We start from the raw sequence: 68,717 nt of genomic DNA, 5'->3' as shown, positions 1-68,717 counted from the left end.
GTTAAAACAACTTTATTAAGAAATAAAAATTAATTTATTGGTAAAAAATTGTATATTTGCTCTGCGACTTAAAAGCCAACATAAAAAAATACATTAAAAATATCTTAAAATCAACTTAAATTTTAGCTTTTGCTTTAGCTTATTAAACCAATTGATAGGGCTTGAAATATACTTTTAATCATTTGACCATTTAGCCATACAATGTTTCCTTCCATTTTATTCTGTCCAAAATAAGCTTAAAGTACTACTATCTTCGTTCTACTATCTTCGTTCTAAAATATAGTTTATTTTTAACACAGTACATTATTCCAAAATAAAGTTATCTGTTTAATACCTATCTCCTCCCTTCTACTATTCACAACTATTTTCCTTCACTACTCCCTCCGTCCTAAAATATAAGTATTTTTAGTTATGAATCTGGACAACTGTGTATCCACATTTATAGCCAAAAGTTGTTATATTTTAGGACGGAGGTAGTATTTTCTATTCTCAACCAATTACAACCATCCTCTAATTCAAACTATATTGTCCAGATTAATAGCCAAAAGTTGTTACATTTTAGGACGGAGTGAGTAACATTTTTAATGCCTATGTCAACAAAAAAAATGCTTACATTTTGAGATAGTTGTAGTCCTATGATACTAGAGAGTACTTTCTCTGTTTTAGAATAAGTTAATCTAGTACTAACTCCGTCCCAAAATAATTACAGCCGTGGATATTCGTGTCCAACGTTTTACCGTCCATCTTATTTGATAAATTTATGATTTTTTTAAAAAAAAGTCAGACATAAAGTACTATTCATGTTTTATCATCTAATAATAATAATACTAATCATAAAAAAATCAAATAAGGCGAACGGTTAAACGTTGAACATGAACTATGCAAAACTACACTATTTTGGAAGGAATAAGTTCACTTCATGACCCTCAAAAGTGACCCGAATCTAATCCATGACCCTAAACCGCAAAACCGGATATCTTCACCCCCAAATTATTGAAACCGGTGCAATTTGACTCCCTTGGTGGTTTTGGAGGGCGGTTTCGCTGACGTGGCGCTGACGTGGCAGTATTGACTCGGTCTTCTTTCCACGTGGCGCTTAGGTGGCATTAGAAATAAAAAATATGCGTGGGACCCATTAGTCATTCACACACAAAATAAAAATTGTGGGGCCCACTGACATGTGGGCCCCACATGTCATCCTCTCTCTCCCTTTCTTCTTCCTCCCTTCTCTCTTTCTTTCTTTTTCTCTTCTCTCCCCTTCGGCTGGCCACGGGGAGCACGAGCGGCTGGAGCTGGAGCGCCGGCCGGCGGGGCCAGAGCAGCGGCGGCTGCGGCGGTAGCCTCGCTATCAGCCTCGCCAAGTGGAGAGAGGAGAGGAGAGGATGTAAGGGAGGAACGGAGGTGGTGGGTTACACGAGAGGCGGCGGCGGCGCGTGAGGGCAGGAAGGGAGAGGGGAGAAGCGGAGCCGCTGAGCTCGTGCTGTCGCCGCCGGTGCCTCCTCCCGCACTCGTGCTCGCCCGCACGCCGCCGGAGCCGCTGAGCTCGTGCTGTCGCCGCCGGTGCCTCCTCCCGCACTCGTGCTCGCCCGCACGCCGCCGGAGCCGCCACTCGATGCCTCCGTCGTCGACGTCCCGTGCCCACCGCCGCCGTCGACGTCCCGCGCGATGCGAGGATGGATGCGGGGAGGTGGTGGAGGACGGCGACGAGGAGCTCTGATCCCGGCGATGCGGATGGATCCGAAGCCGTAGCCGGCCTGTAGACCACCGTGCCCCCGCTCAATCTCGTCGGCGTCGGCGCTGCCGTCCTCTCTCGCGTCATCTCTAGCCCGCCGCCGCTTCAGCTCTCGTCGACCGCCACCAATCCGGCCCACGCCCCCCGCTGCCAGCTCCAGCCCACCGCCGCTCGCTCCCCGCAAACGCCCGAAGTGGAGAGGGAGAACAGAAAGAAAGAAGGGAGGAGGAGGGGAGGTCCGGGAGGAAGAAGAAAGGGAAGAGATGACAGGTAGGGCCCACATGTCAGTGGGCCTCACAATCTTGTGTGTGTGAATGACAAATAGGTCCCACATATATGTTTTTAATTGAAATGCCACCACAGTGCCACGTCAGCACACAGACTAGGTCAACACCGCCACGTCAGCGCCACGTCAGCGAAACCACCCTCCAAAGCCACCAAGGGAGTCAAATTGCACCGGTTTCAATAGTTTGTGGGTGAAGATATCCGGTTTTGCGGTTTAAGATCATGGATTAGATTCGGGTCTCTTTTGAGGGTCATGAAGTGAACTTATTCTATTTTGGAATGGAGGGAGTAGGACTACAGCAAAAGTGCATCCAGATTAACTGCATCCCAACAAATCTGATGACGTGGACCGAATTATGTCCCCGTCTGAGGACTGAGAGCCCACGAAGCACCGAGTGCACGACGCTATTCTTTACTCCCCGCCACGTCATCCCCCTCCCCCACCCCACGGCCCACCCCTGTGCCCCTGTACCAAGACAACCACTGCCACATGTTGCGCCTCGGACGAGTCCCGCCATGGCCCCACGCGTCATCCACCGGGAGAAAAGAAAGCAACAAAAACACATGGCCAGCGATTTTTCGTGAATTTTCTGGCGCGCGCCCCACACCTTTGTGGCCAGGAGGCGCCCATTTGTAGCAACCCGGGAAAGGCGGCCTTGGTTTTTACTATCGTTCTATCCGCTCCCCGCTCGCGCGGCTTCCGGAGGCGCGACGCGCGTCGGCCCCGGACACCACCAGTTCGGTGGTGGATTGCGGCTCCCCTCTCGGGTCGGTCGCTAGCAGCGGCGTGGCCTGACGTGTCAAAAAAGCGCAGCGAAAGTCCCAAAGTCCTCGCCCCCACCCGGCGATCTTTGCGACCGGACCCGTCCACACGAGCGCGGTCGGTCGTTGCGGCCGCATGCCGCTCCAAATCTAGAGGCTGAGATATTTCCTCGGATTTTCAAAAGGATTTTTACTAGGAAAATACTCCAATTCCTCGATGATCTGTATCTGTACTCCGTGCAGGATAAGGTAGGAGTAGCTAGCTAGCAATCCCGTATTCTGTGAGGCTCGATAAAAGAGAGTACTGCTGCTCCTGCTTGTGTTGCCATACATGTTGACGTGGCATCACGATAAGGTGGCCCTTTTTAATCTTGGGGAGATAAGATTTAGCCCTTGGTGATTTAGGAATGTTCACATGATGCTCGTCATCGAAAACGAATACTCTTTTTCGTCGCTACTACTACTCTACTCTGCAAGTTATCTTCGCGTGTCAAGTTTAGTGAGCGGGGGCAATTACTAATGGCGCATTAGCAACACATGACAGCGAGGTTGCCGGAGGAGCATCCCCAGCCACAAGAACGAGCGGCTTCCCGAATTCCCCCACCGGATTATTTATTTTTCTTTTCGCGCGAGGAAGGTATAGGGGGAAAAAAATAAAGAAAAAGGAGAAAAAGAGACGGGGAAAAAACGCAGCCAAAAGAAAAGAGAAGAGGGAAAAAAAACGAGGGAAAAAGTTTGGCGGAAAAAATCGAGTCCTACGTGGCGCGTCTCGCCATGCTCTTTTTCTCCCGTCCCCTCCTCCCTCCTCCTAGTGCGACGGGGCCTACGTAACGCTCGCTTCTTTGCCTCCTCGTTCCCTTCTCCTCCTCATCTCCCCCCATCTCGTCGTCCTCATCAACAACATCGAGGAGAAAACTCGCAAAGATTGCGGGGTTTGGGAGGCGCTGATTTTTTGGCTTTGGTGTGGCGATCCTGTGGAGTGTGGTTTGGTTTGGGAGGAGTTCGGTTTTTTCAGAATGGAGATGGCCTGTTTGCCGGTAAATTGAGTTTGATCTTTCCGTTTCTTTTCTTGGCGAGATCGTTTTTGAATGAACTTTGTTTTTCGGATTAAATGATGTTACTGGGAACTGACCGTGTGCTGTTTTTTCCCCTCTTTTTGTGGCCGTTCTGTGCTATTCAGGGAAACGCCATGGCAACCGACGAAAACGGTGCCGACGATCGCGCCGGCGGCGAGAGCACCGTGGATCATCTCAGGAGCCATATGAACTACGGCGACATGGATTTGTCAGGGGAAGAGCACGTGCCAAAGGTAAATTACTCCTCCCCCCGAATCGCGGCTTCTCCGCTGCAAAATCCCGTGCGGTTCTTGTGTGCTTGAGTTCGTTGGCTGCTCGATTCCCTCTTAAAAGATTGTGTTCCTTCCTTGCACGCTTGCCCCCGACCAGGCGCGAAAGCCGTACACGATCACGAAGCAGCGCGAGAAGTGGACGGACGAGGAGCACAGGCTGTTCTTGGAAGCCCTGCAGCTGCACGGCCGCGCATGGCGCCGTATACAAGGTATGTCTCATCGAACAGATCGAATTTTCATGGCGATCGATCGCAATTGTCCGTATTCGCCTGTGTGCCGTAACGTTTGTGTTCGTCTGTGTGTGGATGCAGAGCACATAGGTACCAAGACTGCCGTGCAAATCCGTAGCCACGCGCAGAAGTTCTTCTCTAAGGTCGTACAGCCTTTCGTTCTCATGTAAACAACAACAAAAAATCTCTGATCTCTGCCATGAAAAAACAAACAAACGAAAAAAAAAAAACCATTGGTTGTGTTACTTGATTGCCCAAAGTAAGTCGCCAATTTTTCAATTTTTTTTCATGGGAGAGAAGAACAGATGATGTCATGTTTTTACTGCGGGTTGTTTCACAGAGTTTCCTGACGCTGTGATTGCGCGGTGCTCTGCAGGTCGTCAGAGAATCTTCGGGGAGTAACACCGGCTCGGGCGGCGCGTCCGCCGCGGCGGCGGCGGCGGCCATCCAGATCCCTCCGCCGCGGCCGAAGAGGAAGCCGGCGCACCCGTACCCGCGCAAGGTGGACGGCGCGGCCAAGAAGCACGTCCCGGCGCTCAGGCAGCTGGAGAAGCCGCCGTTGTGGATGCAGTCCCTGTCCGAGCAGGAGGAGGGCTCGCCGACGTCGGTGCTGACGGCGGCGCAGATAGGCACCGAGGCCCTGGGCGGTGGGTTCTCGAATAACTCGAGCGGCAGCGGGTCGCTGGCTCCGTCAGCCGCCGGTACGGATGAGCATGTCGACGGTGGCGGCTCGCCGGCGTCGTCGGTGGACAGAGAGGACGGGTGCCTCTCACCGAGCATCCCGACTGCTGAGTTGGCTATGCAGGCGCCAAATACTAAGGTATATTCTTTCGTGGGCAGCACATGTTGGACAACTTTGTAAGGCATTAGTTCTTCCAATTTTGCAAGAATACAAGATATTCCCCATCAGAAAAGCAATATTTAGGACCAATAATTTCAGTCGAGAATTTCTGACATCACTTTCAGAGAAACACAGGTTTTTTTAGCCTTTTAGGTAGGAGTATCTCTGAATCAAATTGTGATATGCAATCTGATCATCTGCAGTTTTACATGGTATTAATTTGATCTATTGTCGCCAATGGAAAAATAACCATACCCTTTTAGTGTTATTGGCACCCTTAATAAATTCTGTTTTTGTTTTTCGAATGTGAATTTCAGATGTCAATTGCAACCACGGATGCCAAAGAAGCATCCTCAGAAGCATCAGTCTTCAGGCTATTCGGAAAGAGCGTAGTGGTTAAGGATTCAGACCAGCTGCACCTGCTTAATGGCAGTAACATTGCAACGAGTGGTTCAGTTGAGAGAGCAACCAGAAACATACTAGTACCTTCTTTTGCTGCTGCCCCAGAAGGGAGCTCGTCGAATCCATGGCCGAGCAGCATGCAACAGTTTCTCTACTTCCTTCCTCGATCGGATGGTTTCGCCGCGCAACCTGTCATGCCATGGTTGAGCTACAACGGGAGCCTTCCATGCGCGCTGTTCTACCCGGCGGCGGCGGCGGCTGCGAACCAGCAGTGCCACCGTGATTCAGAGGGCGTAGAGTTCAGAGTCTCGCAGAGGGAAGGATCGCTGACGGGCTCGAACACGGCCTCCAGCGTCGTGCTTGGATCGTCGGCGGCGGTACCGGCGGCGGCGGCGGCGGCTCAGAATTCGGACGTCGCGGAGTCCCGTGGCCAAGGGAACAGCAGGGAGGCGGCGGCCTCGCCACGGCTGACCAAGTGCGAGAGCTCGGCGTCCGTCACCCTGCTGCAGAGGGGCTTCATGCCGTACAAGAGGTGCGCGGCGGAGAGCGAGCTGCTGCGATCGGAGGCCGCCGGAGGAGAGGAGGCCGTCGCCGACGGTGAGCTGACAAGGCTGTGCTTGTGACAACTGACTCGTCGCACGGACACGTCACGCCACAGTACTACTATTCGTAGGTGACAAATAACAAATCTGACATGAGATTAAGGCGGGAAGAAGAGGCATGTCCTGCTGTTAGGATGTTGCTCGAGACCACTTTAGTTTTCCAGAAAATGGAAGAGCAATTCTGGTTTTTACTCGTCGATATAGTATTGTATAATCTGTAAGATAACAACTTTTGTACTTTTTTTTTTACTTTGCCTGTAATTTTATCCCCAACTCGAATACGTTCAGAGTTGAGTGGCTGTCAATGTTGCCTTTTATCAACCTGAATCTCGGACAGGGGTTGCCATAGGCTAACTACATGTAATCTAGGCTTGTATCTCTCCACAAAATGCAATGGAAAGACGAGGAAATGTTGGATGCAATGTAGTCTGTACTTGTGTGCATCGAATCAGCATAGATATCTGGACTTGGTTTCATGGTTTGTTACCATAGTACGATTTTGGACCATGTCAGAGCAGGTACAATTCTAGATTATAAACCATCGATAATATAATAAACACATATCGATAATATAAATGAGAAGAGATGAGAAGAGATAAGAGTAGCGAGTTACAGATTTATAGACAGCTGCAGCGTAGACTATAAGACATAGTGTGTGTATGACAGGTGGAATCAGGTGGTAGATGTGACAAATATAGTACAATGAATCTGGACAAACATTTGTCTAGATTCATTGTATTACGATGCTTCACATCCACCCAAAATCTCTTATATTATGGGACGAATGAAGTATATGTTTATAGGGTACTACCTCCGTCCTAAAATATAAGCAACTAGTTGGGTGGCCAACGCAATTACGCGGCTAGCACCCAAACAAAATTATATATTTTCTTAGTATGATTTTACTTAAAATTTATTAAATAGCTATATCATTGTCTTAAGACTTTGAAAGACTAAACCTTATCATCATCGTGTTTCTAATTATATAGTTTTTAAAAGTCATACCAGTTGCTACCCCTTGTGTCATCTTCTTCTTTATTTGCTTGCTCGATCTACCATTATTTCTATTCATTCTTTTTGGAACCTTTAAAAATTGGATTTTATAGTTTTTAGAGTTTATTGTCAAGTTGGATTTCATTTTTATAATTTCTAAATGTCCCGTCAAACGTTGCCATTATACTCCTCTACGGCCCGTCCACTGTCTCTTCTCTTTATTGTCATTGAGATTTTAAAAATCGAACATAATTATCGTTTGGGTTCATTTTTTACTTTCTAGAAGTCCAGCCAAACCGTCAGCAGCTTTGCCATTGTACTCCTCTACGGCTCGCCCGCTGCCTCCCTTCTTTATTGTCATTGAGATTTTAAAATCAAACATTATTATCATTGTTTTTTTTTTATTTTTTTAGAAGTTCCAAACCTTTAAAAATGGACTTGTAGTTTCACTTTTTATAACTTTTAGAAGTCCCATCAAACGATGCCACTATGCCCCTCTATAGCCCGTCCGCCGCCAACTCTTTATTGTTATTATGATTCTAAAAATCGAACATAACTATTGTTGGAATTCATTTTTTTATTTTCTAGAAGTCCCGTCAACCTTCGGCGGCTCTGCAACTATACTCTTATACACCCCCGCTGCTTCTCCTTTTTATTGTCATTGAGATTTTAAAAATTGAATATGATTATCAATGAGTTTTTTTTTTACTTTCTAGAATTCCCGGCAACCGCATTACTAATTTGCTTCACGGCCTGCCTAACGTCCCTCCTTTTAATTGTCATTAGGATTCTATTTGGTGTTTTATTAACAATTTTTATATCTCGTATCAACCGCCACCACTCTACTCCTTTATAGGCATGTTACTTAATTTATCTCGTCATATGTTTTAGATGGTCTTTTCTTTCAATAATCTTTATTTTATCACAAATTTTAGTTATTTAAAAATTGTATTCCTAATTGATATCTTATTTTTCTTTTTTTAATTTCAGAATTTTTTTAAAAAAATTTTAGTTAATATCATATTGTATTCTTTGAATGTTTTTATTTTTTATTTTCAATTTCAGTTGTTTTAAAATTGTATTCCTACATGAACTTTTGTCATGTGTTTTAGATGGTCTTTTCTTTCAATAATCTTTATTTTATCACAAATTTTAGTTATTTATAAATTGTATTCCTAATTGATATCTTATTTTTCTTTTTTAAATTTCAGAATTTTTTTAAAAAAATTAGTTAATATCATATTGTATTCTTTGAATGTTTTTGTTTTTTATTTTCAATTTCAGTTGTTTTAAAATTGTATTTCTACATGAACTTTCTTTTAATTTTTCTAATTTTAGGTATTATTTTATTTTTATTCTCAATTTTAATTAATATCGTATTAGGTTCTTATATGGATTCTTCTTTCAATATTGCATATTTTTAATTTCGAATTTCAGCAAATTTTAAATTTTATTCCTACATGAACTCTTCTTTTATTTTCTTTTGCTAATTTCAGATTTATTTATTTTTATTTCGAATTTTAGTTAATCTCGTATTGGGTTCTTATATGGACTCTTCTTTTATTATTCCTTATTTTTAATTCCGAATTTCAACTATTTTTAAATTGTATTTCTACTTGGACTCTCATTTTCTTTTTTAATTTTGGATTTTATTTTATTTTTGTTTTGAATTTTGATTAATTCCTTATTAGGTTCTTATATGGAAACTTATTTCAATATTCCTTATTTTTAATTCCGAATTTCAGCTATTTTTAAATTGTATTTCTATTTGGACTCTCCTTTCCTTTTCTAATTTTAGATTTTATTTTATTTTTATTTCAAATTTTGATTAATCTCGTATTGGGTTCTTATATGGAAAATTATTCAATATTGCTTATTTTTAATTCCGAATTTTAGCTATTTTTAAATTGTACTTCTACTTGGACTCTTCTTTTTTTTCTTTTTCTTTTATTTTTATTTCGAATTTTGATTAATCTCGTATTGGGTTCTTATATGGAAACCTCTTTCAATATTGCTTATTTTTAATTCCAAATTTCAGCTATTTTTAAATTGTACTTATACTTGGACTCTCCTTTTCTTTTTTTTTCTTTTTCTTCGATTAATGTGGGAATTTCTTTTAATTTTTCTAATTTTGGATATTATTTTTTTAATTCTGAATTTTAATTAATCACGTATTGGGTTCTTATATGGAGTCTTCTCTCAATATTGCTTTTTTTTAATTCCGAATTTCAGCTAATTTTAAATTGTACTCCGATTTGAACTATTCTTTTTTTTTGCTAATTTAGGATTTTATTTTTATTTTTACTCCCAATTTTAATTAATCTCGCATTGTGTTCTTATATGGACTCTTCTTTTAATATTCCCTATTTTTAATTCCGAATTTTAGCTATTTTAAAATTGTATTCCGACTTGGACTATCCTTTTCTTTTCTAATTTTGGATTTTATTTTATTTTTATTTGGAATTTTGATTAATCCCTCGTATTGGGTTCTTATATGGAAACTTCTTTCAATATTGCTTATTTTTAATTCCAAATTTCAGCTATTTTTAAATTGTATTTCTACTTGGACTCTCCTTTTCTTTTCTAATTTTGGATTTTGTTTTATTTCATTTCGAATTTTGATTAATCTCGTATTGGGGTCTTATATAGAAACTATTTTCAATATTGCTTATTTTTAATTCCGAATTTCAATTATTTTTAGATTGTACTTCTACTTGGACTCTCATTTTATTTTATTTTCTTTTTCTCCGATTAATGTGAAAATTTTTAGCCCCCAGAGCGAACGTGGTGCCTCCTTTCAAAGCTGTTTTAATAATATAAATAGCTGGGTGGCCCGCGCAATTGCGCGGCTAGCAAAAAAATCATATATTTTTTTAAGTATGATTTCCTTGAAATTTATTAAATAGCTATCTCATTGTTAACACTTTGAAAGACCAAACCTTATCATCCTCATCCTCATGTTTCTAATTATATAGTTTTAAAAATCACACCAGTTGCTACCCCTTATGTCATCTCATTCTTTATTTGTTTGCTCGATCTATCACTTTTTCTATTCATTCTTGGACCTTTAAAAATTGGATTTTATAGTTTTTAGAGTTTATTGTCACGTTGGGTTTCGTTTTTATAATTTCTAGATGTCCCGTCAAACGTTGTCGTTATACTCATATACATCTCGTCCACTATCTCTTCTTTTTATTGTCATTGAGATTTTAAAAATCGAACATAATTATAGTTTGGGTTCATTTTTACTTTCCAGAAGTCCCGCCAAACCATCAGCGGTTTTGCCATTGTACTCCTCTACGGCTCGCCCGATGCCTCCCTTCTTTATTGTCATTGAGATTTCAAAATTGAACATGATTATCATTGGTATTTTTTACTTTTTAGAAGTTCCGAACCTTTAAAAATTAGACTTGTAGTTTCATTTTTTATAATTTTTAAAAGTCTCATCAAACGATGCCACTATGCCCCTCTGCAGCCCGTCCGCCGCCTACTCTTTATTGCCATTGTAATTTTAAAAATCGAACATAACTATCGTTGCAATTCATTTTTTATTTTCTAGAAGTCCCGTCAACCGTCGGAGGCTCTGCAACTATACTCTTATACACCCCGCTCGCTGCTTCTCCTTTTTATTGTCATTGAGATTTTAAAAATCGAAAATGATTATCAATGTGGATTTTTTTTCTTTATACTTTCTAGAAGTCCCGGCAACCGCTTTACTTGTTTGCTTTATGGCCTGCTTGACGTCCCTCCTTTTAATCGTCATTAGGATTCTATTTGGTGTTTTATTAACAATTTTTATATGCCGTATTTGTTAGGGTTACGGGTTAGGCTTACCCTTTACTGTCACGTCCCAAAACGACCCTAAAATACATTCTCTAAATTATGCCTAGAATAATTAAAATCCGTGTGAAAGCCTCCAAAAATTAAAATGTGCAAAGTAAAAGTCAAATAAGGCTTAGAGGATTTTTGTATATTTCCTAAAAGCCTAAAATATGTAAATAAATTTTAGTGGAATTTTCATAGCACAAATAATAATTGTTAAGAAATAAACAAAGTTAAAAAGGTTTTATAAAAAAAAACCCTAAAAATCCCCCTTCCCTCTCTTGGGCCGGCTCGGCCCACTTCCCTCCCCCTCTCTCCTCTTCCCTCGCGGCCCACACGGCCCCTCCCCGCGTGCGCTGCTGACGGGCGGGTCCGCCTGCCACCCTCGCTGACGGGTGGGGCCCACCCGTCATCTCCTTCCTCCCGCCGCTCCCGCCGCCTCGCCCGCGCCTAGCGCCGCCGCCGCCGCGAATCCCGCCGCCTCCGGCCGTTCCCGCGTGCAATAAAGTGGGGGGAAATATTCCCCGTGATCCCCTCCCCCTTTCCCCCCATTTTTCCCTCTCTCTCTCTCGCATACAAACGGGCGGATTTGCTCCCGCAAATCTCGCCGGCGCCATTGATGGCGGCCGGACCTCCCGGCCGGTTTCCTTCCTCTCCCGGCCGCCCTCTCCCCCTTCCAACCCTATTTAAACCCTCCCCGCGCCTCCCTCGCCTGTTTCTGCCCCTTGCCGCACCGTCTCCCTGCCGGAATCGAGCTCGCGCCATCGCCCTCTCTCTCCTCCGTCGCAGACGACCTCCGGCCGGCCCTCTCCGCTCGCCGGGACCGTCTCCCGCCTCGGCGTCGCCTTCTCCGGCTTCGCCGCACCGTCACCGTCCCCGTCCACCCCCTCGTCAGGCTCGCCGACCGCCGGAGCGCCGCCGTCCCCGTCGACCCAAGCCGCGCCGCCGCCTTCCTCCGCTCCGGCCGCCTTTTTCGTCGTCGCCGTCGACCTAGGGTGAGCCGTGGACCGCCGCCTCTTTTCCCCCTTCCCTTCCCCTCTCTCGGCCGCTGCTCCGCCGTGCCTATGGCCGCCGCCGGCGACCATAGGGGCGCAGGTGCCGCCTCCCGCCGACCGCGCCGGCATGGCCGCCTTCGGGCGCGCCGAGTGGCCGCCGCGTGGGGCCCGGCCGTCAGCCGCCTACGCCCTCGGGTGCGGCTGACGCGTGGGGCCCACGGCGCAGGCCGGTGTGAGCCCGGGAGCGCCCGGTCCACCGTGGACCGTGAGGCTGCCGCGTGGGCCCCACTCCCATGGACCCGGTCCGCGCGCCCTCTCCCCTCGGCTGACGCAATAAACCATTTTTAAATTAAAATTTAAATGAAGAAATTCGCAAATATTCACTTAAAGAGCATATAAACTTCAAATGGCCATAACTTGGCCATTTGAACTCGGAATTGGACCGTTCAAGTCTCTAATTTTTCCTTAAGAAGTCAAGAACCCATTTTTGTGCTTTGTTCCTGCTTGTTATATGGAGTTTATTAGAGTAAAAGCCTTTTTCCTTTCCATTGGTCGTGTAGACGCTGCAGCTTCGGAAGATCCGCTCTTCGTGAAGGTTGAAGCCGACGTTTGGGAAAGTGATCAAGGCAAGTCACATCATCCTTGAACATATTGAATCCCAGTTTATAAAATTATTTTGATTTAAATTAATGCATTATCGCTTTATTTAAATTCCCGCGTTATCACTGTTTTATTTAGCCATGCCTATTTACCTTTGTTATGACCTAATTATTATTGCTATTGTTATTATTACCTTGTTCACCCTAGACTAAACAAAACCCCCAACTAGTAGGTACCCTATGCATGGTACCACTAGTATGAATTTAGGTAGATGCTTCGCTGCTTAATTAAGCAACATTAGGTGGTTTTACAACTCTAGACTTTGGGAATGTTCATATCACCTAGACACTATGGAATGGTTGGATTATTGTGGAATTGGATTCACACCTCCCCCTCTATTCAAAATCCTCAAAATGGTTTTAGGCTGGGCTCGGGGTGCATGGTTTTGATTGTAGCACCTCGGCCACATAAGGACCGGTCTTCGGGCCTATGTTGCAAAGCACTACCGTACTTCCACATGTCTAGTGGGTAAGGCTTAGTTTGTGGCTCAGTCTGGTTATAAACAAAAGTACACGGATGGAGATGGACGAAGTCAGGGGTCGATGGACATCTCTAGGGCAAATGAAGGCTACACGAGCTGCGGCCCGGTAGTCGAGATGTCATGGCACAGGGCTGGTGTCCTGCTGCTAGGGGCTCAGTCCTGCCTACCTGTCCCAGAGGTTCCGGCCGTAGGTGGGGTTGGGTCGGTACTCTTGTCTATGGCTAGGATGGGTTGGAAACTATGTCACGTCTTCCGTCCGTATACCGTGGTGGTATGTGGCACGTGGTTACACGTGAGGAAGATGTGTCTTGTGGGTAAAGATGTACACCTCTGATTAGAGTATAACCTATTCGAATAGCCGCGCCCTCGGTTATAGGCAAGCCTAGCAATGTACCCAAGTTAGTGTTTTAATTCTTAAAACCTGCTTAACAACTAAAATGTGGAATGGTTGGCCTGGGTTGGCTTGGGACGAGCTGGGACCCAGGGTCGGGTTGCCAGTTCGGTCTGAATCATCGTAGGTCTTGGGTTAAGGCAGGTTCGTGTGGGTTCACGGCCTTGATTAATAATATTGCATAGCTCTAGGATCGTATTTACAAAATAGCTTTGAGCAACTAAGTGTCTTTTAATGCTGTTTACTGCAAACCCTAACCCCCTATGTTATAACTCCCTTGTACTCCCTTGCATTTATTCTGCACTTGTGGGTGTGTCTTGTTGAGTACGGTGGTTGTACTCAGTCTTGCTCAATTTTTCCCAAACCCAGAAGAGGAGTTCCTGGAAGATGAAGGCTTTGGTGTCTAGCTCGTGCCTGCCGTCAAGCGCCTGTGGTCGTCGCCCTAGTCTTCCGCTGTTTTTTTCGTTTGTCTTCCTGTGTGCTGGGCCTTCGCCGCCCATGTAATAAATTATCTATTTACACTTCCGCTTGTTAAACTCTGTATTGTATCAACTTTTGGTGTACCTTGCCTCCTGGGACAAGGAATAATACACGCACGTAAGGAACGCCCGTTGGGTTATTTCCGGTCGTGACATTTACCCTTCGATATACGTTACATATCGATATGGCATACCCACGCGCATGCGGATATTTCCTGTATATCCTAAGGAAACTTTTCACGGAATCTACAGATGGGAAGAATCCTACTCGGGCAGAACTGGGTCGTTGGCGTATCGTATAGGGTCTGATACCTCCGAGTTCTATGAGGAGACCTCCACATCTGCGATATAAAAGGGGCCCCCCGGGGAGGGTTTAGGATCGAATCTCAGACCCAACACAACCTCCACAGCCTACGAAGCCGGAGCTTGCGAGGAGCCAAGTCATCGAGAGCTAGTCGAATCAACTCGACTACAATCTCGCCGGATCCGACAAGTTCCCTTGTTCTCTTTGTAACCTGTGTTTTTTACCATATAATCCCACATCAACTGGATTAGGGCTATTACCTGTCAAGGGGCCTGAACCAGTATAATTCTTGTCTTTTGTTTGCTTGATGTCATACTACGTAGATCCTTGTATCAACGTACCCCAATACCCTCTATATCCAGTCTACGGGTATCACCCGTCGACAGTGGCGCGCTAGGTAGGGGGCCTTGGTACTTAAGGTTCTACTACTATGTCATCCAGCTTCGTCGACAACAACGTCAGCACCAGCCTCAGCCAAGTACTCCCTGCTTCAACAATGCTGGTATGGACTCAAGTCGGCGAAATCGTCTTCCCGGTTTACACCACGACACCGATCTCAACCGGTCCTCCAATGACCGGAGACGAGAACGCAGTGGCTACGAACCAAGGCGATTCCATGTCAAAAAATCCTCTCGTCGAGACGGAGAACGGAATATCGACGACATCCAAGCTCAAGAGGGATTCTGATACGGCCAAACCTTGTCCTTCCGACATGAACCACGAGCCGACAAAGATGACTTCCGAAGCCACAAGGTCTTGGTGTCCTATCCACAAAACCAAGAAACACACCTTGCAAGATTGCTGGGTTTTCCTCAACGTCCGTGCTGAAATTCGCGCCTGCAAAGAACGTGGAATTCAGCGTACTTCTCCAACTCGGGATGTCTATTGTCCTATTCACAAGACAAAGAATCAGGACCTCTCGAGCTGCAAAGTCTTTCTCGGCGCCATGAAAGCTCAGTCTCCTAAGTCATATGTCCCCATCAGGGATAATGACAAGGAACAAGGAGTGACTCCAACTTCAGATCGATTCGTTGGAGTAATCGATATCGATCCTCACGAACCATCGGTCTTACATCTCCTCGAGGACTATGGGTCATCGACAACGAGCACGCCGCGGGAGGTATTGGCTATCGATGATGTTGGCACGTCAGCGCACGCCAACGCAGAAGCGGGGAAACAATCGACTACTCAAGCCCAGCACATCAGGCCCGTTCAAGCGATACTGAGGGAAACTCCTTACGATCCCGTTCTGAACGTTGACCTCGAGCGTTGGATAGAACGACTATGGGAATCGGTGACTAACCTCAGCAACGCGTTTGAAGAAGCCGCTACCGCAGCACACCAGGAGCAGCCACCAACTGGCGAGGCCAATAGTGAAGATCCGGAACGGAGGGAATCACCTCAACGAGCTACCCCTTCACCTCGCGGCACTGGCGATCTTCGAGATCAAATCAACGGCCGCCGGGAAGCACGACGCACACGAGACAACGTGAATCGCTCTTGACGTCATGTCTCTTCACGGCGCCATGATAACGGAAATCGAGGAGACTGCTCAAACGAGGACCGGGACCACGACAACCACCACGATCACAACGATCGCGAACGACGGGTGCCAGACAATACTGGTCATGGCCGCCACCGTATCGACGACGACGATGGAGATCGGCGCCGAGACAACAGTGGAAGACGACGACAGGATTCTCGAGATCCAGGCCGTCATCCTCGTAATCGTACGCCGGAACCAAGTGACCCATCGTCATCGTCATCATCCGCGTCCTCCTCATCGTCAGACAGATATCCACGAAGGACACACGATCGCCAACAACCCACCGCCCCAACGCTGGGTGTAGGGCTTTCGGTCGTTCCCTACGTGATGTCTGATGGTCTGAGAGATTCCGACCCGGAGCAATAGAAAAGTATGATGGGAGCACCGACCCAGAGGAGTTCCTTCAAGTCTACTCCACAGTACTCTATGCTGCCGGAGCAGACGACAACGCGATAGCGAACTATTTACCAACCGCGTTGAAGGGTTCTGCACGTTCATGGCTGATGCATCTTCCTCCCTACTCAATCTCTTTGTGGGCAGACCTGTGGCAACAATTCATCGCCAATTTCCAAGGAACATACAAGCGCCACGCGATTGAAGACGACCTACACGCGTTGACACAGAACTCGGGTGAATCATTGAGGGAATATGTTTGACGTTTCAATGAGTGCAGAAACACAATTCCTGAAATCACCGACGCTTTTGTAATTCGCGCCTTCAAATCCGGTGTCAGAGATCGCTACACTACCCAGGAGTTGGCGACAAGACGCATCACAATCACTCGGAGATTATTCGAGATCGTTGAGCGATGTGCCCACGCTAATGTTGTGCTAAGACGCAAGAACGATAGGCCGAAGACCGGGGGAGAGAAGAAACCAGCCACGGACACATCTGAGTCAAGCAAGAAGAAAAATCGCAAAAACGGGAAAATGAAAGCTCAAGCGGAAGTCCTCGCAGCAGAATACGCAAACCCTCCCAAACACCCAGACCCACAAAGCAGCGACACAAAGAAATCATGGTGCCCCATACACAAGACGGACAGACATTCTCTGGAAGATTGCCTTGTTTTCAAAAAGTCGCTCGAGAAGCACATGGCATTTGAAAAAGGCAAGCGAGTACGCGTTGTTGAGACGAACGAAGAGACGGCTCCTCACGAACCGGACTCAGCGTATCTAGACTCCAACCTCCACGTCTCACACATCTTCGGCGGTTCCACAACGTACTCCTCTAAGCGAGAATACAAGAAAGTGGAACGTGAAGTCTGCTCGACATGGCAGGGGGCTGCCCCCAAGATGAAGTGGTCTGAGCAGAAGATAGAGTTCTCGGAAGAAGACCACCCCAAGACCGCCGTTATCCCAGGATGATATCCGATCATGGTCGAACCCACTATTCGGAACATCAAGGTAGCGCGAGTTCTCATTGACGGTGGCAGCTCAATCAATCTTCTTTTTGCCAGCACTTTGGACGCGATGGGAATTCCGCAAAACGAGTTGACACCAACTGATCAACCCTTCCACGGAATTACTCCCCAATCATCGTCCAGACCTTTGGGCAAGATTACATTTCCCGTGACTTTCGGCCAAGCCAACAACTTCCGAACAGAACAGATCACCTTTGATGTTGCTGAATTCGATACAGCTTACAACGCCATCATCGGGAGAACTGCACTTGCGAAGTTCATGGCCGCATCTCACTACGCATATCAAGTGCTTAAGATGCCGGGACCAAAGGGAACAATCACTATTTAGGGGAACGCAAAGCTGGCGGTGCAATGCGACAAGCGGAGCCTCGACATGGTCGAGCAAACGCCCAGCCCACCCGCCACGACTGAGCCACCCAAGAAAGTGACCAAGACAAATAAGACGCCGAAACCAGACGGCGCCATCAAGATTGTTCCACTCTCCAGTTCCAACCCCGACAAGACCGTCAAGATCGGGGCAACACTAAACGAGAAATAGAAACTCGCGCTCATCACCTTCCTCCGCGACAATGCCGACGTGTTCGCTTGGCAGCCGTCCGATATGCCGGGGGTCCCCAGGAAGGTGATTGAGCACAAACTCATGGTGCGACCCGATGCCAAGCCAGTAAAGCAAAGACTGCGGAGATTTGCACCAGACCGAAAACAAGCCATACGAGAAGAGCTCGACAAACTTCTCAAAGCTGGCATTATTAGAGAAGTACTTCATCCAGAGTGGCTAGCCAATCCAGTCATGGTGCGGAAGGCCAACGGAAAATGGAGGATGTGTGTCGACTTCACCGACCTCAACAAGGCGTGCCCCAAGGATCACTTTCCACTTCCTCGAATAGACCAACTGGTAGATTCAACAGCCGGTTGCGAGTTATTGAGCTTCCTCGACGCTTACTCTGGCTACCACCAAATCAGCATGGCAAAAGAGGACGAAGAGAAGACAGCATTCATCACGCCGTTTGGGGTATTTTGCTATGTTAAGATGCCATTCGGACTGATAACAGCTGGGAATACTTTCCAGCGCACGGTCCAGGGCGCACTTAGCAACCAGCTTGGCAACAATGTCGAGGCTTACGTCGACGACATCGTTGTCAAAACCAAGACAGGCGACTCATTGATTGACGATCTGCGGGAAACGTTCGACAACCTCCGACGATATCGCCTCATGCTCAATCCTGAGAAGTGCACGTTCGGAGTACCGTCGGGCAAGCTGCTCGGATTCCTTGTCTCTGGCAGAGGAATAGAAGCAAACCCCGAGAAGATCAAGGCAATCGAGAACATGAAGTCGCCTACAAGACTCAAGGAGGTACAAAAACTAACCGGATGCATGGCAGCACTAAGTAGATTCGTCGCTAGGATGGGAGAACGAGGACAACCTTTCTTCGCTCTGTTGAAGAAACAAGACAAATTTGTATGGACATAGGAAGCCGAAGAGGCATTCATTGCACTCAAGTGCTACCTATCAAACCCCCCTGTACTTGTTGCTCCCCAACCTAATGAAGAATTATTCCTCTATATTGCCGCCACGCCACACTCCGTTAGCACTGTCATTGTTGTCGAGAGAGAGAAAGTACAGCGACTAGTTTATTACGTCAGTGAAGCTCTCCACGACGCAAAGACAAGATACCCACAGATCCAAAAGTTGCTTTACGCTGTCATCATGACATCAAGGAAGCTACACCACTATTTTCAAGCCCACAGAGTCACAGTTGTCTCCTCTTTCCCTCTTGGTGAAGTTGTGAGAAACAAAGACGTTGTCGGCCGCATTGCGAAATGGGTAGTCGAGCTGAGCCAGTTTGATGTCCACTTTGTGCCACGAACAGCCATCAAGTCCCAGGTACTCGCCGACTTCGTTGCCGATTGGACTATGCCAGATAACAAATTAGACAACCAAGGCGACAATGAAACATGGACAATGGCGTTCGATGGCGCACTCAACAGCCAAGGAGCAGGGGCATGATTTATCTTGACGTCTCCCTCCGGAGATCAATTCAAGCACGCAATCCACCTCAACTTCAGGGCAACCAATAACACTGCAGAATACGAAGGACTACTCGCCGGGATACGAGCTGCAGCTACACTTGGGGCCAAGCGACTAATCGTCAAAGGGGACTCCGAACTAGTCGCGAACCAGGTACACAAAGATTATAAATGCTCTAACTCCGAGTTATCCAAGTATCACGCAGAAGTCAGGAAACTAGAGAAAAAGTTCGATGGGATCGAGGTCCGACACGTCTACCACAAGGACAACGTCGAGCCAGACGACCTAGCATGACGTGCGTCCAGACGAGAATCGCTCGAGCCCGGCACTTTTCTCGACATCCTGACGAAGCCATCGGTGAAAGAGGTTAGCGGCAAAGTCAGCCCGAACACCCCCGACATTAGCTCGGAGGTCACCGAGGCAGAACGCGCCATTGCCGACATCGAAACCACAGACGACTGGCGCATCCCACTAATCAAATTCATCAGCAGCGAGGAGTTGCCCGAGGACGATACAGAGGCCGAGAAAATAACCCGTAAAGCAAAGATCTACTGTACGGTCGGCAATGATCTATATAAGAAAGCGCCAAACGGGGTACTTCTCAAATGCGTCTCGACCGACGACAGCAGACACCTCCTCCTCGACATACATGAAGGCATATGTGGGTCACACGCCGCCGGTCGGACATTGGTCGGCAAAGCTTTTCGACAAGGCTTTTTTTGGCCAACCGCCCTTAAAGATGCATGCGACATGGTCCAGCGATGTGAAGCCTGTCAATTCCACAGTAAACACACAAAGCTACCCGCGCAAGCGCTCCAGACTATCCCTCTGACTTGGCCATTCTCGTGCTGGGGGCTAGATATACTTGGGCCATTCCCACGAGGACAGGGCGGCTACAGATTCCTATTCGTGGCGATCGACAAATTCACCAAATGGATCGAAGCAGTACCCACGGGGGAAATCAAGGCCGACAACGCCATCAAATTCATCAAAGGGATATTTTGCAGATACGGACAACCACACCGCATCATAACTGACAACGGCTCCTAGTTCATCAGCGCCGATTTCCAGGACTACTGCATCGGGTTGGGGGTCAAAATATGCTTCGCCTCGGTCTCTCACCCTCAAAGCAATGGACAAGTCGAGAGGGCAAACGGCATAGTATTACAAGGAATGAAAACCCGCGTCTACGACAGGCTCATGTCACACGACAAAAGGTGGGTTGAAGAACTCCCATCAGTACTATGGGCCGTACGCACCACACCGACAACGTCTAATAAGGAAACACCCTTCTTCCTCGTGTACGGCTCTGAGACCATGCTCCCAGGCGAGCTACAACATCAGAGTACACGAGTACAGAAGTACTCCGACAAGAACCAGGAGGAGTAGAGAGATATCGATGTAAATCTTCTCGAGGAGCATCGGGAACGAGTTGCCGTCCGAGCAGCCAGCTATCAACAGACCCTCCGCCGTTATCACAAGAAGCACATCCGTGCACGCATACTTTCGATCGGCGACTATGTCCTCCGACGAGTTCAAAGCCAAGCAGGGCGAAACAAACTCTCACCTAAATGGGAAGGACCTTACACGATCACACAAGTCTTGCAGCCAGGCGCATTCAAAATCGTAGACGGCGACGGTCGTGAATTAGCAAATTCTTAGAACATTGACCAACTACGTAAATTCTATGTATGAGTCAATACCATCCATACCTGTAAGCACCCTTACAGTATTAATAAAGGCTATTTCTAGGCCCATATTACAATCAACGTGTTTCCCCCGATGATCCCTCACTCTGATGACACCTAGTGTTGAAACCTGTCCTTATGTCCCTTTACGCCGTCTCGACAAGGCCTCTGAGGAACCTAAGGGATCTTCGGCTGGGGACGCCCAGAGCCGATAAGGCCTTGTCAGATCCTGTAGAGACGAAAGACCATATAAGATCTGGTCGTGTAAGAGTTCTCGCCGTGCGTATTAACCAAGCCGTGAAATCGGAAATTAACTTTCCAACTTCACGGCTGGGGGCTAGGATCAAAGCTTATTCAACCAAGGCAGGTCAAAGGTCCAAGAGCCTTATCCTCCGAGAAAATTCCTCCGACGACAAGGCTGGGGGCTAGGGAGAGTGTACGACTCAAACGGCTGACTAAAGTCGTTAACTGAGAACGCACTCTTACACATGACATCCAGAGTAAGAGACATTTGTCAAAGATAGATTTCTTTATTCACAAAATACTCCTTACAGTTTTTTCACAAATCTTTCGCTACATTACATCTTTTCCTAAGATATTTGTCATAGGGTACGAGTACTACCAAGAAGGCCAACGCCAGTCCATAGACTAGAAGATCTTCTCGGCCAACGACGACATTGACCTTGCCAGATGGTCTATCTCCGCCGGAGTCCTTCGAGAACGAGCAAAACCCTCACGAAGATATTCGAGGTCCAGGCGCGGGCGATGATCTCGTAGGCAAGCCAACACGTGCCCCCCAGCATATCGGCTCGATCGATGACACTCCTGCTTCAAGGCCTCGTCGATACGCTTTCCGATTCCATCGAGTTGGGCACAGGCCCCATTAAGCCACGAGATGTACCCGGCCGCCGACTCCTCGGGATCTCCGCGGACTACTCGAAGCTCCCTGCATACTCTGGCCATGGATGTGCAGCAACTCTTCAAGTACGAGTTAAACCACACCTCACGACCTCGGAGCGTTTCCACAGTCTGCTCTTTCTTCATGGCCAGCATGGTTCTCTCGAGCTCTGCCACTTCAAACTTCGTCTTCCAGTATTGGATACAACGATCTTGGCTAGCAAGGACACCCTCGAGATCTGCTAAACGTGATAACCACTAAGTCAAGCTATACATCTCTTTCGGGATATGGCTGACCTAGTCAGGTGGGCATTAAGGGGTGAAGGGACTACTAACCTGAGGAAGTCGTCGCCGTCCTTCCCTCTATATCAAGGGGTTGATCCACATGGTCAGGCGAGACGTGTGGTTCAAACTCGAGTACCGGAATTACTGCCAGTGACTCGAGCTGCCCGCGCTGCTGGACATCCTCGTGATCAGTATCTCTACAGAGGACAAAAGTTCCCGAGGTCAGCATACCAAAGTAAGCCGGGATAGTAATCGCACGCACGAAGGCGGTCAGAGTTCGAGTTTTACACATTATCTAGGAAATACAAGAAGTCCTACTCTTCAAAAAGGGGGAGAACAGACTCCCCCAGATCACCGACTTCTTCCATCACCTCCTTACGCGTGTCGCTGGCCGCCCCCTGGTCCAAGATCTCACGCAGATCGAGTTCAAGACGCGACAGCCTTACACACGCGAGGACATGACACGCCCCGGTGTAGATTCCGTTTGACGTCTCCTCCGCAATCCTAGCCGCATGCTTGGAGGGGATTTCCCCCATCGCCGTCACCAATTCTGCGAGAGAGGAGGTCAGCGAAAACTCATCGGGATTCACCGGGATCGTGGACGTGACGCCGCATTCCCCGACGAGCTGGTGAAGGCTAGTGTAGGTGACCCTCAACGAGCCCCGGATCTCAGATAGGTTGTTCCCGAGTTCCGACATTCGGTCCTCGAGCCCCTTCCGTTGTCGCTCGTTGCCGGCTGCCAACTCCCTCATCTTCGTGAGGTCTTCACGGGCTTCAACCAACTCGCACACCAGTCTGTCAGCACGCGCGTTCGCCGTCGCCGCTTCCGACCTCGCCTCCGCAATCTCGCGGTCGATGCCGCGAGCACCGGCTTCGAGGAGGCGCCCCATCTCGACTTGGAGCTCCTCCCAGGTGAGGACTGCAGCTGGCAGATCACGACCTACCGCGGGGTCGCTGACTGGGCCACTAGGCATCGCCTCCCGGCTCTCGGCTACGGGCACGACATCCGTTGAGGCCACGACGGGCGACGCACTGGAAGCTCCTCTAGACTTGGCTCGTGCAGCCTTTGTCCGCGCCTCCCTACAGGACGACCATGAGTCAGACAATAATCGAATAAGAAGCGCGGGGATTCAAGAATTCATCTACTTACTTCTCGCCGATCGTCACAATGCGTTGTCGTCGTGGAGGTGGGGGAGACGCGTCCGAGGCCTGAAAGACAATCAACGCAAAGTAAGGAAAAATCCTTCTTGCTGCATGATTTAACGACAAAATAAATTACCGAGGGGGTCGACGCCTTGCGACGATGTCCGCTTACAGACGAGAATTTCCTCGGCTTTGTCGGAACATTGCCACCGCTAGTGGTGGCAGCATCAGACACCTCCTTGACGACCTTCACTTTTAGAGATGACGCCACCTGATGGTCCGCGAGCGGTCCGATGACATCAGTCAAAGGAAGAGCCTACGCTCAATCAAGTCATAAAGTGATTTCGAAAGGAGAATGCAGGATGTTTATCGAATATACTTACGTTGATGGCTTTATCACGTTCCGCCGCCCCCTTTTCACAAAGGGGCACAGGGATGTCACTCACCGTGGTCGGGCCACTGATCATCACTTGGCCGACGCGGCGCTCCACGGTTTTGCCGCTCAGACCTGTTAATCGAGAACCAACCTTCGATAAGTCAAGAGGAATGCAAACACAAGTATGTCAAGATAAATGCGAGAAAGATACCCCGAGGAGAAACCCGGGTCGCGTCCTCTGACCCGGAATAGTTATAAGCTGGATGGGCCCGAGCCTGAAGCGGCTGGATCCACCTACCAACGAAGTCTGCAACGACTTCATATCCCGACAAACCCCGTACTCGGAGATCGTCGATGATGTCGATAAACGACTGAAGAGAGGGGGTCAAGGGGGGCTTTGCGGTCCAAGACGGAATCTTATCCGGTTGATCTTCGGGAACCACAAAGACAGGGTTCGAGTTCTTGATCTCAAGATAAAACCACCTATTCCTCCACTTGCTGCGAGAAGAAGGCACTGGAAGGGAATGTAACGCGACTTCAGGCCATCCCGAAGTCGGAACCCGACGCAACCAGATACCCTGTTGGATTCCATCCAACACAGTTCGTAGTAAAAGCGAAAAAGATCAAGGAAAGGCTCTACCCCAATGTAGGCCTCGCAAAGATGCACAAAGATGCTGAGGAAGGCGATGGAATTGGGGTTCAAATGGAGAAGAGAAAGACCATAGAAATTCAAAACCAGGAGAAGAAATTCGGAAGGTGGAGGGAGAAAACCGCAGAGAACATAATCTTCGATCACAACCATGCGACCCAAGATGGGCTGAGGATTAGTACCTCATGCTTCCCTCTCCATGGTTCCACAGCCAGGAAGAGTGCCATCCTCCTGGAGTTTCTTCAACGTTGCACTGGTGGAAGCCGATTTGCCGAGGTCCATTGCTGATCGAAGGTCGCCGGAAAACGAGCCTAGGTTGACGAACTAGGGTTTCTTGCGGCGGCTGAGAAGGCAAAGAGTTCTTGGAGGTGGTGCGTGTATAACAGGTTTGGCGGACTTCAAAATGGACTCCCAAAATTCCTTTAAATAGGCGCACTACCGACGGTGCGAATTCCAGGGAACAGAGAGAGATGCCCACCGGAAATTTCTGGTCCCGTTACGCGCGGCGGTTTTTTGGACTTCAGTTTAAAATTCGCTCGTGACCGTTGGGCTTCAAATGGCGTGCTCGACTACGGTCTATCTCCACGGTCCTCGCACCGGGAATGACAACAGTCTCGACACCCGAAGTCGCAAATGGTTGCACGAGTTCATTTTAAGCAGAAGTCGGGGACTACTGTCAGGGTTACGGGTTAGGCATACCCTTTACCCTTCGATATACGTTACATATCGATATGGCATACCCACGCGCATGCGGATATTTCCTGTATATCCTAAGGAAACTTTTCACGGAATCTACAGATGGGAAGAATCCTACTCGGGCAGAACTGGGTCGTTGGCGTATCGTATAGGGTCTGATACCTCCGAGTTCTATGAGGAGACCTCCACATCTGCGATATAAAAGGGGCTCCCGGGGAGGGTTTAGGATCGAATCTTAGACCCAACACAACCTCCACAGCCTACGAAGCCGAAGCTTGCAAGGAGCCAAGTCATCGAGAGCTAGTCGAATCAACTCGACTACAATCTCGCCGGATCCGACAAGTTCCCTTGTTCTCTTTGTAACCTATGTTTTTTACCATATAATCCCACATCAACTGGATTAGGGCTATTACCTGTCAAGGGGCCTGAACCAGTATAATTCTTGTCTTTTGTTTGCTTGATGTCGTACTACGTAGATCCTTGTACCAACGTACCCCAATACCCTCTATATCCGGTCTACGGGTATCACCCGTCGACAGTATTAACCGCCACCAACTCTACTACTTTATAGGCATGTTACTTAATTTATCTCGTCATGTGTTTTAGATGGTCTTTTCTTTCAATAGTCTTTATTTTTATCACAAATTTTAGTTGTTTATAAATTTTATTCCTAATTAAAATATTTTTTTTCTAATTTCAGAATTTATTTTTTTCTAAAAAAATTAGTTAATAACGTATTGTGTTCTTTTAATGTTTTTATTTTTTATTTTGAATTTTAGTTGTTTCAAAGTTGTATTCCTACTTGAACTCTGTTTTAATTTTTCTATTTTTGGATATTATTATAATTTTATTTGAAATTTTAATTAATCTCGTGTTGGGTTCTTATATGGTTTTTCTTTAAATATTGCTTCTTTTTAATTCCGAATTTCAGCTAATTTTAAATTGTAATCCTACTTGAACTCTTCTTTATTTTCTTTTGCTAATTTCAGATTTATTTTTATTTTTATTCTGAATTTTAATTAATCTCGTATTGGGTTCTTATATGGAATCTTCTTTTAATATTACTTATTTTTAATTCCGAATTTCAGCTATTTTTAAATTGTATTCCTAATTGGACTCTCTTTTCCTTTTCTAATTTTAGATTTTATTTTATTTTTATTTCAAATTTTAATTAATATCGTATTGGGTTCTTATATGGAAACTTCTTCCAATATTGCTTATTTTTAATTCTGAATTTCAGCTATTTTTAAATTGTATTTCTACTTGGACTCTCCTTTCCTTTTCTAATTTTAGATTTTATTTTATTTTTATTTCGAATTTTGATTAATCTCGTATTGGGTTCTTATATGGAAACTTCTTTCAATATTGCTTATTTTTAAATCCGAATTTCAGCTATTTTTAGATTGTGCTTCTACTTGGACTCTTCTTTTCTTTTTTTTTCTTTTTCTCCGATTAATGTGGGAATTTCTAGCCCCCACAGCGAATGTGGTGACTCCTTTCAAAGCTGTTTTAATAATATAATAGATAGATAGATTTTTTGCTGTGAATCTGGACAACTGTTTATCCAGATTTATAGCTAAAAATGCTTATATTTTGGGACAGATGTAGTAATTATATATGTATTACATATTAAATAAATTGATTATAAATGATTTAGAGGTATTTCCTGCTATACTTGCTCTAAAGATAACAACTCAGATAATGATGAGCTAGTGGCAAGCGCAAAATGGAAGTTAGGAGGACGAAAATATGGTTCCAAACAGAAAAGCCAAAGGCTAGGATTTATTCTAATAGCGCTTTAAGATACGTGCAGGCCGCAACACCGGATCGACCAAAATCCGCAACATGATATCGGAATCCGCCTTTGCGAAGCGCGGCGGCGGTGAGGTGGTGTGGGCACGCCACCGTCGGCAACGACGAGGCGAGTAGCCGAAACGGGGAGGAGGAGGAGGAAACGGAGGCGGAGGGAGGCGCGCAGGCGTCTGCGCCGATCAGGTCACGGCGCCGCTCTGGACCCTCCGGTACGTCTCGTCTCCTCTGTCCTTTGCTTTTAATCTCTCCGATCAGGGAAGGCCAACGCGTCCACGCTACATACTAACCCTCGCGTAATCGAAATCAGTCCAAAGAGGCGTCAATTCCTAATCCAATTCAAACGGGTGGAGAGGTTAAACCTAGATCCTACTCCAAATTCCGCAAGCCACAGCCGCACAATCCAGATGCAGTTTACTGTTCAGAGCTGGTCTCTCAAAGTCTCAACCCCTTTTTCTGATTTTTCTCCATGATCCCCATCCTATCCACGCCAGTTCATCGAGCAGTAGCATATTTCTATCTACTTCTACTGTGTCCTATTAACAATTTGGCGGCAGAGCTGACTATTCCTTTATGTTCTTCATTTGGGTTGCTTGGAGTTGGAGAAGAGATTACCCCACCGTTTGTTCCATGCTGCTGTATTTTCCAAAAATCATGCTCTCATTGGCTTCCCACCATTTCTGCGCCTGATCCTCTCCAAAGTGCTTCCGACTGCGAGATTGAAAGAGTTAGTTATTGCAAAGGTAAGACATGATGCCATCGTTGACAACTGATTGATTATAATCTAGGTTCTTGGGGGATCTCACCTGAACCGGATGCGCTTGATGCACTTCTTCCCACCGGGGGATGTAACCACTGTCGCGTAAACCCCGCGCTCGATCTGCTCGATCACACCGTTGGAATCGGTAGGAGCAGTGGTGGCATCTGTTCCCTCGGTGCATCTGGTGCTGCCGTTGGAAGTTCTTCTGCAATTCTGATGCGTAACCGAGTAATTCGCCATGGAAGCAATTGAAGGTTGTGTGCATTCCCTATCCACCTGCCTGCTGTTGTGGTGATCTCTGTTGCTCTTCGACTGTTGAAATTCGCTGGTGAATACATTTTTGTCAGGTGGGTCTGGTAATTCTGCTTTTAGTGATTTTGCACTGGCGATGTGGCTAGGCATGATTCTGGAGTTGTCTAATTTCTCACCAGCCAAAAGGTTCTTTGATAAAAAATCATGCTGCACAATTGGGCACCCCACACAACTTATTTAGAAAAAAAAGCCGGTAAATCTGTCAAATGGAGATAGGTCATCGGTTTTATACCTGATCGATCAAAACCTTAATTATGTCTTTAGCAGCTTTGCACTTCGCAGCCTCATCCTTGGCAATTAACCAAGTCTCCTCGACTTTTCGTTTGTACAGCTGAACTTTCAGGCTCCTTTGGCGGCACTGTTTTGCAAGAGTAGTTACCTGCTTATATAAAACATAATTTCCATCTTTATCACTAAATTATACGTTGCATACCAGAACAAACATTCAGTGAAAACAAATAATTTAAACAGATCCACGAAACATGTTTATTACAGAGAATATGGTATGTCAGTTACCTGCTCTTGAAGCTGTTTCACTTCTTCCAATAATATATTTTCCATCAAGTCTAATTCCGCTTTTGAATCATTAGCAGATTTGAGCAAAGAGCTGGCAGGTTTAGGTGCCATTGTCTCATTCATTACCCGTACAATAGAACCAGAGACTGTCTGTTTATTCAATGTTGAACAATAAGGAATGCTCTCTCTCACACATCTGAATTGACTGGGGCACTCTACTAGGCCCCATCTTAATGTCCTCACATGATCTGGCACAGCCAAATTCTGACTTCTCTGATGGGGGCTTTGTGCTGATGCCATTTTCTCCATAATTGCATTTGCTTCCTTGAATATGCGCGCCAATTTTGGCGTATATGATCTTATTTCTATTGGACATACCTCATCCTTTTGGATCTTCTGTTGTGGATCTAATTTTCTATGCTCCTCAACTTTCTGCATTTGACTGAAACATGCATCACAAACACGGTACCTTTTGCTCCTATCTGGTGCAAGAGCTGCTCTGGAAACCTTGTTATTGCTGCAGGAATTGCAGAACATGGAACCACAGTTGTAACAGTTGTGCTTCTTCCTCGTAAAGCCAAATGTTAGCTGGCAGTTGCTGCACACAGATTGGTCCTTGCTTGAGAGTGGCCTATGTAAACAAATTGCCATAGTGAAGTTGAAACCACAAGCTATACTATGCACCTGCTTGTCTTCCAAGGCCTCGACCAGAGTCGGGTAGCTCCTGTCAACATAGTCACCTAAACCAAGTTGCCCTTCTGTTCCTTTGCCCCATGTAAACACCTTTCCATTCATTGTCAAAACTGCTATATGTGAAGAGCCTGATGATATCTCTCTGACAAACTCTGTCTTAAGTGGCCCCTCAATTAAACAAATAGATGTGTCCTCAGACAGAGGGTTCCCTAATCGTCCGTGTTCCTTGCTTCCAATGGTAAAAACAACACCGGTTATTGTAAGCACAATGGTTTGTGCTTTTGCACAGGATACCTGAGCAAAATCAAAATCATTGAGTGGCTCAACACAAGTTGGTACAAGTTTCATCTTTTTGTCAGCATGACCCAGCTTCCCTCTATCCGCATCACCCCATGTGAACAGCTTCCCACTAGGAGCATTGCTCTTGACAGTGCCCATTCTTTCTACAATAGCAGCTGTGTGCCATGGTCCACACGCAATGGCCTTGGCTCGTACCCCTTTCAGGGACTCCACTTGTTTGGGCCGAGCAACGGTCAGCGTGTCACCATGTCCAAGAACACCAAAGGTTCCATCTCCATATGCGAAGAGCTGGCCAGCAGAGGATATGATAGCCGTGTGCCAATGACCACATGCAATCTTCAAGATTGAGATGCCATCCAAAGGACCAAACAATTTATGTGGGAACCATTGGCTTCTTTGATACTGATCACCCCACAAACCCAAGCAGTGAGTCCCTTCACCCCATTCATAAAGTTCTCCTGAAATTGAAACTGCACAGGTGTGCTTTGCTCCAAATGCAATAGCCTTCACTCGTGTAGAGGCAAGAGACTCGATAATTTTAGGATCTGATACACTGACACTCACTTTGTGCCCCAATCTCCCACCATTATCCACACCCCAGGAGAAGACCTCTCCCTGCTTAGTAACTATCGCTGCGTGTTTCTCTCCACAAGCAACGCTCTGCACATCAATAATATGTGTCGTGTTTAATAACCTTGGAAGTGAAACATTGGCTTTTGATACATCTCCATGATCTAAAACATTGCCAGGAACTTCTCCCCAGACAAAGATGTCCTTCAGAGAAGTTGCTCCATATGCAACATGTAACCCCTCAGATGATTTTTGTTTAGGCAGTTGGGTAATTATTTGCTCGTTAAGTTTGTCAGCAACTTTTATATCCCTGCAACTGTGTTTTACCCTATTAACCACATCGGGAGTGACCTTTTCCATGTAGTAGTCTAGGTCTGACCATGTCCTCTGCCTTGGAGAGAAGAATGGTTCTGAGAAATCCAGATTGCTTTGCAAAACATTTTTCTGCATCAGCCTAGGACTGCCATATATTGAGTGTACCTTGATGGAGAAATCATGTAGAAAAACATGTCATTTCAACTAAAAAGGTGAAACACACTTTGTAACTGAGAACATAGGGCAACTTATGACCAATCGTAGGTCGTATCGCTCTACTTAGTTTCATGATTTGCAAGAAAAAAAAAGAGGTGTCGCTTATCATTTATGCAAAAGTCTGTCAATGTGGTTGTCATTTAGCTGTATCATTATTGTTATATTTGGATAAGAACTAATTAGTTGAAATGAATAATATTTCAACACAACTAGCATGACCATCATTTGAAATATTACATATTTACAATTTCCTGAGCCTATGGATCAAATCGTGTTACTTAGCATAACTTAGGAAAAATCAAAACACACTTGTAGTTGTGGTAAGTTGCAAAATTATCACATAGAAATCACAGCATGCACAAGTTATAGAATGAACCTGTTTAAACTTTCTTGTGTCATGCACAGCAAATAGCCTACTCCTTTGCTGAATATAGCTAGGAGGGCTATTTGTACAGCTGTTTATCCGACGGCTACTTGTTGAGTCAATCAAAAGTACTGGACTGCATGGAACTGATAGTAAGGTTGTTAGGCCTATATACCAACATTCAGCTTGATCCCTATCTTTGCAAATCTGCGAAATGTGATTTAGAAAAATGTTACGGAAGGTAATAATGTGAAGGATAAAATTTACAAAGTCTAAACAACAGGCCTAGTGAGTAAAAATACCAAGTCAAGTGAACATTCACCATTCTTGTAGAAGACTGACAATGAGTGGGATTCCTTTTCTGGCCAATGCAGACGTAAAAGTTTTGTCTGTAAAATACTAGAATCCTCAGAAAATGAACGTGTTCTATCCTTAATGATGTACTATGGACAAAGAATAGCAATGTGCTTGAGAAATGAAAACCACATACTGTCTTATGTCCAAGAACTACACTTGAGACAGAGCTCAAGTTCAAACGCTTTTCCCTGTCTTTGGAATACCACATGAGCATTTTCTCATCCTGCAAAAGAAGCATGTTAATGTTATTTAGAGGCACAGCATCTTGAATTCTAATGTTTTAAAAAGATAAGACGTTAATGTGCAGTTTACTCAATCTACTTATCTGAACTGGATACGTTCCATGGGAACTGGGAAGAAGTAGATATTGCAGACCTAATTTTAGAATATTTAATATTCAAACATCATACCTTGTTGTGTTCATAGTGTTACAATCTTCTCTACATTACGGAAATTGAATTGCTAATTTCAGAATAAAGGATGGATGGTGGGAGTGCAGAGAGCTAGATTTGGAGTAATCTACTGACGTAGCTGTATGTATGGCCATAAATGTTAATCTCATTGTGACATGTCATCTGTTTATCAGCGGTGGGAAAACAAGGAACATCTTTGAAAGGTTGCGGAGGAACATCGTGAGATCTTGATATGCAGATAGATGAAGGAGAAGTGGATAACTGGGCGGAATTCATCTAAGAGTTCTGGTCATGGCTCTGCTCAACGGAACATGGTGAAGAACTTGGAAGCCAAAACAAACTAAGTAGCATCAGTTAATTTACTTGGCATGAGCTTCATGCGGACTTAATTTTTATTTGTTTAATTCAAGTGGCTGAATAGTTATTATACTTCTTCCATCAAAGTTCCGTGCATTAAGTAAATAAGCCTGTAATGGAGTCATTCATGTTAAATGTTCAGAACATTCAGATTAACACAACTAAATAAATATCTCATAGGCACTGAACATATGTTTTGCTACATGTCTCTAGTCGTCACTAGGTTGCATGCGTAATCCATGAAAGTTAATGAATAAAATCGATCTTTAGCATGCTGCTAAGCATAATTACAGTAACGAAGCTACTCACTGAAGATAGCCTGAATGGGCATAACTTGGGCTTCCCTCTCTTCCCACATTTCAGGAGATGTGCACCCTTCTTCAGAGCAACAAGCGCCTGAAGGAAAGAACCAGAAAATTAAATCGCGTAATGGAGGAAGATGTCCTTTTCAGGTTTGATGTCTTCTGTTATAAGTGAACCCCAAAAGGATACAGACAAGAAAATGAAATGACATTATATTAAGCGCATTTGGAACTTTGGGCGGCCACAGAAGCAAATGTCATGCTCACTCAACATCTTGGAAAAAAAATGACGTGCATATAGCTTACTATATCCTGAAAATGAAATAATGGTGTCTAATACTTTCTCAATAAGAATGCAGTGTTTATTGGCTCCTTGAAGACAAACAAGAAGAGCAAATCCATCCAACTTAGCAAAGATGCATTGTTGGAATTGTAGGAGAGCAAAAGAAGAATCATTGGCATAAGCATGAATATACCACAATGCTTTAAAAGAAGATGCAAAAGAAAAACGCTTCATGTTGCATACCTGCTCGACTCCTCTAGCTGCAGGGCTCCTCCCCTCAAAGCTCCCAGCCATTGCAGCCAGGAAAGACGCAGCAAAAGAAACGGAGAGCGATGCCTTGCCCCTGAGCTGAGCTCAAGTTCAAACCTCCTTTGATCAACAGTGGGAGAAAGCAAAAGATGGCAGCAAAGTGACAGAAAGAAAGAACCACGCAAGGAAAGAAGCAAAGCAAGAGAGAGGACGGACGGACGGGGGCAGAGCTTGAGGACGGACGGAGGAGGGAGAAGAAGCAGCACCGTCACTGAAGGCGACCTGCGCAATTCAGGGGCCCCGGAAAAGGAAACGGTGGCAATTTTATTAACTGCTGGGTTTAAAGATGAGAGAGGCAGGCAGTCAGTCTTCGTTCGACACAACCTGCAGAGGTAAATCCTGTTCTCCCTTTTGATTCTGCGCCCCTCGCTTTCCGTATATTTTCTCTTGGGTAGTGCTAGTGCGGCATCTCTCTGTAGTTTGTGACTTCGAGTGTACCGAACAGCAGTGGCATTTAGCTTTCCTCTGTTAGCGTGAGTAGGCGCTTCAGAAATCTTGGATTTCATGTCAAATCTCAGGATTTGCCACAACTGCATGCCACAAGCCCCGGAAAACCTGGTCACTGCCTTCCTTTTCCCTAGCATCTCTTCATCAGTCGGTACATTAAACTACCTCAGTTTTGCTGAAAATCTTGCATAATTGGATCATCCGATCTCTGATTACCATGATCAGCATTTCTCAAAGAATGCATCGAATAACAGAATTACTCCACTACCGTAACAACCTTACATTGTTTAAAATTCACGGGCATCCGATCTGTCTAGGGTGGCCAGTTAACCATCCTTGGCTCCTTGCCCAGCTGTGGTCCAGAAACGTGGTACTAGTATCGTGATCATGAGTTTGGACGTTTTAGATAGTAATGAGGTTGGATTTGCAGAGGCAAGCATCCACGCACTGCTGTTAGGATTTTGGGACAGCACATGATGGTCCGAAAGAAGAGACGATGGAGGGGGGTAGTGATGCAGCACGTGTGCAGCGTAGGCAGGCGCTGCCCCCGTTCTGGCCTGCACAACTGTTTGGTCACTCCTGTCTGCAAATGATGCCGTCTCGGTCGCTTTTGCTGACTTGATCTTGCTGGGGTACGTTTTTTCTCTCCCTTTTTCTCCAACGAGCAGCGATCGTGACGTCTTCGTAGCTCATAATTTCGTATTCTACCTTTCGTCTCCCCAGTACTGTATGTATCAGTATCACTGCCTACAAATGTACTATGTCTACCGGTGCTACGTGCATTTATGCGCTCACCTTTGCTCACGACATGTCTATTCATTGCGCATTTATCCTATTGCAGTCGTACTGTGATCAGTTGTACTGCTGGTGCTGCTTTGGTCGTGTGCATCCCCAAGGATTTTCTGCGGTGTCCACTGATCAGGTAGGAGTTGAATTCGTCACCTTGTTCTCGCAAAGGTTAGTGTTAGTGTTTTTGCAAGGGTAGATTGCTTATTAACACCAGTGGTCATGGAGCCATGGAGATGCTTAAGGTGACGATGTTGTTACAGCTGGAAGTGAAAAGATGGATGGTGGGGAAGAAAAGGTAGAGAAGGCAAGTAGGCATGTGAAAGCACCAACGAGACAAGCATGACGGGCCAAGGGAAAAGATAAAACTTGTCCTGCCTCCTCAACAGCAGTAAATGTGTTGATTTGTTCCCCTTGCATTTCCCGTGTAGCGTCATGGCATTGGCAGTAACTCGTGGACGATTTCTCTAGCGATTGTTACCCGCTGTTCATGCTCAAAATGGCACCATAATCTTATACACAGCCCTACTCTTGTTCTGCAGCTATTTGCACTTGTTCTGCACCTACGGTCTCAAAAAAGGCATATTTGTATGCCTCCTACACGGGTAAAAACAGGTGCAGCAAATAGTACCAGTAAGTCCAAATTAACCCTTTTATTACTGTGGATGAGACAAAATGTAGGAGCTAGCTGTCTGCTGGCATGTGGAGTGACTGGAAGGCATGGCATGTGAAACTTGTGAAGCCATACAGTACGAAGTAGGTGAAAAACATACACATCCCCTCACTGGGTATAAAGTTTGATTTGGCCTAAATTGAGGCCGGTGGTTGCGCTACTCGTAGGCACGTACTACATACATCGGGCACGGTCCCGAATAATTGCGTCAAATCGGTCGCTGGTGATTGGCACAATGGCACGTACTAGGAGTACGTCTTGCTGAGTTCCTGTCATGTGACAGGGTTCTGTGCAACTCGGTGTTGTTGTGATGCCATTAGATGGAGAATTTAGGACGTAATGCCTACGTGCATTGCACCATTTACTTTCTGTAAGTGCATGCACCTCGGCGGAACCTTTATGAGAGGTTCTCTCTTTGGAACATGCAAGAGTGAATTAGTGGACAATAATGCCAACATTGGTTAATTTAGTTAGTCCATGTAGCTCGGACACATGCCGCATCCATGGCTGATGGCTCCACCGCTCCATGTATCAAATTGGCTTTTCGTGCATGCGATGAGTTGCTAGTCTCCTCAACTCTCTCGCTCTTAGAAGGATTATATTGCAATTGTACGTTTGTATCCATTGGATGCATACACGCGCAGGTGAAACTTTTTTTTTTTGAAATTTTGAGCAGATGAAAGTGAAGAACAGCATGCAATGCAGGGGCTGATCCGTGATCTTTGTACGGAGTTGTCAAAATGCGCCTCAAAGCTGTCCTTGGATTATACACAGATACACTTACTAGCTGTGTCCACGCATAAATACATACGATGGCCTACGCGGCTGTCCATGTCCTACCATCTTAGGTTCACAATATTGATCTGTTAGCCATGTAGGAGTAAGACTCTGTTTGGTTTCCAGGACTTATTCCAAGTCTCTGTCACATCGGATGTTTGGATACTAATTTAGAGTATTAAACATATACTAATTACAAAATCCATTCCATAAGCTTGGACTAATTCGCGAGACGAATCTTTTAAGTCTAATTACGCCATGATTTTGACAATGTGATGCTACAGTAAACTTTTGATAATTATGGATTAATTAGGCTTAAAAAATCGTCTCGCGGATTAGCTCTCATTTATGAAATTAGTTTTTTTATTAGTCTATGTTTAATACTCTAAATTAGCGTTCAAACATCCGATGTGACATGGGCTAAAAAGTTTTAGTCCCATCTAAACACTTCCCGAGGAGTAGGGACCTCTCCCAGCTCATGACATGCGTCCTTGCTTGGAGTGTGTCCTAGCGGTAATAATTCTATGTCAAAAGAAGCACCGCTGGAGTGATCAGAGAACTGCACGCTCTCGCTCTTTGAAGCACTGCATGCGTGATGCGTATGCGTTCGTGTTGGGTCCCTTCTAATGAGTAGTGATCCATGGTCTACCGGCAAAGCCTAGTACTAACTCGCACCAGCATAATCTTGATGGTCTTTTATTAGATAACAAGCTACTAGGATACATCTTTGATCTCTGCATCATCAGTAATTCATATAACCATAATCTCGATCTGTGCCTAGCATCATCTTTGATTCTTTACATAGAATCCACATTTTAACGAATGGCATTCGAGTTATTAAGGCCTACAAGTTCAGATGGGTTGCATGCTGGGTTTACAAAACCGCACGATTATCATGCGGTTACTATGCATGGTAACATTTTCAGTTTTTAAAACCATGATATGTCTCGCGGTTACCACACAGTTTTCACGGTAACCGCGCAGTTACCACGGTACGTAACCACCTTACCATGGGGGTGTGATAACCGCGCCAATAACAATAAGGGAAACCCTGGTTGCATGCAGAGTACAGTAGTTTGAGCAGCAGCATGCATGGGAAAGGAGGCAAACAATGAGGTGGAAAAGGAGGGACACGGATGATGGCCGCGGTTTCCCGGGCACGGGCACGGCCACGCGTGCCGGACGGGGCGTGAACAGAAGCCGCGCCCGTGGTGCCGGGAAGGAACAGCAACAGCCTGGCCCGGCATCGCCCGTAAATGGAGAGTTTGGGTACTTGGGTGGGTCACCGGCGGCTGGACCCTCGCATGTGCATGTGGTGAAGAAAATGGAGTTTGTTTGTGTGGTCTCTGTACTTGCTTGTATGGTTCGTGCGTGTACATGCCGAGCACCCTGGTTGCTCGGTGAAAGCTTTAATTGGATCACGCGATAATTCTCACTTTACGGATTGATTTGTATATAACTACTCCATCCGATTTCTTAATTCTTGATTGATATTTATCATGTTTTAGACCTGGGTTAGGAGGAGAGGAGAAAAGGCATCGGGTGCATGAGAAGGAGGCGGAGTTCTGATTGCCGTGAAAAAAAAGACATACGTATTAGGGAATGACCTAATATCAAATAATTAGAAGGAGTGAGGCTTTAAACTCAGATCGTATAGCCCACCACCTTGTGAAGCTAGCCGGAAAACCCCTGGGCGTTTCTCATTTAGATCACCAGGATACCAGCCACCTTCATCCACCTAGCAGAAATGAATGCCTGGTACGAGTTAGGGAATCCGCTGTTGTCTTCTTCCTGATGCTTCGCCTTCTCAATTGACCTTCTCTATGTATGTTTTGGCACGCGCTGGTGATGGTGCATGTGGGTAGTGGGCGGCGGTGGTATCGGGAGAGGAAGACTGCGACACCTGATCTTGAACAAGCTGTCGCCTATCACTGTTCATGGCACTGGCATGCATATCCTCCAATCCTCGACCCGTGGAAAGGTGGTGCACGACCAGTGTGGCACACAGGCTGTGCACATCCAACTGTCGTCCCACCCAATAGACCCTGACGTCAGTCTCCGTGGCTCCCTTTGCACCGAGCTCCTGCCGTCAGTCGTTTTCATTGTCCCACCGCTAGGTCTTGCATCAACTTACCGCTCCATCCCCATGGCGCAAGAAGACCTCCTTATGGCCCCTGGTCACCTACACCACCATCGCTTGTGCTATTCCTCGGCTCGTTATCGAGGAGGAGCGACGGCGGTGCGCACCTCGTGCGAGAAGCACACTACTAGGAAAACCATTTTCGCAAAACGAGACCCTTCCATTTTTCTAGGCGGGTATCATTTTCGGAACTAAATGTCCTCCTGTGAAAACGGCAACGGGGGATGGGATGCTCGTCCGCCTGTGAAGATGCATTTTGGTAGACAGACGAAAATGCATCTTCGCAGGCTTTTGCTTACAGGTGGACCGGACGGCCGGTCCACTTAGGAAAACCGTTTTCATCCGCTGGAAAAAATAGTTTTCCTAGTAGTGGCAGATACAAGGATGGGATCCCGTACTTTTGCATTTCCTATAGGCTAACACCTTTATCATCTCTAATCCTAGCTTATAGCAACACAATTAGTAGATATGGGATGGATAGCTAGGTAGAGAGTCTCCACACAAACAAATTTTGGTTGCTTGTGGGGGTGTTCCCGAGGCTTAGAGGGATAACCGAAGTAGTGGCGACCGGCGGTGGTGATGGTGAGGCCAGTGACAACTTTGTAGATTGGGAGAGGGCAGGGGATGAGTTTGGTGGCAGGAGAAAAGGGCGCCAACCAGTTAGGGCTGGACGTGGTAGATGATGGCAACGCTCGTTGCTGGAGGCTCGGAGCGATGATTAACCTTCTTAATCACTTCGGTCATTAATCATCCAATATATGTCAGATGGCGACTACAATGCAGTGTAACGTAGGAAGACTAATTCATTAACAAATATTGTGTGTTCATGTATCACCTTATCTGACGTGTCTTGAGTGATCAATGACTAAAGCGATTGACAAGGTTAGTCGTCATTCGCTATATCAGCTGTGGTGCGGGGGAAAATCTGGTTGCCCAAACAAAGCTCGTCAGAGGGAGGCTGTGGTTGGCATCCGAAGGTCCAAGAGGAATTTTGATTGAAAAAAAAAAAAAGAGAAGTGCACAGGTCCGAGTGAAGTCCGAGTCAGACACCTCACAGTAGGGCAGACGAACGTGGGCTGTTTTAGACGCATTTGTGCGTGTGGCCCGGACACGCGAACATTCGTGCATTAGCCCCCAACCCGTGCATCCTGCCTGCCTGCCTGTGCACGTTCTCACTAAAGCCATGGGACCGGCAAGCGTCGCATCCTCTTTAGGCCAGTCACAATGGGGGTTTCACTGGTGTGTCATGCACATTTAATAGGGGTAAGACTGAATAAAAAATGATTATTTGCATGAAATGGGGATGAGAGAGAAGGAAAGAGTTTCATCCTGGTGAAACTCGTCAGCGTCGTTTCCAAGTCCTCGGTAACAGAGTGAAACCCCCGTTGAGGCCGATTCGTTTCATTCACCGGATCTCTTGCGTCCGCCTCCGCCGTGCGACCTCTGCATTCTCCCGCGCCGCGCCGGATTTTGGGTACAAATGATCCCAGCAACTTGTATCAATTAAATGCTTTGCTTAGTCTTGGAAACGTCAAAGTGAAACCCCTCCACTGTGGGGATTGTTTCATAAAAGATTTCATTTGAGAGAAGATGGTATAATATTTTGGGTAGCCGTGCAATGACACTAGCCATTGTGACTGGCCTTATATAGTTGTACACACTGGTACAGTGGTACGTGCCTACACTGCCTGTGCTACGTACTGGCTGCCGGGGGTCGGTGCAACCGTGGGCGGCGCGCCAACCTGTTTCGAAAAAGTCACCACTAGCTCGAAGCAGAGGGAATCGATCAGGGTGTTTTTTTTTTTTGAACCATCAGGGTGTATCACTTGCACATACTCCATCGTTTCTTCTTATATTAAAAAATTTACCCTGGCTATGAATATAAACAAATTAGTTTTTTCTGATAATACTCCACTCAGAATTATTCATCCAGAAACTCAAGCACGAAAAAGACAACATACATACCGGACATTAGCTCTTTCTAAAACATATATAATAAACTTGCCAAATAAAAATCAATAGTTTGACTATGTCGAGTATGAGTACAGATTACCCCCTCTGTCTAAAAAAAATAAATCAAACTCTAAATTAGGTATGATTACATATTACCCCTCCGTCTAAAAAAATCGGTTTGATTTATTTTTTTTAGCCGGAGGGGGTAATCTGTACTCATACCTCGACATAGTCAAACTTAGGGTTTGATTTTTTTTTGACAGGCAGTAGATGATAAAACGAAGAGGAAAGGGAAGGCAGAAGCAGAGCATAGAGGACTCCAGGTTCACTGTGGCACTGTGCCATACTGTACAACTGTTATGCATGGATCATATAGTTGAAGTTCAGAACAACACGTCAAGCAAGTACTGTAAAGGCGTTCACAGTGCAACACCAAATTTTGGTGAGCCTCACGTGTCACCTAGACTAAGAACAATATTAGCTACTTGTTTTCACAGTGCAAGTTGTCTATAGTGGGTCCTACTAGTACTAACTTTATCACTTTACCACCTTTTCCTCTCCCCCTCTCTCTCCTCTTCTCCTTTCCCCACAGCAAGAATTTTTTTTATTTATAATTTTTTTTATTAAAAGTTTTACAAAAATAATTTTCCATTTTGAAAATTGACGGAAATAGTCGCCTACCGCCCTCTGGGAGGGCGATTTTTAAAAATCGCCCTCCCAGAGGGCGGCGAAAATGACGTGGCAGACGGCCGTTCGCTCTCGGGCGACGGCCGTCAACGAAATTTGCAGGCGGCCCCCTTGCCGCCCTCCGCGAGGGCGATTTTGTACTGTGCGGGGGGCCGCCTGCAAATGGGCGGCGAGGGGGGGCATGGAAATTTGCAGGCGGCCCCCTTGCCGCCCTCCGCGAGGGCGATTTTGCACTGTGCGGGGGCCCGCCTGCAAATGGGCGGCGAGGGGGCATGGAATTTTGCAGGCGGCCCCCTTGCCGCCCTGGGGGAGGGCGATTTTGTACTGTGCTCTATATTTTTTTATATAAATATCAATAGTTATCAAATCTTTTTATATTGAAAACTATACAAGATTAAAATCTCCAAGATTGGTAAAATACAATTTTATTATTTTTTAGGCCATATTTGGAATGTTACCGTACAAATATTTTGTTAATGCCAAAATATAAGCAAGTTTTGGCACTACCAAATATTTGGTAAGGTAAAATTGCATTTGATCATATTTGGTTTGCTGCCAAAATGTAAAATTGTAGTGAAGAATGTTGTACATAATCTCAATTCTAGATTACGTATTACCAATTAATAGGCTTCCATTTTCGTGTGTGGTGTGGTAGTGGGAAAGAAGATATGAAGAGGTTGCCTTCAGATTGTCAATTATATAGCGTCGTTTTCACTGCAATATATGTGAACTCAATGAGATACATTATTCATTAGATGTGACAAGACGATCACGCGTGGGCGTGATTCACTTTATGTCAACAGGCAGCGCCGAAAGTTGATAGTGATAACTCGAGCTGCCGCTTTTCATGTGTGCTGTTGTGGACTGTGCGCGCTACTGGATATGGCACTACCGTGAAGCGCCGAAAGTGTGTTGTTGTGAGCATAAGTTGTTCAAGCACCATACGAATGAAAAGAACTACGTAGACGAGACAAACACAAGTAGTACTGCAGTAGTAATAGCAAAAGTAAGTACTGCTTTACAAGTTTGTAAGCCAAAAGAAACGGTCACATAAGGACTGAAGAGGTAGAACACTACTGACGAGGCCTCTTACCCCTGTCCCTCCTACCCTGCGCCCTAATGTGCCCCTGGGAGTACGTGAGTCGGTCCGGGGGTACGGCACGGCCAACCCGTCCTGCCTGTACAGGTGTGACCTCTGGCTGCTCCTGAGTGTGCGCCTCTGGAGCTCCTCCAAGCTGAGAGGAGCCTAGTACGTCCTGGTGGTCTGCACCGTGCAAGTCGTCGTCGTAGAACTGGCTAGTAGGACCAGTCCTACCGGCGTGAGACGAAGAGGCCCCAGTACCGAAGATCCCGGCTGCAAATCCTGCTGGACAAGGACCATCAGTTTCGTATAGGTATTTAACAGTATTAATAAAAAGTAAAGTACCGTGTGGGCGAGGGATCGACGCTCCGTGAGAGGAAGAGCTGACGAACGCGCCTGAAGAGGTGGCGAACGCCCCTGCGGAGCTCGCGGAAGCGCCGGTCGTGCCTGCGAACGCGCTCGAAGGCATACGAGGTCCTGCGATGAGGAAACGTGCAGTTAAAACATGGTGACACATTCGTGCAAAAGCTGAAACAAAAATGAACTAATATCTGGGCTGAACTGTACCGTGCGAAACCGGTGCTGTAGGTCGCACTGCTCCGAAGCTAGGGGCGCTCGAAGACAAACGAGGTCCTGCTCCGACGGTAGGACCGCGAGGCCGTGGGTGTACCGGACCAGCTGGAGGTACGACGTCCACGGCGCTGCGACAGGAGAAGACGCGCATGACCGCACGCATCTTCTCCTGCATCCGGTCGAAGGTCGACCTCTGCTCAACGTCAGTCAAGTGCAAACCTCTGTTCAACCTCACCTGGACTGCGGTGATATCGGCACTGATATCCCGTGCCGCATCAGCCTATGCAAGATGGAAATAAAAAATTCAGTAGTTGTCCTATATTATGCAAGATAAATGACATAATTGTTGGAAGTAATACAAATTGGACGTACCGCCACGAAGTAGTCTCGGTCACGGTGCGTGGGATACGCGTCCGTGACAGCGGCAACGTGCGGCTCTGGGGCGTCTGGAGTGAAGGTCACACGCGCACGAGTGCGAGGAAGGTACCAGCGAAGGTAGTCACGGTAGTTCTCCTCCGTGTGTGGGAAGAGCTCGTTGATCACCTCCTCTGTAGCTAACACCCAGTCGTCAACGTACTGCTGTACACGTGGAGCCCAAAGTGCGCCTGCTAGCTGTCCCCGTCGAGTCAACCTGTGAAGAGAGGTAAATTGTATGGCTCGATGATGTAATTATCATAAAAATTTAGAAATGAACAATCCGAACTCACGAGTGGTCGGCAGGGGGGACGGTCGGCTGCACGTTGCCGGGAAACACCTGCCTAAGTCCGAACTGTCTCATCACACGCTGCGGCCAGTGAGGCTCAACGAAAATGTCGAACACCATCGGCAGGATGGTGAGCCAGTAAGCCTGGTCGCGTGTGCACAAGGACGAAAGTCCTAGCGGTGCTCTCGCAGCGACGGCCTCTTCTGTGTACGGCTCCCAGATGACGTCGCTCGGCTGGAGACGGTCAAACTCGAACACGAAGTCCGGGTAACCACGTCTCACCTGGACGTGAGCGTAACGACGCTGCAATAAACATGATCGGAATTAGACACGAAGTTGCACTAACCCCACGTCGACACCAGTAAGTCCCCATCGTGGGACCGTCCTCTGGCCACTGCGCGCTGCGACCAACCCCGTAGGGTGCGCTGTCCACCACTGGTCGCCCTATGGCAAACCTCTCGGCTGCCCAAAGCTGAAGCAACATAGGACAGCCAGCGATGATCGCTCCCGCGTCAGTCTTCGTGCACGCCTCACAGAGGGCACGGTACGTGGCTGCTAGCACGGCAGAACCCCAGCTCCACTGCGGCACGTCCTGTGGCTGAGCATCCGCGATGGACCGTGCGTAGTGGACCAGCCGGAAGTCCACAGCGTGCCCGTGGGTGCTAGTGAACATCACCCACCCGAACAACCACAACAGGTACGCCTCAAGGGAGCGTCGGACCGAGTAATCATCAGCGTCAGGGTGCAGAAGGTCCGCCTACAGTTAAGAATGAAATGTTAGTACAAAACACTGATCCGGTCGCAAATAAGCACGTATGATAATAACAACTTATTTACTTACAGTGAACTGGAGCAACCAAGCCTTGCTAGGCCCGACTGTAGAGTACGGAGGAAGGGTGGTGGTCGGTCCTAGGTGTGGAAGGCGCATCACCTGCTCGAAGCGCGCAGTGATATCCTCCTTCCACCCAAAAACACCGTCGACGGGACCAACTGGTGCTCCCGCCAGCGGTAGCCCGAGCAGGTACGACACGTCCTGCAGTGTCGGAGCCATCTCCCCACAGGGAAGGTGGAACGTGTGCGTCTCAGGTCTCCAGCGGTCTACAAGAGCGGCAAGGAGTGACCGGTCTGCATCCCACCGCTTCGCTGGGTCACGGTCGTCCGCCGCCGCCTCAACAAGCCTACAAAGTGGTAGAAGGCCTGCCGCACGCAACCTGTATAGAGCAAACTTCAAACATAAGTATAAAACAAAGCAAAGTTGAGTTGAAATGTGAACATACGCGTACCAAGGAACGTGACGGGGGTCGACACGCAACCACTCGCGCGACGTGCGTGGACGGAAGGTGCCGAGCTGTGCACCCTCGACTGCTGACAGGAACGAGCGGTGGTTCCTGTCAATCCCACGGTTCAACAGTGCCGGTGTGTCGTACGCCATACCTGCATCAAATAGGTTGATCAGAAACATATAAATAATTAGTTCAACATAAGTAATAAATGTTCATAAGCGAATTACTAACACATATTAAACAAGAGTACAAACAAACAAAAGTGTTTAGTCCGAACACTCATCACGATAACATTATGATACAACACCGAATAGTTCGCAATACTACTAGTACAACAATAGTCGGAGGTACTCATTACAACAAGATTGAATTGAAATTACACGATAGAAGTATTTAGTCCGAACACTCATTACATCATTTTATTTCCTAAATCGAAAGCATTGTTACACCATGGAATCGCCTGCTGCGCGACGACGCCTTGGCCTTGCGCGCCTGCTTGTTGTTCCTTCACCAGGTGGTCGCCTACCATCACTTGCCTGTCCAGATGGACTAGCATCTGCGCCGCTTGGAACTTCTGCATTCTTCGGGCATGTCTTGTAAGTATGGCCGCGCAGATCACACTTGCTGCAGCGTAAAGTCCTCCTACCTGCTTCTGACTCATCCATATCATTTCTGATGCGTCTAGTTTGGCGTCGACCCTTTTTCACCCTAAACTTAGATGGATCTGAAATATAAAAAACTTGGGCACTCAGCGTTGTGTAAGATCCTGAGATCCCGAACCCATATATCTCCTCACTCCATGTATGAAAGATTGCTTCTTTCCTGAAATAATTTGAGACGTACACATTGGGAGATATGCCACAATCACCGGCAGCAGCAAGAACGTGTGAGCAAGGAAGGTGATGAAGCTTCGGCTTCATACAACTGCAGGTACATCCACCATCCGCCTTCAAGACACATTCCTGCACGGCTTGCTTGCGATAGATACCACGCCTGCTCCTATCAACACACATTATTTCATACCGATGCACTTGTGTGCCTTGAGCAACAACTCTATGTCTCCGTGCCTTTTTGATTTTATCTTCCATGTACTTTGTCACTACGTTGCCAAACACTATGTTGTTATCGGCCATGGACGGACCAATTTTCTTGTATCGATCCCTAAAGTAGGCTTGCGTGCCGTGAAGGATGAATTCAACAATAGCAACCAATGGAAGTACCCGAACTCCTCGCATTACCCAGTTGTACACCTCTGCCAAATTGGTTGTCATTATGCCATACCGAGATCCATCGGTGTCGAACAATAGAGCCCACTTCTCCTTAGGCTCATTCTCAATCCACTGAGAGAAATTTCTGATGGCCGACCCTGACCTCCTTCTCATTGTTGGTGGGTCATCATGTAATGCACCAAGAGGTATGGGAGGCTCGTCACCTTCAACTTGTGGTCTGCGAGATTGCTCATCTGTTTGCTTCGTTGTCAACTCATCCAACTTGTCCCACAACTCATTAAATTTCTTCTCTTGGTTCTGTGCACAGAGCCTCTTAAAGAGCTCCATAAGATGCTTGTTCTTGAATTGCTTGTAGAAATTTGCACCCATGTGACGCATGCACCACCGACTCCGAACATCAGGCCACTTAGCTGGAAGTCCCTTCTCATCCCAACCGTTCTGCAAGTAGTCAATAGCCCGCAACATACCCGCATGACGATCATGTATAAGGCAAACGTTGGGCCTCATACGCACCACTGCAATGTGCACTCTCTCTAGGAACCAGTACCAGCTTTCAGTGTTCTCACTCTCTACAAATGCAAAAGCCATAGGTAGAACCTGGTTGTTCCCATCACACCCAATTGCTGTCAATATCTGACCTCGGTATTTACCTGTCATAAAAGTTCCATCTATGCATAGAACAGGTCGACAATGCACAAAAGCATTGATGCAAGCACCCAATGAGAAAAAGGCTCTTTGCAGCACACTCTTTGTTCTATCTTCAACCGATGTAAATGTATGTAGGTCATAGTAAGTATTATTATTCCTCTGGGCAATGGTGGCTAACAAACGAGGCAAATTATCATAAGAAGCTTCAAATGTGCCATACCTCATCTCAATGATCTTTTGTTTGGCTCTCCAGGCCTTTGCATAGCTTATGGTGTACTTGAATTTGTTCTCGATGTGCCTAATAATTGATTTTGGTTCAAAGCCAATGTTACCAACAACACTGCTGTACATCTCACTTGCCACAAAAGCTGAAGTGATGTTTCGGTGATACTTCTCCACCCCTTGTAAGTAGCACTTGTGCTCGGTCACAATGCTAACTTTCCAATAATCATTCCATTTACCCTTATATGCATGGACACGCCACGGACAATCTTCCTTCATGCACCTCACTTCATACACATAATTTGTTGACTTGACCACCCTAAACTCTCTCTGCAATGAAACTGCCCAATGCTTCACCGCCTCCTTCATCTCATCCTTATGAGCATACCTTGCACCCTCAATTACCTCGTACTCCTTATACTCCCAGGGTACATGATCACCCTCTGATATAACAAGACCAGAGAAGTCCTCATTTGCCCAATCAGTGGCCATTACATCACCTTCCTCATCGGATGATGCGTCGTCCTCCGCTTGCTCATTATCCGAATCTTCCCTCTCCATTTCATCAACAATTATACCGACTCTCTCCCCCTCATCCGCCATGCCCATGGCCTGCTCCTCCCTTGGTTGATTTTCCTCATTTTGCATCGATGGTCCAACAACATCCCCTGCATTGCTAGGACCCTCCACATCTTCGGTTTGCATTGAAACATTTGTATCTTTCTCTTGTACCGACACAAATATAACGAGGGGCCATGACCGTTCAAAAGCCATTTCCACATACCGTTTCCAAGCAGCAGTGCTGTCCATCGGCATTAGTTCCCAAAAATAACCTTCTATTGCACGACTCACTACAACAGATACTGACATTGTGTAGACTTCTTGGTCTATTCTAAATCCTCTCAACAACCAACTATAAATTGACTGAAATGTTCTCTCCGCAGGCCTATCGATGCCCTTAGATGTCATTACAAAATCTGACAGATCAACACCATCTGGACCAAATCTAATATTTCCTTCACCGTGAACTATCTGAAATGTGACCTTACTTGACATTGTGCCTGATGAAAACAATAACTGCGTTAACCTCGCATTTCTGTACTACGCCCTAAGTTACATTCTCTACAATATTGTTCTCTAAATTTCTAAAAGTAGGTTACATTCTCCAGATCAAACTAAACTACATCTTACAATTAACACTACTGTCTATGTCTCAATTCATACTATTATATTCTATGCTCTGGATCTACACATATGTGCTGTGTGCTACAGATCTGCTAAAATATATGGAACTAAAACTAAAACGCAACATATGTACTCAAACGTAATATATTAGTACAAATGCAAAAGATGTATGGGAGCATACCTGTGATGAAGTGAGCGAACCAGCAGGGCTTCGCCGCTCCCCTTCTGCTGCCCTCCCCTCTCTCTCTCTTTCGTTTTTTTTGGATTTTTAGTGAATATAATGAAATTTCATAGGGGAGGGGCTGGGCTTTATAGGGGGGAGGCAAAAATCGCCCTCCCCCAGGGCGGCAAGGGGGCCGCCTGCAAAATTCCATGCCCCCTCGCCGCCCATTTGCAGGCGGCCCCCCGCACAGTGCAAAATCGCCCTCGCGGAGGGCGGCAAGGGGGCCGCCTGCAAATTTCCATGCCCCCCCTCGCCGCCCATTTGCAGGCGGCCCCCCGCACAGTACAAAATCGCCCTCGCGGAGGGCGGCAAGGGGGCCGCCTGCAAATTTCGTTGACGGCCGTCGCCCGAGAGCGAACGGCCGTCTGCCACGTCATTTTCGCCGCCCTCTGGGAGGGCGATTTTTAAAAATCGCCCTCCCAGAGGGCGGTAGGCGACTATTTCCGTCAATTTTCAAAATGGAAAATTATTTTTGTAAAACTTTTAATAAGAAAAATTATAAATAAAAAAAATTCCCACAGCAGAGAGCATGCCGGGCGGAGATGGCGACGGCCCGAGCGGCCCAAGCGGCCCAAGCAGCGACATCACCGGGCAGAGCAGCGGCAGGGCTTGGCGCTTGCCGGTGCAACAACGGCAAGGTCGGCGGCGCAGTAGTGGGGGACTGCGGGAGCTCGGCGGCGCGATAGCAGAGGACGACGGGAGCTCAACGGCGTCTGGGCAGCGGGGTGGCTCGAGCACCTCCCCTCTTCTTTCGACCACCGCGGATCAAGGGGTAGCGCGGCCAGCAGTGAGCGGAGGTCGTCGCGGATCGAGGGGCGGTGTGGCCGATGAGCTGCGGCGGGTGCAGATCGAGGGGCGGCGCGACCGACAGCAAGCGGAGGTCGTCGCGGATCGGGGGGCGGCGTGGCCGGCGAGCTCCGGCGGGTGCAGATCGAGGGGCGGTGCGGCCGGCAGCAAGCGCAGGTTATCGCGGTCGGGGCAGCGTGGCCGACAAACTCCAGTGGGCGCAGATCGAGGGGTAGCCAGCGGAGGCCGTCGCAAAGGCGGGGGCCGCGATGAGCCCCGCGACGCTCTCCTCTCTCCCCGTTGGCGGCGCCGCTCCTCTCTCTGGTGAGGTGAGCGCGGGAAAGGGGGGTTATTTCCCTCGCTGATGCGAAGCCACGCCCGCGAGGCTCCGCCCTCCACAACGCGGCAGTTCACCCTTTCTTCGCCCTCCGCAAGTCGTTCGACGAACGAAGAACGAGCATCCATGTTTGGCTACGAGAACCTCGTTTGGCTTCGCGTACCGCTGATGTGGCGCTGAATATTCGTTTTTTTCTATGGGGCTGAAGGCCACGTCCTTGCACTTTGAACGCCCTATGAGCCATCCGATCATGCCCCAAGCCTGTTCCCTTCATGCTCAGTTCATGTCATGAATCATACCGTCGCATCCGGTCTACTCCCTCCGTCTTAAAAAAAACTCAACCTAGGAGATTTCTCCTAATACAAATTCGTTCTACTAGGATCTCCTAGCTTAATTTTTTTTTGATAGAGGGAGTACTTGCTTGTGACAACTAATCGTTCAAAACACCTTTAATAGCGATCAGCCGATCAACGCCTAGTCAGTCCCTAACAATTGGCTTCTCCAACAAAAATGTTCAAAACGACCCTGACAGTTTTTTTTTTCTTACAATGATACTGGGGGCTCATGTTCATGAACCACAGGCACGCCACTGACCGGATGTGCATGTGCCTAGATAGCTAGACACGGCTGGTCCTAGCTAAGAAAACAAAAGAACAGGGCCTAGGACTTGATGTTTTTTCCATTTTGTGCTTTTGTGTAACATCCTGCATTTCCTTCTTTATGAACCATTCAATTTGTTGATGAAGTTCTTACATTTTAGTGTTGCAAGGTTCAGCTCCAACCTTCCACCTGTCGAACTCAGTAACGCTCAACAAAAATGAGCTTGCATTCCGATGCCCCCCACCACCGTATTCCTACAAAAAGAGTCAAACGCCAACAAATCAACAGCCTTAAAATAGATCATTTTCAGATGCTACTTTACAGCCTTATAGATTTGATCGGAGGATGAAGTACCTTAGAGATAGAAGTAGTGTCTTCCTCGTTCAAACTTCTAAGACTTATTTTCAGCATATTGTCATTATTCAACTCAGGTACTTTGTACACTACAGCGCCAATACTTCTGGAGAAGGTACCATTGGTTCGTGTTAGAACAACATAGCGCTTTGAAGAAACAATATGGATTGTTCATCAACATGGAGAGGTTGAACAGAAAACTTGCCTCAGATTTAAATTACGACTCTTGTCAGCTAGCTGATTTCCAAGTTCGCTTCTCAAATTTGAAATTGCATCAGCGTTGACAGCCTAAGGGTCAATAAAAATATAATTCAGCAGAGCCTGTAATGTTGGTAAAATGCAAACAAAGAGAGTAAAAAGTATTACGGATACTGAGACATTAGGCTGTAGGAATGGTTGCATGCCTCTGCATCAGTAAAGTATTAAGCTATAATAAGAGAACCTCAAATTCGATGGCGGCGAACCATAAAGCTACCATAAGTAAGCTATCTTGAAATTCAGGTGGGAATGATTGCACAAATAAAAAAAACATGCAGAACTAATGGAAAAAAGATACGTCCTGGTTATGTAAGGATAGTGGAGTTGCACACCAGATGGTTCCAGAACCTGGAACTGGAAAGCTACGTGTACCAAAAAAGACCACAGGATTTTTTCTTGTAATATGTCAAATTTTAATCCCTGGTCACGAAATATAGCTACTGATCCAGTTTACTGGAAATGTGCTAATTTGGATCAAACATATAGCTCATGGACCATCATAAATTGCAACAACAGCCCCATCAAACAAGTAGTATAACAGAATTTATAGACGAATGTAGGGACGATTCACCTTCACATAATAGAATGTTGACAAAACATGAATAGAATATTAATGAACATACAAAATAATCAAGAGAAAAGGAAAACCTGCAGGTATTTACCAGACAATTACCGAACCTGCCACATCCTAATGCAATTTCATAGGATTTCTCCAGACATTCATCAATTAATTTTTGCTTGTGTGACAATGTTGCTTGTCCACGAGAAATGACTTCCTCAGGATCCAGTTCCAGTAACTGCAACAATACCACTTCACAGGAAGTTATTGGACCAAAACAATACAAGCTTTGGATGAAAAAGCATTTTGGTATGATGGCTAGCTCGGTGATTTCAATGTTTTGTAACAGCTCTCGTATAGTAGGACAACATCAATAATCATTCTGTCCAAGTATAGAAGGCACTAATGTATTTTAAGATCTAGACTTTGTTTTTAACCAACAATTAGGCTAGCAATATATAGGTTTAGTGATGCAAAAGTGGTGGTGCTAGATTTGTACCATGAATTTTTAATGAGGATATGCTACTGTAGCAGAACACTAGTACCAAGTTACTTGCCTGATCAAACAACTTTCTGTTGATATTGACATCAAACTCAATGTCCAAATCTTTCAGGCCACTGCTGAAGGCCTTGCTATTCGGAATGGTCCATCTCCACAGATCCCCATCCTCTATAAACTTGAAAAGCTTGTGTACGGTTTCAAGCTTGTTATCAGGTAGATATTTCACCCCATTAAAAGAATTGCCACTTCTATGATTCCATAAACTACTACCTATTGTCAAGAGTTTGTTGCTAAAGAAATCAAATGCGATTGTTGCTCCACTGCGTTGCATGTCAATCACCTTATTGACATTTTCTCCGAGTGTGGGGTTCCCGCATAAACTTTCAAAGGCAGTTTTATGATGATCCAAGATTGTGACACTGAACAAGATAAAAACATTAGAATTGTCCTAGCATTAGGGATAGAATATTCTACAAAACAATTCAGAATGTATAGAAATATTGATGCATAACTTCTACAATCTACAGTTCAGCAATATTCAGAACAGTTGATGGCCACAATGTGTTTCCCCAAAATATTTTACAGAATATACTGAATCTACTCATGAAGTGTACGGAAATCGAATCTGTATATTAAATGAATGACAGAATGAACATAGGCTGAATCTTATTTCTAAGAATCCAAGATTAACAGCATAATGCACATGAAACTAACACACACAGAACAAAACTTAAAGCAAATAGCAGTAGATAAATGCTTACAAACCTCTCGACTTTTGGGGCAATATCAGTGACAAAACCAGGAGGCCCGACAAAGTCTAGGAGATAAACATCTTTGATTTCATCAAATGGAAGAGCATCACTCCTACAGAGAGGGTAACAGTAAGAATAATGCTATAGTAAAGAGAAACACTTGAGCATCACTGTATCTGCTGTGCAGAGGCTCATATCATGACAAAATCATCAAACAGCTTTGTTCAATTTTGACCTCCCATTCATCATTTTCATAATTCATGAAATATTGAAATCCGGGAAAAAAATGTATATTTCACCTAGGCCTGACTATACCAAACGTCACTACAGAATAGAAACCCCAAAGCATAATCTTTCCCCTCCAAAAAGGGACTTGTCAGAATGCCAACTAGATGCAATTTTCTCCCACTAAAATACAAAGGGAAAGCTTAATAAGCGCAAAGCAATGCCAAAGTGAACATTGAGCAGCTCCACAGATGTTGGTCGGTCTAAACGAACTGAAACTACAGTTAGACATTGTAAAGGAAGAGTTGTACTCGCTTGCAGCTTCCTGCCGATTTCACATCTCTTCAAACGAACCTATGGAGGAGAAGAACATTGGAAGCAGAAACTAGTAGTTCGAAGGCCCAAAGGTCGATCTCTTAAGTTACAGAAGATTTACCTGATGGGGTCGTAGACGGTGTTGGGGAAGAAGCAGACGGGGAGCGCGGCGGCGGAGAAGTAGAGGTGCGCGGCGAGCGCCGCGAACGCGCCGTCCGGGCACGGGTAGTGGTACAGCACGGCCGAGACCCTCCGCGCGGACGGCGCGAAAGCCATAGCCTATCGCTATAGCACCCACCTGGAGATGGCGACGGCGACGGCGACGACGGCGGCGGCGGCGAAACGAGAGGCGGCGGGTTTATTCGCCGGACGGTGGTGGTGGGCCGGTGACTTGACGCTACGGGCCTCGTGACTGATCAGGAGACCGAGCTAAAACCGGCGGCCCGGCCCAGCCCACGTTCCTCGCCTGGCCACAGAACCATTGCCACGTCACCGATCCGCTCCACTCGCAACGACGAGCTTCCCCACCATCCGATTCAATCCAACGGCAATCCTCCCCCCACCCACGGATCCATCCCCGCGCCTCCCACCACGTCATCAATCCACGGAAACACACCCCAACCCATCGCGCCCGTCCACCACCAATCCAACGTCCCAAACCCACCCACCAAAAGCGCAAATCTATCCCCAAAAATTCTCCCGCCCAAACACAAACTCAAAATCCCCCCAAAATTCTATAAAACCACCCCCAAATCCAAATCCATCTCACCAAGAGCCACAGCGATTTCAGATCTCCCCAAGTAGTAGACTTCTCTCTTCTTCCATCTCGGATTCGTCTCGGTCTCGTCTCGGTCTCCGGCGATGTCTGGGCGCGGCAAGGGAGGCAAGGGGCTGGGCAAGGGCGGGGCGAAGCGCCACCGCAAGGTGCTCCGCGACAACATCCAGGGGATCACCAAGCCGGCGATCCGGAGGCTGGCGAGGAGGGGGGGCGTGAAGCGCATCTCCGGGCTCATCTACGAGGAGACCCGCGGCGTGCTCAAGATCTTCCTCGAGAACGTCATCCGCGACGCCGTCACCTACACGGAGCACGCCCGCCGCAAGACCGTCACCGCCATGGACGTCGTCTACGCGCTCAAGCGCCAGGGCCGCACCCTCTACGGCTTCGGCGGCTGAGCCCTCCGGTCCTCCCTCGCCCTCGCGCTGGCCGCCTCTGCCGCCGCCGCCTCCTGGACTGGCTGTTGCTGGTGTTTTAGCTCTTGTTGTGTCCTTTTGCTTTGCTGGTGTAGAGAGACCCGGATGTGCCACGGGTGGGTTTTTAGTAGTAGGATTAGTAGTATCCCAACTCCTGGTTGTGATTTGCTCATTTCCATAGATGTAATGACATTACGATTTCAATCGTAGCAAAATTATTTGTTTCCTGCATTTCTGATCCCGTTGCTGCTGTGATTTGAGATGTGAATGCTGATCTGAATTTGCAACAAGGGGTAAGCTGTTGTTGAAGCACGTACAGTAGTTGAGAGAATCATCTAAAAGCAACAGAATAGTGGTAGTATCTCTGTATACGAAGTTCGAACTATGCTGCAGAAAAAAAACACAACAAAGTTTCGAATTGGCGATTGGTTCTTGAATGCTAATGTGATTTCGTGCTGATTTGTTTGTGGGAAATGGCAGTCAAAACGTACGTATTTACCATGCTTGGTTGGTGTTGCTACTGTTAGCTGAAGGCAAATAAATTGCCACAAGCCCACACAATCTTCAGTTTGATGCTTAGAAACTCGGTTTATTACTCCATGTTGTCACTCACTCACTTGTCAGTCTTGCTCATTTCCGTAGATGAAATGATGTGATTCTAATCCTTGCGAAAATTAAATTTGTCTCCTGTATTTCTCATTTCGTTGCTGGAGTGATTCGGATTTTGAAATATGAACGTTCTTTGTTCTGAGATGTTGAGCTGAATTTGTTGCAAGCAATGGTGGGCTTGTTTCAGCCCAGAACTAGGCTTGCCTTTTCAGCCTGGCCCGTATGTATGAAATGTGCAGTACGGCCCAAGCGCCCACCCTAAAAACAGCTTGGCTCGCTGCACCATGCCCGAAATCCATCCAAAATACACAAATCTTCAAATTGGTGATTGTTTGTTTCTCGCGGAGACTCAAATTGGTGATTGGTCCGTGAGTGCTGCACAGTTTCATACTACTTCATTTCGATTTGTTCCCGCGCGTTGGGTGTCAAAATGTTCTCTCTATTTTTTTCAGTATACTACAGTTGATCGGCGTTGATTACCGTCAGGCAAAGGGTAAATAAATTGTCATCGTCTTCTGATCGATGCTTTCGCTTGCGAACTCCTCGAGTTTATTTTATTACCTAATTAACCCGTCATGGTGTCGTCAATGTTGCCCCCCAGAAATCAGAATGATGGCATTCCCGGGTTTGGGCCCGAAGATTACAACCCTGTCGCAAAAAAAGGACTTGCTTTCGCCTTTCTTATACTACCTCTTGTGTGTGACTAGGAGAACGAACGAATGGATTCGTACCTTTGTTATCACAGGCAAGTTCATTAGTAGTGTAGTACTCTGTTGACTTAGCGGCGGATAAGACTTAATCGATTAGCGCACTAATCCTGCTTTCCTACTTTAATTAATCACAAGTAGACTCTACCAGTAGTACATTTTTCCCCCTTGCCATAGCGGCTCTACTTGTTTTAGAATTTCCGACTCCTAATATAAATCCTCAAGATTTTAAGAATACTATTTATGTGGGGCCAAATATTGGGTGGTGGTGGTGAGACAGACTCACCAGCACAACCATAAGATACATTTAAAGGAGTAAAGATGTAATTATAAAATTAAGAAAATGAATTAGAAGTTAGAAGCTACTACCTCCGTTTTAGTTTATAAGACTTTCTAGCATTGTCCACCTTCATATAGATGTTAATAAATCTAGACACAAATATATGTCTAGATTTATTAATATATATATGAATGTGGGTAATGTTATAAATTCTTATAATATGAAGCGGAGAAAGTAAAAAACTTAGTGTATTCACACCTCACCTCCAAACAAAACCATGGACTCATTATAGAGCCAACTTTCATTATCATATCCATTTCATACCCAATGTAACCATCACCATATAGCTTATAAATTCAAGTCGTAGGAAAGGATAAGTACCCCATATTGTTGAAAGGATATACAACGAAGACCAAAAGTGAAGATTGGACCACGAGTTAGTGGTCAGGGGGGCAATTACCAGGTCAGCTGAGTCAGCTTTGCACAATCGGCATCTCGTAATGAAGCGCGATAAGTACACAGAGAATCATCCTCATTTAACTCTTTTTTTTGGAGACTATGTCAATAATCTCTTCTTAAATTAGAGACAGTCTCATCTCAGCTAGCTGCAGCTTTCTTTGTGTTTCTTTCACTGTCAGGAGGGTAACAGTGGTGCAAAGGAGTAGCAAGTTGTTTGTTCCACACTTATAATAGTCGCAGATTACCGGATCTGGCATATTCCATCATACAATGACAAATAGCATGCATTTTTTTAATTATGTTTTGAGAAAGGTTGCAAATGTACATTTGTTCTTTAGCAAAAGGGGACATATTTTAGACAAAAGGAAATGGATGCCACATATGGTCTGTCTTTGTCCTATTAAGCTTACGTACCATCGATACTACTGCTGTTGGACAACTAAAGGCTAAAGCCATCTTGCCACTTTGATGCGGTTCTAGGCTTCTAGCTAAAAAGTACTAACATAATGATTAATGAACACATGCCGTTGCTCGTTGTGCGTTTAGTTTGTTTGATAATCAAATTTTTGTAATGGGCTTTAGGGCAAAGCTCATACACATTTTAAGATATATCCTTTAAATATAAGAGAGCAGTACTCCACAAGTACGAGCAGTCCACTCCACTATACGAGCAACAGCGGAAGAACAAGATGGGAACGCCACGCGCGCAAGGTAAATCGAAACACACATTTGTAGTAGTAGCCGCACAGCCCGCACTATCCAAGTAAAATCCGTAGCAGGTGGACTGCACAAACCCGCGTGGCGCAGGCGGGAATTAATGGCACCATTGTTTGGTTTATACATGAATAAACAAAATAACATACTCCCTCCGTTCCAAAATAAATACGGTTTTACACTATTCACGTTTACCGTTTGTCTTATTTAAATTTTTTTTATGATTAGTATTTTTATTGCTATTAGATGATAAAATATGAATAGTATTTTATGTTTGACTAAATATTTTTAAATTTTTCATAAATTTTTTAAATAAGACGGACGGTCAAATGTTGGGCACGGATATTCACGGCTGCACTTATTTTGGGACGGAGGTAGTATTTACAAAAGAAAATTAAAAATAATTTATGAATAAACATTTACGTATTGTTCTTAAGAATCTAAAAGCAAAAAATTTAGAAAGTAAATTTCGATAAAATAACCTTAAATTGGTTAAAAAAAAATTTTAACTGATAGGAGTACTAAGCATTAGCTTAGGTTAAAAAGATGTGGCTGTAAAGCGTGTGGCCCTCCTCCGTTTCCCCCAATCACAAGCAACGCCCACTCGCTACTACTACTCCACTCCGCTAGCCTATAGCCTCAGCCGCACGCAGCAGCATCGCGTCGCGTGTGGCCTCCGATGCGCCCGCGCGCGCGGGAACACACGTATACGCATGTGGAGGCCTTATCCACTCTCTCCCCCTCCCCCCGTTCTCCGGAAAAAGAAAAAAAAAACGGAGAGCAAGAATTCGAACGCCGAACCCAGCGGATAAAAAACCCAAAAGAAAAGCGATAACGCCGAATCTATTTTTTAGTTTTTACTCCTTCCCTTCCCTACCGCGCCGCACACGCGATAAACAAATAAACGACCGGTGTTTTTTTTCTTCTTTTATCTCATCCGCTCGCCTCGCGTACGCTCTCCGCTACTACTTCAGTTCTCGCTCGTTCTTATCCTCCTCTGCCAGCAGTGACTCACCTCGCCACCACGGCCACGGTCTCCTCCTCCTCCTCCACACCTTTATAATTTGTACCAGCTGCCTTCTTTCCACCAGTCGACGACGACACGGCTCGGTTGTTGCTTTGATCGATCTGAGCTGCGTTCGCTTGCCTTGATCTGAGATCGGCGTTGGTCGGGGAGAGTCAAGAGTTGGGGATATATACATGGACGCGTACGCGTGGTGCCGGCGCGGCGGCGCGGCGGATTGCGAGGAGCAGGAGGAGGATATCGGGTCGCCGTCCACGTCGGCGGGGAGCTCGGCGCGGTCGTCGGGGTCGTCCTCGGAGCTCGCCGACGACGCGAGCTCCTCCTCCTCCTCCAGCTCGGCGGAGCGCCGCTTCGAGATGTCCGACCTCATGACGCAGCTCCCGTTCAAGTGCGTGCCGTTTGCTCTAGCTGGTCGCGTTCTTCTTGATCTTTGATGATCCTTGAGCTAGCTGAGCTGACACCGGAGTGTTTTTTTTTTTCATTTTTTTCGTTTGCAGGAGGGGGTTGTCGAGGTTCTTCGACGGAAAGTCGCAGTCGTTCGCGTCGCTGGCGGCGGTCGCCTCGCTGGAGGACCTGGCGAAGCCGCCGAGGAAGCGCCTCAAGCCGTCGCAGAGCTGCGGGGGAGGCCTGGACGCGCACCGCGGGCGCGTCCTGTCGCCGCGCCGGCATTGCCCCAAGGCCGTCGTCGCCGGCGCCAAGAAGGCGACCGCGAGGGCCGCCCTCTCGATGCTCGCCGCCTCGCCGAGGCGGCCGCCGCTGGCCGCGCCGGCGAGGCCGGAGGGGGTGGCAGCTAAGTTTCTCGTCGTTAACTAGGTAGTAGAAAGTTTGGTGATAGTTGCAGTCGAAGCAACGTGTTTACCCGTCTGTACATAAGTACTCTGAATGACCGGCATTTTCGCTGTTTGGTGGTCCATTTCCACTGTCCGTGGTAATTTGTTGGGTGAGCTTGTTGTAACATAAATCCACGATTGATGAGGTGGATAGTTAGAATGCTCAATTAGAAAGTACGCCTCTTCCAGGATGTGCCTTCTGAGTTTTGATCCAAGATGAAATCATGAAACTGTCATAGAAAAAGCACAAGGGAGTTTTGCCAACTCAAATTTCAAATGGCTCAAAGCTGTAACAAGTAACCCAAAATGAAAATGTAAGATTAGGCGACAACATCACGTAAATCAATGAAAGCATTAGAATTTGACTAGAACTTCAGGTGAAGCTGTTAAGTGGGTAAGACTAACAAACAAGTTACATTGTGAGAACGAAAATTCCAATAAGCCTATTGAGTTCAGCACAGCTCTGGTTTCCTTCTCCCATGACAACATACAGATTACAACTCCAGGGTGAGAAAATGAAAAGTAGTATACAGCAGGTTCACCGGCATAGTTTTTCAAAACCAGCGTGGCTTTTTCCCAGTGGAGAAATGTAATTATCTTTTGAAAAGCTCTCCATAGGTATAACAATTCATGTCTTTCTTACATCCTGACGATTATGAGCAGAAAATGCCACTATCCAAGTCGTTCTTGATATAAAATATTGGCCCCCTGAACCTGAATGAGAGTCATAATCTGTTCGAAAGATTCATAGTCAAACAAACTCTCCCATCCAAATCCAAAACGAAATAACCTTCATCCAAGAATAATTTAAATGGCCGGTAAGGATTTGGTACAGGATGCCAAGTTCAGACAGCACGGTACTCAATAAACAGGCTCAGCTTCTGAACCAACACAGCCTGTGAACCAAATACAGGTTTTCTTCCTTCACTGATCCAGTTCTTCTCCAAACTTGATGCTTTAGCATTTGCCCGCATGTCATGCTCAAAGGCTGAAACCATCTGATAGATCGAAGTTCGAATAACATCGGCCATGGAAAAAGCTTTAGTGTGAAGACCACCTCTTTGCGTGCTTGCAATGGCAGTTACATTGCCTTTTCTCCCGGTGGAAAAGTTAGCCCACTTAATGCTTGCTGGACCCAGTGAGTGCGCAGGTTGTGGGTTAGTTTTCTTCCCCAAACAGGCCTCAACGGCAACTAGCGCAGACAGCAAAGTAGACATCACAGCAGCATTGCAGCCTGTGAGTTGAGCAACTCCATACCGATCTTCTTGGCGTGACCGTGCAGTTAAAGATGACAATGTCCGAGCGCACCATGTGCATATCTACATGTAACAAGCCACACATTAACTTTTCATCAGGAATTATCAAACATAGAAACATTTGAGGAACTAGTCTGGACGTGGTCAACACTGTTGACAATTCAACCATTCGGAATGCTACCAAAATCACAAATTTGTGGAAACAATACTCCCTTCAGTCAGCAAAGGAAAATGTTTGGGGCTTGTTTGCATCTACCAAGGAATGATTAATCAGTGACTTGTCATAATACTGTCGCAATTAACTTCCTCTAGAAATTTCAACTTAGCATGCATAAAGTCATTTAATAAGGGGCATAGGTGGCCAAATGACCCCAAATCTTTCCAGATGTCTTGCTTTTGTGAACAAAACGATAATCTCCAAACGGTCTAGTTTCTTGACAGGAGGGAGTTTATAATCTGTATGAACGGCCATCTGATGCTAAACTAAAAATATGGGTAAAGCATGACCTAATTGACCCAACATACAGAAAAAGCTGGAGCAGCTAACAAATGGAATGCTATTTTGCATGGTTCCAGATAGCAACCCAACATACCTGCTGGCAGCCTCCATTTCAGCCATAGTCAGGGTGCTACGTGTTCTAGCCATAACGGACAAAATGTTCAATTATGTTGTAAATACCAAAAAATATTCCAACTACAGAAGTAGTTGCAAAGGTACTGTTATGATTTTGTCAAATAAAACAATGTCTTCCTACCACAATTACTAGCCTGTTTTCTGAAGCAAAACATGCTTCCTAAGTTAATGGTCACCTGCTAAAGACCAAAACCACCAAACTTAAACTTGCTCAATTGTAAAGCTAAAATAAGAAGCATAAATGGATTATTCACTTCCACTATACCAATGAAATAGAATACAGGACATCCACGTGAGACCAATGTATGACAGTAATACCAAGACATCCCACACGCCCAAATGTCCAAAATTGCTGCAGGAGAGTGCATATGCTATTGTCTGTTGCAGTGCTGGGCAATTTTTTTTAGAGACCACAATCTCACATGATGATAGTTAACACTCACTAAATATCCAATTATCATCCACTAGAACTAAATGTGTTGCCACAAATTAGACTGGTTATAAATAAAGTAGACATCAGCACTCACAAGCTATCAATCTCAAAATGAACTCCTAAGATGTCTGAAGTCTGAACACTTCAAACTATGATACTAACCTTTACAAGCAGATCTTCCTGGATGCAGATCTAGTCATTATGTATGTGTATCACTAACCAATGTGGTGCAGTTAAGATTATAGTACGTACATTTAATTCAACTCTAGATAATCTGTCATGAGTGACAAAGCAAAAAACAAACAGTAAACACCGAACTGATTCTACAGTAAGATCCAACTGTTTTTGGTCTTAACTCCTAAACAAAGGAACCATTTCATGTTCTATATCAACACAAATGCAAACATGATTAACAATTTGGAAAAAAAAACAGGAAAACAGCCGAACACAACATAAGAGGTAAAACAGATAGAAGAAACTGATGAGTAACTTACCTGTGAATCATTAAATGCAGCAGCAAGTTTGAACTGTTGTGACAACAATTCTGGTTTCTCACTAGAAAACCCTTCAAGAGCTTCAGCAATTTTTGACGTGAACTCCTCAAGCGGCTTCAAACAAGCTGTCACAATTCTTTTGTAAGTCTCACCAGATTCCTCAAAGAAGGCCGCTCGACGCCATGGTTCTAAGTTACATTCAGATACAGCACACAAATCTTGGTATGCAAGATACTGCATTAGTGATCTTGGATCACTCAGTTCCAATGTTTCTAGGATATACTCAGTAGGATTAGTCTCTGCAGCAGCAGTGCTCTGTGGTGGAGCGAAACTGCACCTTCTTGTATGCACAACCTGAAATTTGTTGAAAGCAGTTGAATTATGGTTATGAACTATAAAGTTTCAGGAAATGACGTCAATCTCCGCATTCCAGGCAATACAACAAGTACATCATATAACATCTTTTTTCCTTTGAAGTTGGATTGTGAAGAACAAACCTGGACAAAATGATGACTTATTTCCCAACAGAAGGCAACGGCAGTGCTCATTATAAAAATACCGATTTGGGCGATAATTTGGCTTCCAATGGATCCTCTGATTCTGAATTGCTGAGGAAGAACGAAAATCAAGATAAAGGAAAGGAAGAAGGCCTGAAGTGACACCTTCAGAGCCCTTTTTCCAGATGGCAGAAGCCCCATTTTCAAACCATAGAACGGAGGTCGCTGGACAAAAAACAAATTAAGAAAGCAAGTAAGACAATTGGCAAAATTGGTGGGAAGTGCTGAAGGATTGCAAGTAAACAACATGCAAGCCTAAAAAATCGCAAGGGCAAAAAAATTAACCAAACAGAGCTATAGATATCAGAGAATTGCACATATAATTTAGATCAATATAAACCATGTCTCCCCAAAAAAGATCTAGATGGATAAAAACTTCTCTATCAATAACTATCAAAGCAAACTACAGCTCATGCATGTGGATTCTGAATATCGTATATTCTGGAGAATTATAAAACAGCGCTATAGTGTCTTATCAAACATGATAATCAAATTTCTCATCTGAGAATAGCACATGTATGTCCAATGTATATCAACCTGAATATTACAGAGGTGCTAGCAGCTATTCCCTAATCATTTGATCAATTCATGAAGCTCTCTAGTGGGAAGTGGGAACCAGTTAAACTCGGAACAAATCACAAAGAATCTTAGACCCAACATACCAATAATACAAGCCACAGTTATCAAAAACATCCATGCTTAGATTCAATAACAAAAAATCACCAGCACCATCAATCATACCTAAGTAGGTAATCTAAAATCGTAACAAGCTAACTTTAAACCTAAAATTCCGATCTCTATAGTCGCAATACCTCTATTAGGAGCTACAGCCATTTGGCAATTTGATAAGATTCGGAACGCCATTCTAGATGAGAACCCTACTTTTCCCCACTTCACTGACCTGCACAACGGGGAACTGGAGCAACCACCTCCGACGCCCGAAATAGTGCGCGGCGAACACGGCTCCCAACACAGCGCCGCGGAACTCCATCCCAGCAACAGCCGCCCACCCGGAGTCCTCGGGTACCAGCGACGCGGCGGCGCCCACGCAGAGCGCCCCGGCGGCGGCGAGGAGGGACGCCGCGAGGGCGCGGCGCGGCACGGGGGGAGCGCGCGGGTGGGGCGACGCGGAGACGAGGAAGGCGAGCGCGAGGAGCCCCGTGGCGGCCAGGGAGAGGAACGGGTGGAGCGCGAGGAGGAGGCCCCGGGGCACGCCGAGGCGGGCGTGGCGGCGGCGCGGGGACGCGGCGAGGTAGAGCGCGGAGGCCGCGGCTGAGAGCGCGGCCTGGAAGACGAAGACGGCGAGCCACCGCTGGCCGACGGCGTCGCGCGGGGCGCCGCGCGGCGGTGCCCTGTCCATGGCGGCGGGGGCGGCGGCGGTGGGGCGAGGGTTTTGGGGGAGGTTTTGAATTTCCCCTCTTTATTTTTCTCTCTTTGGGTATCGACGCGTTTGAAGTAGGGGGAATTTGGGAGTTTTTGGTGTGTTTCGAGTGCCCGAGGGGAGATGGAGGTTTTCCATGTTTGAAAGCGTGTTTTCTGTCGTATAACGTGAGACTCTTGAGTGTGACTTGACGACCGAAGACTTGAAGTTCTCATCGCCATCGATGAGTTCAAAGCTAAGCTTAGTGGTTAAGCTAACTGCTTGTCTTGATACATCCTGGTCGCATAGTTTAAGACAGGGCCCATCGTGTGTGCACGAGTGTACCAATATGGGTTAATACATGTTAATGATCTGATCCATAACACTAGTACTTTGAAACTTCCATCATCAATTCAAACGCAGTTACGAGCGGATCCAAGAATATCTAACTAGATGACACCCCGCGCGTTGCTGCGGAAATACAAGAGTAATATAAAGATAAAAAATTAGGTATGAATGATTGTATTGTTATACACTGAACACTTCACCAATGTTATAATAATAAGCAACTGAAATTTGAATCATAACAGAATACGCTGATTGTCTAGTGAAAGGCCAATTCCTTTTACTAGAACTAAGGCCAATTGAACACAGATGCAATAAATTGAATGGTACTAACATAGATTGTTCTATTATTACAAAAAAAAAACTAACATAGATTGTTCTATGCTATGTAGCAAGACAGAAAAATGGTAGACAATATACGTCATCGTGATTACACAAAGATGCTATGTAATTGCTTATTCCAAACTATAGTTTTAATGAAGTAGAAACTTTCAAAAGTTCAGTCGAAGATGTCAATAACCTACTGAAACAAAAAGGTATTCTTATTTATTTTAACCAACTGAAAAAAAAATTGTTCTTATTATTTCAACCGGTATGTGAATATAGTAATGCACCAACCCTTCAATTCTCTCTATAAGATCTGCAACCTTCACAAAGAACAGAAAGTTAAGAAATATTTGAAACTACTACTTCTTTTCTTCTCTTCAGATTCTACAACTAAACAACAAATGATATTAGTAAGAAAAAGAAAAATAAATCCATGAGCAAGCAAGCAAGAGAGAGATGACCAAAGCGGATTGTGCATGTTGATCTGTTGAAGCATCAGCATGAGCAGAGGAGTGGGCAAATAAATCAACTAGATGCATGGAAAGACTGCCAAGCACAGATGATCAATCGAGAACAAAGTCCCAGTGAATTATAGAGAGTATATAAAGGCATGAAGACCGACTGTTCATCTGATTCACCGGTTACAGGAGATAAAATAACTTCAATGGAAGATTAAAGAGCTTATAACTGCTGGGCTACTACATGTGTTGCTGTTGGTATTCCAACTGTATGTTTCGAAATTAAGAGATGGCTAGGTGGGCCTCTTTAATTAGTTGTTGCTAAATGTTTATTTTGATTGCTATCCCCAGTTGATTGATTGATTGCTATCCAAACGTTTATGTGCAATCCGATGGCTGGAATGAATCAAGGTGACGTGGCTTACTCTCAGAACAAAAAATTAGTTTTAATTGCACTTAGTGGGGATGACTTGTATAGGTATATAGGATAAGACGGACCGACAAACTATACAAAACTATAGCCCCCTTCTAATAGATATTCCCTTCGTTCTAGAATGTAGCAACTTAAACGATGGGATAAGACCTATCCTAGACTACAAATCTTCATGTCCAGATTCGTATTTTTAGAGGTTGCTATATTTTATAATAGAGATAGTATATGACAGAAAAAATTAATGGAGACTCAATGATTGCTCATATGGTTGCAATATCGGTACTAGTGCTTGGAACCTTACGATCTCCATGGCAGATCCTACACTGACATCCGCAATTGATATTTTTAAGACATACTTTGGTCTTTAAAAGTTTTTAGTCAACTTTGGATTGAAGGAAATTCAAATGATTTTAAATCTTAGGAACTTTTTTCTATATGTTTTGTTTGAAACAGAATTTTTTAGTATATCAGTTTCATATGGATTACCATCCTATGCACTAATTCTATAGGAAATTTTACCAAGAGCTCAAACCTTTTTTTTCCTTTAAGAAGTCCAATGCTTGTTCTTCTCTCTTTATCTATTTTTCTCTCTTAATTCCATTAGATACCTAGCGTTATATTCTTGTGAACCGTCCAAACGTGATATGTGCTAGATTCCTATATTTTCAATTCCTGCAGGATTTGTCCATACGTGGTATTCTAATCCTATAATTTTCTTATTGCTACAATTTTCAAATCCTACGTTCCAAATGAGCAATTAAGTTTAAACAACAGCCATTAATTTATCATAAGCCATGTGTGTAGAAAAATAAAATTTGAAACTTTTAGCTTTTAGCCACCCTATAGCATTGCCATATAATATACCCCATTATAAGACGTTTTGAATTTGGTTAAAGTCAATTTCAAGTTAAACCAAGTTTATAGATAAATATAGTAATATATAACACTAAATTAGTTTCATCAAATCAATAATTGAATATATTTTCATAATAAATTTATCTTGGGTTGAAAATGTTACTACTTTTTTCTACAAACTTGGTCAAACTTAAAACAGTTTGACTTTGATTAAAGTCAAAACGTCTTATAACCTGAAACGGAGAGAATAGTAAAGGTGAGAGGCTGACATTGAGGACACCAAACACACACAGAACGAGAAAATTAACGGTCCCATCATTTCGCTTATTCGTAGATTTTAAGAGAAACGGCATATTTGCAAATGAAAAGTAGTTTGTGAATAAAATTTTTATATATGTGTTCTTAGTGATCTAAAAGTAAAAGCTGAAAAATAAACTTCGATGAAAAAACCTTAAATCAGCTTCAATTTTAAAGTTGGAAAATTCAAGTTTTGGCTCATAAGTATAAGCATAAGTGAAAAGATGAGGTCCTAACTCTTTGTGAAAAAGTCAATGTGAAGTGCAAGACATATGAGTGAATTAGGGCCTGTATCGTAGAGTTCCAAATTCAAAAATAGATCTGAAGCTCTGAGTTAGGAAAAGACAAATTTATCCTTCCTAGATCCACCTACTATGCTATTAAAATTTGGGAATATGATAGTGCTTGGTTAGTCTCTAGCTCTGTGTTCTTTGGTGAATTCCAACTTTAGTTACTTGTTTTTCACGCGTACATTTTTCAAACTGCTACACGATGTATTTTTTTTATAAAATATTCTATAGAAATATTAATTTATTTTATAGATCATTAGCTAATATTTAATTAATTATACGCTAAACTTCCGCTTCGTTTTGTGTGCTGCGGGAGAGGGGTTGGGAACCCCACAATCGAACACAGCCTTTACATGACCTTACATTAGGGGTGAAAACGGTAACGGTAATTCCCGGCCGACCGGCGTTCGTTTTCGACTTTCTACCGGCCGAGCCATATGGAAATGGTAATCGACCGAAACAAAAATGGAAATGGTAAAAAATATGGAAATGAAAACAGAAATGGTTTTGCTGTTATACTGATCATTTCCGTATTTACCGTATTCTTGTGGAAATTATCGTTTCTTGTAATATGGTAATTACCGTATTCTAAATATGTCGATATTTATAGGGCATGTCTCTACTTGACCCATAGCTTACATATTGATTGACTCTTCAATCAAATCTCTAACTTTTGTGCATGACTAAAATGGAGTTAATTTATAATTTATATAGTATAAGTTTGAATTTATGTATACATATAACATACTTATGTAAAGTTAAATATATGTTTTTATAATTTAATGTTTCTGTATTTGCTACCGGTTTCCGACCCTACCATCTTCAACTTTCAAATGTGATTACCATCTTCAACCTCTCGAAGATAATCCTGTGCACACACGTTTGCTAGAGCAAATCTCCCAATCAAATCCAGCCGAATCTTTCTTGGTAAACCAAAATTGGTCGAGGGTTTTTAATCCACTCGATCTACTCTTTTTACCCAAAAATCAAAGCGTAAAACTCGGATAAAAATGACCAAGGAAGATCGCCGTCATCATCGGCACCTGTAGAACAGTGATTAAATCCGACAATTAAAGCCGAATCAAAGGGAAAATCATGGAGAAAATGATGAGAGGAGTGAGGAATCGATTTTTCAATCAAATTGGAGGAGAAAACATACAATCGATATGGCGGTGGCGTAGCGCTAGGGTTCACCTCGGAAGGCGTGCGGTGAACAGATGAGATTATAAAACCGGATGAGAAAAACAAAAAGCTAGCGCATGGGAGAAAAAAACCGGCGATAAAAAAGATTGACCAAAAAAACTAAGAGTACCCGAGAGGCGCGCGGTGAATAGATCGGATTAAAAAAAGGAAAAAAAAACCAAAAACCTTAATGTGTGCATATAAAAAACTCTTTTGCGTGCAAAGAAAAAAGGAAAAAAATATCGGTGCCAAAAAAACCAAACGAACATTTTTGTTTTTTACTGGGAGATTTTTTTTCCTTTTTCTACATAGTCAAGAGATGTTTTTTTTTACTGACGACGACGGAAGCTTTTTTTTTAATCGCTAGTTAAGTGACGATGTAAGCTTCTTTTTAAAATCGCTCGTTAAGTTGGACTTTCTTTTCTTTCTTTATTTACCTTTTTTTGAGTCGGACTTCTTTTTCTTTCTTTTTTACAGAAGTCGGAAATTTCTTGTCGTAGAGATATAGATTAAACCGAAACATAAAACTAAAACCGTTTTAAACACAGATGACGTACCAAAATTCTAGTAAAAACATCTTAAACTTTTATAATAGATAAAGAAAAACAACCCTCAGACGATCAGTTGAACAATCAGTAAATTGCATTTCACTTGTTGGGCTCCTAGTAAACCAAACACCCTCTCACCTTTTCACTAGCGAATGCAACCGCATGCGCTTCTCTTCTCAGAACGATGGGTCACACACTCACACTGAGAGACGGAAGGGTGGATCGACCCTACACACCCCAACTCAAACATTAATTCGCAGACGGAATCCCACCGGTCTTGTGCCTCTACAAATCCTCGACGCATTGCTGCAGCCTAGAAAGTAGAATCAGATCATCACCTACACTTGCAAAGCTTCCAACCGGAGCCAGAAACGTTTTCGCTCGCCGGACGGACGACGACGTCGTGCTGGTAGCGATGAGCTACTACTACGACAGCGACGACGACGACGTCGTGCTGGTGCAGCAGGGGGCGGGGACGAGATCCGCAAGGGCAAAAGATGGCAGGTACAGTTCGTGGTCGCAGAGCGAGTTGGAGAAGCAGATGTTCTCTTGGTCCCTCAAAGATGTGCTCAACAAAGACTTACTCAAGAAAAAGGTAACCAAGCAGTAGATTGTTACTTCCTCCGTTTCTTATTATAAGTAAACCTTTTTAGGTTTGATCAAATTTATATAAAAATTTAACATCTTTTACATCAAATTAGTTTCATTAAATACAACATTAAATATATTTTATTAGTATATATGTTTTGTGTTGGAGGTAGTATAAGTTTGATCAAACTTAAAAGAATAAATTTCACAAAACTACATGTTTTATGGTTCAAGTTGCAGAAAACCACAAACATTTTGACACTTGGCATTTAAGTACATATATTTTGGTAGTTTAGTTTCACAAAACCACACTATCGATGAATGGATTCACCCGTGAGATGAAATGGTCGTTCCATTTAGGATGAAGACGTGGCATCCTATTAATTTCGTGCGATGGCTGTTAATAGGATGACATGTCCTCGTCCTATATGAAACAGTCACGTCATCTCACGGGTGAATCTATTCATTGATAGTGTGGTTTTGTGAAACTACACTATCAAAATATATGTACTTAAGTGCCAAGTGTCAAAATGTTTGTGGTTTTCTGCAACTTGGACTACAAAACGTGTAGTTTTGTAAAATTTACTCAACTTAAAAAGATTGCATGACCTGTAAT

General features: G+C 45.3%; 8 protein-coding genes and 1 long non-coding RNA gene across 15 annotated transcripts in view; 5 read left to right on the top strand and 4 right to left on the bottom strand.

Annotated features, from left to right (window-relative positions):
- The first annotated feature begins 3,592 nt into the window (after positions 1–3,592).
- Positions 3,593–6,624, top strand: LOC4330349 (protein REVEILLE 1). Of its 2 annotated transcripts, XM_015767998.3 has the most exons (6): positions 3,593–3,816; positions 3,960–4,088; positions 4,225–4,336; positions 4,439–4,500; positions 4,734–5,177; positions 5,516–6,624. In XM_015767998.3, the coding sequence occupies exons 1-6, from the start codon at positions 3,796–3,798 to the stop codon at positions 6,221–6,223; spliced, it is 1,476 nt and encodes a 491-aa protein (XP_015623484.1). In that variant the 5' UTR covers positions 3,593–3,795; the 3' UTR covers positions 6,224–6,624. The 2 variants fall into 2 exon arrangements, with proteins under 2 accessions (XP_015623484.1, XP_015623483.1); XM_015767997.3 differs by having other exon boundaries at positions 4,225–4,500.
- Positions 6,625–26,922: 20,298 nt separating this feature from the next.
- LOC9272575 (uncharacterized) lies at positions 26,923–34,710 on the top strand. 4 transcript variants are annotated; one of them, XR_001543755.3, is made up of 7 exons: positions 26,923–27,077; positions 31,855–31,995; positions 32,402–32,490; positions 32,700–33,264; positions 33,810–34,011; positions 34,221–34,336; positions 34,429–34,710. It is a non-coding gene; the product is annotated as an uncharacterized lncRNA (long non-coding RNA). The 4 variants fall into 4 exon arrangements; XR_003240498.2 differs by lacking the exon at positions 33,810–34,011 and having other exon boundaries at positions 34,221–34,301; XR_003240497.2 differs by lacking the exon at positions 33,810–34,011.
- LOC4330348 (PH, RCC1 and FYVE domains-containing protein 1) lies at positions 27,172–33,010 on the bottom strand. 3 transcript variants are annotated; one of them, XM_015771286.3, is made up of 9 exons: positions 32,867–33,010; positions 32,348–32,434; positions 31,402–31,491; positions 31,214–31,300; positions 30,924–31,118; positions 28,454–30,496; positions 28,170–28,316; positions 27,672–28,084; positions 27,172–27,576 (listed from the first exon to the last, which is right to left on the bottom strand). In XM_015771286.3, the coding sequence occupies exons 1-9, from the start codon at positions 32,915–32,917 to the stop codon at positions 27,477–27,479; spliced, it is 3,213 nt and encodes a 1,070-aa protein (XP_015626772.1). In that variant the 5' UTR covers positions 32,918–33,010; the 3' UTR covers positions 27,172–27,476. The 3 variants fall into 3 exon arrangements, with proteins under 3 accessions (XP_015626772.1, XP_066163847.1, XP_066163848.1); XM_066307750.1 differs by having other exon boundaries at positions 31,234–31,491; XM_066307751.1 differs by lacking the exon at positions 32,867–33,010 and having other exon boundaries at positions 31,234–31,300; positions 32,348–32,622.
- A 6,613-nt stretch (positions 34,711–41,323) lies between the features above and the next one.
- Positions 41,324–44,239, bottom strand: LOC136355164 (protein MAIN-LIKE 2-like). Its single transcript, XM_066307425.1, has 8 exons — positions 44,036–44,239; positions 43,594–43,963; positions 43,099–43,509; positions 42,757–43,055; positions 42,422–42,680; positions 42,044–42,329; positions 41,822–41,953; positions 41,324–41,758 (listed from the first exon to the last, which is right to left on the bottom strand). The coding sequence occupies exons 1-8, from the start codon at positions 44,212–44,214 to the stop codon at positions 41,469–41,471; spliced, it is 2,226 nt and encodes a 741-aa protein (XP_066163522.1). The 5' UTR covers positions 44,215–44,239; the 3' UTR covers positions 41,324–41,468.
- A 4,862-nt stretch (positions 44,240–49,101) lies between these two features.
- LOC4330346 (uncharacterized) lies at positions 49,102–52,631 on the bottom strand. Its single transcript, XM_015771916.3, has 7 exons — positions 52,352–52,631; positions 51,704–51,802; positions 50,994–51,357; positions 50,540–50,674; positions 49,825–49,907; positions 49,620–49,725; positions 49,102–49,519 (listed from the first exon to the last, which is right to left on the bottom strand). Exons 1-7 carry the CDS (start codon positions 52,504–52,506, stop codon positions 49,415–49,417), a joined length of 1,047 nt encoding a protein of 348 aa, XP_015627402.1. The 5' UTR covers positions 52,507–52,631; the 3' UTR covers positions 49,102–49,414.
- A 366-nt stretch (positions 52,632–52,997) lies between these two features.
- Positions 52,998–53,652, top strand: LOC4330345 (histone H4). The gene has a single exon (XM_015771917.3). The coding sequence runs from the start codon at positions 53,092–53,094 to the stop codon at positions 53,401–53,403; it is 312 nt and encodes a 103-aa protein (XP_015627403.1). The 5' UTR covers positions 52,998–53,091; the 3' UTR covers positions 53,404–53,652.
- A 3,627-nt stretch (positions 53,653–57,279) lies between these two features.
- LOC4330344 (protein OXIDATIVE STRESS 3) lies at positions 57,280–58,235 on the top strand. The gene is made up of 2 exons (XM_015770059.3): positions 57,280–57,602; positions 57,712–58,235. The coding sequence occupies exons 1-2, from the start codon at positions 57,391–57,393 to the stop codon at positions 58,025–58,027; spliced, it is 528 nt and encodes a 175-aa protein (XP_015625545.1). The 5' UTR covers positions 57,280–57,390; the 3' UTR covers positions 58,028–58,235.
- A 147-nt stretch (positions 58,236–58,382) lies between these two features.
- LOC4330343 (uncharacterized) lies at positions 58,383–62,864 on the bottom strand. Its single transcript, XM_015770053.3, has 4 exons — positions 62,320–62,864; positions 61,359–61,583; positions 60,862–61,215; positions 58,383–59,363 (listed from the first exon to the last, which is right to left on the bottom strand). Exons 1-4 carry the CDS (start codon positions 62,776–62,778, stop codon positions 58,890–58,892), a joined length of 1,512 nt encoding a protein of 503 aa, XP_015625539.1. The 5' UTR covers positions 62,779–62,864; the 3' UTR covers positions 58,383–58,889.
- A 5,064-nt stretch (positions 62,865–67,928) lies between these two features.
- LOC4330342 (helicase SEN1) overlaps positions 67,929–68,717 on the top strand; it is a 9,151-nt gene continuing 8,362 nt past the window's right edge. The window contains exon 1 of the mRNA XM_066307674.1: positions 67,929–68,108. Within this exon, the coding sequence (XP_066163771.1) occupies positions 67,929–68,108 (180 nt within the window). The remainder of the gene's footprint in view (positions 68,109–68,717) is intronic.

Source organism: Oryza sativa, chromosome 2, assembly GCF_034140825.1.
Source record: "Oryza sativa Japonica Group chromosome 2, ASM3414082v1".
Taxonomy (NCBI): Eukaryota; Viridiplantae; Streptophyta; class Magnoliopsida; order Poales; family Poaceae; genus Oryza; species Oryza sativa.
Note: the sequence above shows the minus strand (reverse complement) of the source record. Positions and strands in the feature narration are given on the sequence as shown.

Excerpts from the sequence above, each read along its gene's own strand:
- LOC4330349 (XM_015767997.3), top strand. The coding sequence starts at position 3,796 with ATGGAGATGGCCTGTTTGCCG. Across the intron at positions 4,089-4,224 it reads GGGAAGAGCACGTGCCAAAG|GCGCGAAAGCCGTACACGAT; the intron begins GTAAATTACTCC and ends GCCCCCGACCAG. Across the intron at positions 5,178-5,515 it reads TGCAGGCGCCAAATACTAAG|ATGTCAATTGCAACCACGGA; the intron begins GTATATTCTTTC and ends TGTGAATTTCAG.
- LOC4330348 (XM_066307750.1), bottom strand. The coding sequence starts at position 32,917 with ATGGCTGGGAGCTTTGAGGGGAGGAGCCCTGCAGCTAGAGGAGTCGAG. Across the intron at positions 30,497-30,923 it reads ACACAAGAAAGTTTAAACAG|GTACACTCAATATATGGCAG; the intron begins GTTCATTCTATA and ends TTCTCCATCAAG. Across the intron at positions 28,085-28,169 it reads TTAAGGTTTTGATCGATCAG|CATGATTTTTTATCAAAGAA; the intron begins GTATAAAACCGA and ends CCAATTGTGCAG.
- LOC136355164 (XM_066307425.1), bottom strand. The coding sequence starts at position 44,214 with ATGTTTCTGATCAACCTATTTGATGCAGGTATGGCGTACGACACACCG. Across the intron at positions 43,056-43,098 it reads CTTACTGGTGTCGACGTGGG|CGTCGTTACGCTCACGTCCA; the intron begins GTTAGTGCAACT and ends TGTTTATTGCAG. Across the intron at positions 41,759-41,821 it reads GTCGATCCCTCGCCCACACG|GATTTGCAGCCGGGATCTTC; the intron begins GTACTTTACTTT and ends CTTGTCCAGCAG.
- LOC4330346 (XM_015771916.3), bottom strand. The coding sequence starts at position 52,506 with ATGGCTTTCGCGCCGTCCGCGCGGAGGGTCTCGGCCGTGCTGTACCAC. Across the intron at positions 51,803-52,351 it reads ACCGTCTACGACCCCATCAG|GAGTGATGCTCTTCCATTTG; the intron begins GTAAATCTTCTG and ends CCCTCTCTGTAG. Across the intron at positions 51,358-51,703 it reads ATTGCCCCAAAAGTCGAGAG|TGTCACAATCTTGGATCATC; the intron begins GTTTGTAAGCAT and ends TATCTTGTTCAG.
- LOC4330345 (XM_015771917.3), top strand. The coding sequence starts at position 53,092 with ATGTCTGGGCGCGGCAAGGGAGGCAAGGGGCTGGGCAAGGGCGGGGCG.
- LOC4330344 (XM_015770059.3), top strand. The coding sequence starts at position 57,391 with ATGGACGCGTACGCGTGGTGCCGGCGCGGCGGCGCGGCGGATTGCGAG. Across the intron at positions 57,603-57,711 it reads ATGACGCAGCTCCCGTTCAA|GAGGGGGTTGTCGAGGTTCT; the intron begins GTGCGTGCCGTT and ends TTTCGTTTGCAG.
- LOC4330343 (XM_015770053.3), bottom strand. The coding sequence starts at position 62,778 with ATGGACAGGGCACCGCCGCGCGGCGCCCCGCGCGACGCCGTCGGCCAG. Across the intron at positions 61,584-62,319 it reads TCCAGTTCCCCGTTGTGCAG|CGACCTCCGTTCTATGGTTT; the intron begins GTCAGTGAAGTG and ends TTTTTTGTCCAG. Across the intron at positions 61,216-61,358 it reads TAAGTCATCATTTTGTCCAG|GTTGTGCATACAAGAAGGTG; the intron begins GTTTGTTCTTCA and ends AACAAATTTCAG.